At 49.0% G+C, this 71,322-nt stretch overlaps 2 protein-coding genes across 2 annotated transcripts; both read left to right on the top strand.

Moving 5' to 3' along the window:
* Positions 1-18,296: 18,296 nt before the first annotated feature.
* On the top strand, positions 18,297-43,770 carry Entpd3 (ectonucleoside triphosphate diphosphohydrolase 3). The gene is made up of 10 exons (XM_035444646.1): positions 18,297-18,336; positions 21,832-21,959; positions 30,793-30,910; positions 32,057-32,207; positions 34,563-34,722; positions 35,507-35,740; positions 37,036-37,308; positions 37,473-37,583; positions 37,892-38,029; positions 42,432-43,770. Exons 1-10 carry the CDS (start codon positions 18,297-18,299, stop codon positions 42,666-42,668), a joined length of 1,590 nt encoding a protein of 529 aa, XP_035300537.1. The 3' UTR covers positions 42,669-43,770.
* Positions 43,771-50,829: 7,059 nt separating this feature from the next.
* On the top strand, positions 50,830-54,316 carry Rpl14 (ribosomal protein L14). Its single transcript, XM_027415411.1, has 6 exons — positions 50,830-50,967; positions 51,670-51,771; positions 52,272-52,366; positions 53,407-53,506; positions 53,597-53,650; positions 53,990-54,316. Exons 1-6 carry the CDS (start codon positions 50,965-50,967, stop codon positions 54,275-54,277), a joined length of 642 nt encoding a protein of 213 aa, XP_027271212.1. The 5' UTR covers positions 50,830-50,964; the 3' UTR covers positions 54,278-54,316.
* The last annotated feature ends 17,006 nt before the right edge of the window (positions 54,317-71,322 follow it).

The following is a 71,322-nucleotide window of genomic DNA, read 5'->3' on the forward strand; positions in this document are numbered from 1 at the left end:
CCGTGTAAGGCATGGTGGTTCTTGCCTGTGATCCCAAGCAGTGGGTAGCTCGAGGCAGGAGAAGTCAGTTCATGGCTAAGTCTGAGCCATATCTCATATATGAGGCCAGCTGGGATACATAGCAAGACCCTGAATTAAGACACCATGTCTTCTTCCCAGCTGTCGAGCGTAGGCCAGCACTGGCATGGTAGTTGATGTTCATGAGAGTGTATGGCAGATTTTAACAGAACCTAGAACCGCTTCCCTGTGGATGAGTCAAATGGCATGACCTTCATAGAGTTTGAAGGTCAAGGCTCCTCTTGATCCATGTGCAGTGAGACAGTGGCTATGAAGGGCTGAGTTCTCCCCTCCTTGGTCTTCTCCGCTCCTATGTACTTGGATCCTGAGTCTCGAGACAGCATTAGCAGCACTGGATCAAAACCCCGAGATTAATAACAGATGGGGCCAAACCCACACTGCTCCTTCTCTTTACCATTATCTGTAATTAACCTTTGCGTGAATGCCAGCCAGAGTTACCATGAGCTGCACAACAAAGGTCCTTGGTCAAGTTTAAAGTCACATTTGACGTGGCTGTATCTTGACATTCTAAAATACAAGCAAGTGGAAATCTGGGGCCCATGCCTCTGAAACAGAAATAGAAGTTATAGTAGCATAAGTTTCTTCATTTTGTTGTTGTTGTTGTTTTGAGACAGGGTTTCACTGTGTAACAGTCCTGGGTGTCCTGGAACACACACTATAGACCAGGCTGTCCTTGAACTCACAGAGATCCTCCTGCCTCTGCCTCCCAGTGCTGGGACTGAAGGTGTGCGCCACCAATGCCCGGCTCAATTTTTCACTTTTGACCTTGAAATTCCTTTTCTCTGAATCTGAGAATTTCCTACTCTAACTTTGAAAAATTTCTTTCCTGCTTTCTTAGCACTCAGTTTTATTATCTTTTCTCTTATTTGTCCCTCTTTATGACACCTTTCGACAGACTCCTCTCCATCTTTATCCTCCCGGTCATCCGCTATCCACCACCGCATGAGAGTTCATGCACTATCATTGATCCCGTCTCACACGGCGGCTCCTTCTCACTCTGCACACTCAGTGCACACTGCTCACAGCGGCTCCTTCTTACTCAGTGCACACTGCTCACAGTATGTCCTTCTCGTGCACTCACTGGCCTCAAGTCTTTCTGAGGAGACTTGATGGAGTCGGGGTTTTGAACTCTTCTGCTGTGCACATGTCTTCATTCTCTGAGGTTCTCTGTCTACTTTCTGTTATTGCTGATGTTTTGTTGTCTCTCCTTCTCTATTTCTAGCATCTCTTGGTTTTCTCCACAGATGCGGTTTTTCTCCTCTCAGCCTCAGCTGTTGGTTCATATTTTAGAGGGATCATTCAGCTGGAATAGAGGTCTTCAGTCACTACCAGGCAACAGATGAGGTCCAAGTCAGAAAGATGCTCAGAATCCAGGCTGTTTCTAGGAAACCTTCACAACATATTCCTGTAATGGGTGCACTCAGGCCTTCAGACACAGCTTTATCTACAAAATAGCACATCTACTCCATTGTGACCCCAAACCAAGGCCTTGTCCCACCTTAGGGGACAGATGTGGTTGACCTGTTCTCCATTAATGCTCCAAGTTTTTTTTTTTTTTTAAAACATGAGTCAAAGCATAGTATAAGTCTGAGACTCACTTCCTATCTTACTCCATGTCACAGAGCTGTGCACAGACAGACATATCTGTGCTTGTCTGAGTCCCTGCTTTGGTGCAGGCACTAAGGGGCTGGGAGCTAAGGAACCAGGCTTTCTGGACTACACTGAGGTCCAAACACTGGAGAGAAAACAGCTCAGCTGAGAGAGCAGGGGTGAGAGAAGAGGCTGGCCTCACAGGGCCCAGCCCTGGTGCACCTGTCACGAGACAGACAGGCCCTCCTTGAGGTGGCCCTGCACCGGGATGAGCCATATCTGGATGCAGCGGCCAATCCCCTGCAATAGTGGCTCACTCTGTGGTAGTGACGGGTGTGAAGGGAGCTACAGCGAGAGGATGTCAGTTTGTCACACCCAACTGTGTCCTGGTCAGATCCCACTGCGCACGTCCAGTCCCTGGAGCAGCTGCTCCTGCTGGTGACGTTGGACATTAGCAGATCCACACTGTGTCCATCTGCTGGATCAAATCCCTCCTTGTCCCCCTGATGGGGCACTCACCAGGGCAGATGTCTTGGTAAAGGGACACCTGAAGAAGGCTGCAGTCTCTTTCCAGTGGCCCTCGTCAAGGGCTATCATGTCCTGTGGGTTTTCTTGCACGTGTGAGATGCTCATTCTAGGAGCTAGCACAGTGCTTGAGCCCAGACAGACACTCAGAGGTCATGCTGGCCTGCACTGGTGAAAAACAAAACAACAGCAAAACCACTTGCTCCAAATGCAGTGAGTGACCACTGATTGCAAACCAAACACAATGACCATAGCCTGGGACATGGATTCAGGATGTCCTGCCTGGCCCATTCCGCTGGTTGAGTGGTTGAATTGGTATTTTTATAGTCACCAAATAAAAGCAAGTTATACATCAAGGCATTTATCAAATGCATGGGTCAGAGCTTTCAGGCAGGTGTGTTACAGCAAAGTGGAGATACCTCTGCCACAAGTTCCGATGCTAACCAATGGCATCATAGTCCTTGGGTGGCAGAAGTTAGTGGCCCTGCTGAGTTCATGAATCCTAATGTCTTTATTTGATTGTCAACGGAATGTTGAGTCAGACACAGGGGTGGGAGACTAGAGATGATGGAGATAATCCTGGTCCTTGATCTACCTTCCAGACTCTCCGCCATGACAGAAGTTCTAATCAGGTAATGTGGACAATCAACCCCAGGGTACCTTCCCTACTGCTGTGGGATGATCATTCTGTGTGCTACAAATACATATTCCTCTCATTGGTTAAAAATAAAAGCTGTTTGACCAATTGCCAGGCAGGATAAAGTTAGGTGAAAATATCAAACCCAGAACCCAGATGAGGAGGGGTAGAGTTGGGGAGATCCCAGCCAGCAGCCAGGGAAGCAAGATGTACAGGTAAAGCCACGAGACACTTGGCAAAACACAGATTAACAGAAATGGGTTAATTTAAAGGTAAGAGCTAGTTAGTAATAAGCCTGAGCTGTTTGACCAAGCATTTTGTAATTAATATTAAGCTTCTGAGTGATTATTTAAGAGCAGCTGCAGGACAGGATAGGACAGAGAAACCTCCATCTACACCCTAGGGAGCATTCATCCACACCTGCGAAGTCCCGTCAAAGTCACCAAGACCAGCTGGAGTGACAGCTGTGTGGTCTGGGCCAGGCAACTTGGGACAGTTGCCAAGGCCTTGGAATGCCTCTGTAGGTGGACAGTCTCTGGGCATACGTGCTTTTCAAAAATGTATACATAAGACGAATAAACTAATAGAAACATAGGCAAACGAGGAGCATTCCATGTTAATCAAGACAAACAGGAATAGCAAGTGGCCAGTAAGATGTATAAAAGGGGGCAGAAAAACGGCTCGGCAGGTGAATGCATGGGTGCCCTGAACTCCCCCTCACAGGACCCCCACACTGACTCCTACAAGCTGTCCTCTGAGTCCCACGCACATGCTATCACACACACCACACACACACACCAAATAAATAAATTTAATAAAAAACCATTTTGATTTCTTTAAAAGAAGAAAAGATGTGATATGAAAAAAATTGTACCACCCTCATTTGGGTCTGATCATGTCATTCTGTGTTTGTCGTAAGAATAAATAGGAAGGGACTGGAAGATGGCTCAGTGGTTAGGCACACTGGCTGTTCTTGCAGAGGAGGACCGGGGTTCAGTTCCCAGCATCCTCTGTAACTCTAGTTCCAGGAGATCTGATGCCCTCTTCTTACTTCTGAAGGTACTGCACATAAGCTCTCTGTCTGTCTGTCTCTCTCTCTCTGCACATAAGCTCTCTCTCTGTGTCTCTCTCTGTCTCTCTCTGTCTCTGTCTCTGTCTCTCTCTCTCTCTCTTTCACACACACACACACACACACATACTACACACATGTGGTGATATCTTGCTTGTACAAATAAAGCCACTCTGATGGTCAGAGAGTGGATCTTGCCACTACCTAACCATAGAGGTCTGGAGGACTGTACAGAAAGACAGGAAGTGAGATAGCTGGGCGGAAACAGGATATAAGCAGGGAGAAACAGGAAGTCACTCTCTTGTCTGCTGAGACGCTAAGGAGGTGAGGTGTGCTGTGGCTTGCTCCTTATCTCTGATCTCTCAGCATTTCCCTCTATATCTGACTCCCTGGCTTTTTATTATCTAGACAATTAAGAACTCCATTTACACACACACACAAATAAATAATCTTTTCTTTAGAAAAAATAAACTGGAAAAATTGGAATTGCCTGTGCTCGCCAGGCTGTGGAGAAAGGGAACTCTCCAAAACTGTTGATGAGAAATGTAAGCTGGTCCAACCATGGCAGAGAACAGCACACAGATTCCTGCTGGTAAAAACTAGGATGGCCTTACAAACCCGCTATCTACTTCTGCGTGTATACCTAAAGGGACAGATATCAATAGCACATCGAAGGCAGCACCCTTACCTGTGTTTGTTACTCACCGTTCACAGTAGGTAAGATGGGGGACCAACTCGGAGGCCTATTTATGCAAGGGTTAACGGATGCCTACTGTGGCATGTCTATAAAAAAGGAACCTGGAAGGGATCCTGTGAGATGAAGCAGATGCCCAAAGACAAATCCTTCATGTTCTGTGTCCCAGAAGATGATTATAATCTGTGCTTGTGAATATTAGAGGCTGCGAAGGGTGACAAGACACCTTCATAAGGAGTGCCCCAACGCAGTTAGATACAAGCAACGAGCTTCACAGTGGTAAGTGTGCCCTGCAGCTTCTGAGGTCTCTGCTGTCCACGAGAAGCTCTCATACAACCCGTGATGGACCAGGAAGGAGTAAAGGCTCCAAGGGTTAGAGATGAGGAGGGAGGGATGGATGGGTAGATGGTGGGTGGTGGGTGGGTGGGTGGGTGGATGGATGGATGGGTGGGGGGGTGGATGGATGGATGGATAGATGGGTGGATGGATAGATGGGTGGATGGATGGATGGGTGGGGGGTGGATGGATGGGTGGATGGATGGATGGGTGGGGGGTGGATGGATGGGTGGGTGGATGTGTGGGTGGTGGATGGGTGGGATGGATGGATGGATGGATGGATGGGGGTGGATGGATGGGTGGGTGGGTGGATGGATAGATGGGTGGGGTGGATGGATGGGGGTGGGGGGGTGAATGGGTGGGTGGATGGATGGATGGATGGGTGGGGGGGTGGGTGGGTGGATGGATAGATGGATGGGTGGGTGGGGGGGGGTGGGGGGGTGAATGGGTGGGTGATGGATGGATGGGTGGGGGGTGGGGGGTGAATGGGTGGGTGGGGGATGGGTAGATGGGGGGGTGGGGGGTGGGCGGGTGGGTGGATGGATGGTGGGGGTGGGGGTGGGTGGGTGGATGGGTGGATGGATGGGTGGGGGGGTGGGGGGGGGGTGGATGGATGGGTGGGGGGTGGGTGGGTGGGTGGATGGATGGGTGGGGGGTGGGTGGGTGGATGGGTGGATGGATGGATGAATGGGTGGGGGTGGGTGGATGGGTGGATGGTGGATGGATGGATGGATGGATGGATGGGTGGATGAATGGGTGGATGAATGCATCCCCCGACTTCATCAGTTCACACTATACATGTTCAGAGCTGTGACAGAACACCCCATACAACTGTAAAATTAAAACAATAATTAAAGTTGTATGAAGATCCCAAATTTCCATTGCTTTTTCTGGAGTCAGTGGATGCCTCTCCTTTCTATCATCTTAACTTACCACAGCAAGGTAAGTTTTAAATTTCAAAGTAAAATCAGCTTGGAGAAAGGAAAGTCGGGTTACATTAACTTCGCTGCTGCCTCTGCCTGCGTTTTCAAATTCCCATTCTCCACAGTCTGATGTATTTTTGGTATTGGGTTCATGCTAATATCTGCAGCTGTCAGTATAATTACCAATGTCATCTTACCCTAATGGTTTTAGAACTTGATGTTTCTATATTTAAAATCAGCCATAATCCCTCACCAAAGAAAAAAAAAATCCTAAAATTTAAGTTAAAAGTGTAAGTTAGTAGGCTACTGATCTCATCTTTTTAACTCCAAAGAAATTTTTAAATTACATTATCCAATGTGATACATTTTGTCCTGTCTTATTCTCTATAAAAATTAGTAGGAGACCAAGGAATGTTTAGGTGGAAGAATGCAAGCAAAGCCTTGAGGTGATGGCGGTTCACACTGCTGTGCCTTCTCTCCCTCATTTAATCAGTTGGCCTTTAGTGGGGACCTCAGAGAACTGCATTTCTGTCGTGTAGGCATGCATTGCTGGCCTCCCTTGTTATAACCAACCCCATCTGAGGCAGGCGGGTACAGTGACACACATCCATCATGTCAGCACTGCAGAGCCTGGCCAGAAGAATCAAGATTTTGAGGGGAGATATCAAGGCCCCATCTCAGGAAGCAAAGAAACGGAGCGGGGGGGGGGGGGGGGTTATGTGGCTGCTGAGTACTTCTCAGATTGCTGCTTGTTTACTGTTTGCTTTTTGAGACAGAGTCTCACTGTGTGGCCCTGGCTGTCCTGGAACTTGCTCTTGTAGACCAGGCTGGCCTTGAACTCACAGAGATCTGCCAGCCTCTGCTTCCCAAATGCTGGGATTAAAGGTGAACGCCACCACGGCCCAACTTTGTTGGTTGTTTGAGACAAAGTCTCAAGCCCTGGCTGGCCTTGCTTGAACTCACAGAGATCCAACGTATCCATCTACTTTTGCCTCCTCAGTGCTGAGATTAAAATCATGTGCACCCATAACCTGTACAAACATTAAAAAAAAAAAAAGTGTGTGTATGTGTGAGGCAGGGGCAGATACCATAGCATGCGTGTGGAGGTCAGAGGACTGACTACCTTTAAGACTTGGTTTTCTCTTTCCAGAATGTACATCCTCAGACCAATCAAATGAAGCAATTCTACCATTGAAGTTTTGCCTTCCTAGGTGTCTCTAATTTGTGTCAAAATGACCAAAAGTAACCTGTGTAAATGAGCACACATACAACACACACCACCTACATGCACGCACACACAGAACAACAGCAACGCCTTGTTTGTTCCTCCTGGCTCCACTGCAACAGGCATAGATAGGCACAGGGGAAGGAGTCTGTGGAATGTCAGCAGTTCTGTCTTTGCCCACACCAGCACTTTTGGAAACTATAATGAAAGGGGAGAGAAAAGAAAAAGGGAAAGCCAGGCGTCTCCTGCCCGAGTTAAGACCAGTTCTCATTCCCTTTCTGGTGTTTTCACCCAGAGCAGTGCCAAGAGGCAGGTGAGACGGGAGGCAGCCTCCACCCCTCCGCGGTGTGAGGTGGCAGTGCTACCTACCACTGCCGTCTGTGCCCTTATAGAGAGGCTGCCAGCTGTCACCCGGCCAGTGCTGCCTAAATAAACATCTTCAGTGACAAAAGAACAGAAGTTATTAAAGCCACACAGACATCGTTATGTTTTTATGCCTGAAACAGAGATGTAGCCAGTTGGCTCAAATGTTGCCTGAGCCCAAACCTGGAGCCTGGAGCTCTGCAGGGCCTGTGACTCGGCGGCTTTCTTACTGCTTTGTATGCAGTATGTCATGCAGAAGGTCAAGACAAGCAGCCAAGCATGCACTAGCCTGTGTGTGCCCATTCCCTGAAGGACACACCACACTCAAGCACACACACTGTGCCATCACACTCTTGTAAAGTTTAGACTGAGCAGAGCTTACTGGAGGGCACAGAGGTCAAACACAGATCATCCATTGAGGATCCCTGAGCTCATCCATTGAGGATCCCTGAGCTCACCCGTTGAACTATGAGATCACCTGTTGAGGAGCCATGAGAGGATTTCTGGAGTGATTTGATGTTAATGTATCTCATGAACCAGGTAGTGTTTCACATTACAAATTGATCCAACTGAGCCCTTACAAAGGATGCTCTTTTTTCTGTATATAAAATATAGTTGGGGCTGGAGAGATGGCTCAGCGGTTAAGAGCACTGACTCTTCTTCCAGTGGTCCTGAGTTCAATTCCTGGCAACCACATGGTGACTCAAAACCACCTTGAATGAGATCTGGTGCTCTCTGCTGGCATGCAGGCAAAAGACTTTATACATAATAAATAAATAAAAATCTTAAAAAAAAAAAAACCATAGACAGTTCACCGGGCATTGGTGGCACACACCTTTAATCCCAGCACTCGGGAGGCAGAGGCAGGCGGATCTCTGTGAGTTCGAGGCCAGCCTGGTCTCCAGAGCGAGTTCCAGGACAGGCTCCAAAGCTACACAGAGAAACCCTGTCTCGAAAAACCAAAAAATAAAATAAAATAAAATAAAATACAGTTCAACAGACTTACTCTACCCCCCTTCCTGTCTAGAAGTCACTAAGCAGATAATGCGATTAGACTGCCAAGGTTTAGCTGGATAGATCCAGCTGAAGAAAAAAAGAGAATCATTGAACTGGAAGATTGAGAAGTTCTTAGTAAAGTCTTGACCAAAGTCAGTCTTCACCAAGGCGGCCCAGGTGCCACTTCTATAAAGCTGGGATCCCAATGTAGCCCACTCTGTCTTGTCCTGCCCAGCTAAATCCTAGAAAATATTCTGCTAAATCATCACCAACTTTATTAATATTATTGAATGGATCATTATTGGTTCAGGTATTTGCCCCAGAGGGGAACATAGGACTACCTCTGCGTAGAGAAGAAACAAACATGGCCCAGAGGAAAACGGGGGTTTATAAAGGTACAAGGGGAAACCCCATGTTAGGATGAGGTGTTTAATTTTTTTTGTTTGTTTGTTTTTTCGAGACAGGTTCTCTGTGTCGCTTTGGAGCCTATCCTGGCACTCGCTCTGGAGACCAGGCTGGCCTCGAACTCACAGAGATCCTCCTGCCTCTGCCTCCCGAGTGCTGGGATTAAAGTGCGCCCCCACGCCCGGCTGAGGTATTTAATTTTAATTGGGGAATGTTAATTAGGTGATCCAAGAGGGCTTTTGATTGCTGGACTTCAATGCTTTGATCACTAGACCTTTGTAGTCGGCCTTGGAAGGAAGTGGCCATTTAAGGGGCTAGCTTTAGGGATGTAATCTAATAGATTTTAGCAAGGCAGAAGGAATAGGGGAGAAAGGCCAGGCCTGCTGGAGCCGTGCTCGCCACGGTCAGGCCAGCCAGAGCCCCTTTAATTATGTGTTTATGTACATGGATATGTTCATGCTTGGTGCACAAGGAGGCTGACAGGAGGCATCAGGTCCCCTGGGACTAAGATACAGTGTTGTGCACTGCCACGAGAGTGCGGGGAATTGAACCTGGGTCCTCTGAAAGAGCAGTCAGTGCTCTTAACCACTGAGCCATCTCTCCAAGCCTCCAGCTCCAACGTTTGATATCTGATCCAATTCACCATCTCCCACTTGGATGGGTGAATCTTTGCCTCCCTTTAGCACAGCAGGTTTCCCGTGAAAAGATAAATAAATTTTGCCGTTTATTACTTACAGAAGAAATTTGCATAGCAGTAAGTTGGACTTGCTTGTTTGTGGAACACAATACAATCTGAAGATAAACTCATGTGATAATGCTAAGGAACACTGGCAGAAAAATGTTAAAAATCATTGCTTTCTGTAATGAAACCATCGTGTCTCTCTGAGAGTGGAAAGCTTTGTGTGTGCAGTAAAAACACCATGACTCATAACACACGATAACCCGGATTCAATTTTCAGCACCCACGTGGCTGCTCACAATGGTCCCTAACTCTAGTCCTAGGAAATCTGCTGCCCTCTCCTGGTCTCTGTGGGCACCAGGCACAAACAAAAGACTCATACCTATAAAACAATTAATTTAAGAATAGTTGGTGATGACTTAGCCCGATGCTCCCTAGGATTTGGCTGAGCAGGCCAAGGCGGAGTAGAGCTACACATGCACATGTGAGGTGAACCGGGGTGTTTCCCTAACATCGCCTGGTGTGACAATATGCACGTGGAATGTGGGTGTGACAGGACGCACATGGACTGTGCGTGTCATGTGTGCAGTGTCACAGCGGGGTACGACGCAGGTAGGTGCTGTCCATAGCACTTCAGATCCCTTATTTACTTGGTATTGAATTCACATTTGATTGTTCCTTCAGAAAGCTTTTACTGTTGCTGAATTTTTCATGACCTCGACATTCAGTAATGTGACCTGAAGAAGGCCATGACCCACAGTTTGAGAAGCTCTGTGTTGGATTATGCAACTTGATGTGAGCAAGAGGGGACACGAAGTATTTAAGCTCTCTCTCTTCTCCACCTTCTTCTTCCAGACACCCATTAGCAATCTAACCACAAAGAAAGTGGCTGGCTCCAAGGAGCTTGGGTGACACTTGTGTGGTTAGAGCAGGGAAGGCAAGGGTGGGGAATGCGGGGGCAGAGTTTATGTACAATCGAGAGAACTTCTAGTTTGCTTTAGATGTCAACTTGACTGTTGGTGGATTAGCTAGATCAGACTAGCCTGTGGGCATTTCTGTCTGTGGGGCATTTTCTTGATGCTAATTGATATAGGCAGAGCCACCCCTGGACAGGTAGCCTCTGGGTTGTCCAGAAGAGCTGACTGAAGGCTAGCCAAAGGGAACAAGCCAGCCAGCTTGCTTCAGTTCCTGCTTGAGCTCCTGCCCTGGTGTCCCTCTCAGAGGGACCAGGATCTGTAAACTGGAATAAATCCCTTCCTCCCTCAAGCGGTTTTCATCGTGGTTTTTATCACAAAGACACCAAACTAGGTCAGGTCTTTAAAATGGCAGGGGATACTAGAAAGACTAGGAGGACACAGGTGCCGTGAAGGGGGAAATGGGAAAGATGCCTAGGGAGGGCAGAGGGAGGGGAGGATGAATTACACTGAGGATGCTTGAGAAATGACAGGGAGTCATTGAATGTTTACGTCTCTGTCAGTTCTAGAGTTTATATACTATCCTTCTATGATCCTTGATTGAGTTGAAAACAGATTGTTATGGTTATGGTTTTCCTTAGTTATGATAAAAGGTAAGTTACATTTAAGACTTTAGACTCAGAAAGATAGGATAGATGATAGAATATTTTCTTTGAATTTTGCTAAATGTTAATGGACTAAATATAGTTAACTATAGTTCTTACTTGATAACTGTCTTGTTATACATAGTTTGACTACGTTAAAGTTAAAACCTTTTCATTTAGACAGAAAAGAGGAGCTGATGGGGATGTTCCTTCTGTATATAGGCTTCTCTTATTGACTAACAAATAAAACATTGATTGGCCAGGCAGGAAGATAGGCAGGGCTAGGAGATGAGGAGAATTCTGGGAGGTGTAGGCAGAGGCAGGGCCACAATGTGATCTCAAGTCAGGCGTTCTCTGGTAAGATAAGGCCATGTAGAAATACATGGATAGTAGTTATGGGTCAATAATCAAGACAGAGCTAGCCAATCAGAAGCCCAGTCATCGGCCAACAGATTTATAACTAATATAGCGTCTGTGTGTTCATTTGGGGCTGACACAACTGTAGGACCCGGCTGGCGGGAAGAACCATCCATAACAGTTTACTTAAAATTCACACATAAAATGTGTTACACACAACATATATATTTGAAGTTATGCCACTTGGGATGATAATGGTTCCCCCACCAAATCCTCTAACAAGAACCCTGGTGCCTCCTTTTGAGTTGTTGATCAGGGGAATCCAAGAGACGCCAAACAAAACAAGCTATTGCCTTGGCCCTTGATGCCCTCATAAAATGAAGATAAGAGCCTATTGCTGAAGATACCATACAGTTCAGATGGAAAACATAATGAAAAATGTTCTTTGCAATAAGCAGGAGCATTGCTTAGTGATAATAAACCATTAGCTGGAAACACTGTGTGTGTGTGTGTGTGTGTGTGTGTGTGTGTGCGTGCGTGCGTGCGTGCGTGTGTGTGTGTGTGTGTGTGTGTATGTGTGTGCGTGCGTGCGTGCATGTGTGTGCGTGCATGTGTGTGCGCGTGTGCGTGTGCGTGTGCGTGTGCTGTGTGTGTGTGTGTGTGTGTGTATGTGGTGTGTGAGTGTGCGTGTGCGTGTGTGTGTGTGTGTGTGTGTATGTGGTGTGTGTGTGTGTGAGTGTGTGTGTGTATGTGTGTGTGTGTGTGTGTGTGTGTGTGTGTGGTGTGTGTGTGTGTGTGTATGTGTGTGTGTGTGTGTGTGTGTGTGTGTGTGTGTGAGTGCGTGTGTGTGCGTGTGTGTATGTGTGTGTGTGTGTGTGTGTGTGTGTGAGTGTGTGTGTGTATAAGCTTCGGCCTTAAAGAAACCACCACTGAGGTTGCAGGGAGATGATAATAAACACAGTCCTAATGACTTCCTACAACATGCTGGATGCTCATTAAATATGAAAATAGTGTGTCCAAGGGGCTTCTGGAAAAAGTTTGCTGTCTTAGGTGTAGATCTAGAAGATAGAAATTTCTCTGAAAAAAACAAGACACTAACCATTGCACTCATGTTAGAAACCAAATATTTCTTTACCTTTTAAACAAGGGGTTAGACAGCAAAATTTTTAAAGTGGAAGGAAAGACCCAATATGAATAATAATAAAATTGGCCATGATCACAAGGGGCCATAAAGAGAGGACCATTATCAAAGTGACGTCAGGGTGGTAGTTGGAAGCCAGACAAGGAAACTGTGAAAAGAATGCAGAACTCAACCAGCCTGGAGAGTTAAGTCTAGGCCAGTCAGGTCTAGAAGTAAATTAGGCATAGTCCAACCAGCTGTTCTGGGCTTCAGGGCCCAAATCAGGTGATTAAGATTAGAGAGAGGACAGTTAACACAGGTGTTCAGGAGCTATGGGAACCACCTGTTTATTTTTGTTTTCTATTTACTTTTATTTTATGTATGAGTGCTCTGCATGCATACCTTCAGGCCAAAAGAAGGCACTAGAGTTTGAAGCCAGCCTGGTCTACAAATGGAGTTTCAGGACAGTCAGAGCTACACAGAGAACCCCTGTCTTGGGAAAAAAAAAAACAACAACAAAACAAAAATCACAAAATAAATCTTGCCTAAGGATGTTAAGATCTTAAACTGGGTATAGTGGTTTGTAAACAAATATGTCCCCCAACACACACTCATATACTCACACACACATACACACACACACTCATATACTCACACACACACATATACACATACACAGAAACACACTTGTATATTTACTTAGTGTGGAGGTTTGAATAGGAATGACCCATAGACTCCTGTGTTCAAATGCTTGGCCCATAGGGAGTGGCACTATGGAAGGTGTTGGCTTGTTGGGGTGGGCGTGGCTTGTTGGAGGAAGTGTGTCACTGTGGGGGCGGGCTTTGATGTCATATATGCTCAAGCTATGGTACTCAGCTCTTCTGCTGCTTCCTGTGGACCCAGATGGAGAACTCTCAGCTCCTTCTCCAGCACCATGTCCGCCTGCACGTCACTCTGCTTCCTGCCATGAAGATAGCAGACTGAACCTCTGAGCTGTAAGTCCACCAACTAAATGTTTTCCTTTGTAAGAGTTGCCGTGGTCACGGCATCTCTTCACAGTGATAGAAACCCTAAGACACTTGGCATATTCCTTTGTGATCACGTTTTCATTGGAAACCAATGAAAATGAGCCCCTTTCCAAAAATGGCCATTTACATTTTTTTTGAAAATTGACTATTGTGTGTCATTTATTTTTCTACTTTAGATATTCCTATTTTTCTACAGCTTAACAGGACTTCACTCTATGTTGTAGTGGGAGGGAGCTCTTTGCTGGGACATTACTTTTTTAGATTATTTCTTTTGTCTGGGGGTTGGCGATGCTCATGACATGACATATTGTGGAGGGCAGAGGACAATTTACAAGATTTGTTCTTTCCATCCGCCATGTGTGCCCTGGGGTGGAATCCAGGTGGGGAGACTTAGCATCACCTGTAACCCCCGGATCCATCTCCCTGGCCCTGTGGTCACATTCCTACACCGCCCCGAAGTTTCTCCAGCTGCCTCTCGTGCATCTCTTTCCTGCTTCTTGCTTTGATCTTATGCTGGAACCGATGGTTCCTTCCAATGATAAAAATGTTCTGTATTTTCCTAGTACATTGAATTCTTCTTGTTTCAACTTTTAGAATCCTTTCCCGATGGGCCAGAAGTTCCAGGGTTAGTCCTCGGATAACACACCATCCCAGTATTTGTCCTCAGATAACAAGTGATCCCAGCCTCTCCTTTAGCGTAGTCTAAGCTCCACACCCATTGTCTGCTACAACTCAGTTTATCTTGCTATTCAGATAGTTAAATAAATCCCTGGAGCCAATCCTGTATAATCATTGCAGCTTTCTAACATACTGGAGAGCAAGTAAAGCGCCTGCGTTATCCTGTGATCAGAGCTTTGAAGGCTTACGTACGTGTGTGTGTGTGTGTGTGTGTGTGTGTGTGTGTGTGTGTGTGTGTATTCACGAGTGGAGAGTGAGTGAAGGCAGTGGGTGCTTGTGTGTTCCAGTACAGTGCTGCCAGGAGGATGGTGAAGCACCTTTGAATGACTGGGCTAGTCTGCCAGCTACAGAGATGTTTGTTCAGTCTGAACCTGGAGCAGAGATTACAGGGAAATCTGGGAAAATAAAAGAAGAGCTGAAGATGGGCTCACAGAAGAGGTTGATACTCACAAGGCTCACAGGTTGGAGCAAGCAAAAGGCAAAATTGGCCCAGTTATTTTCAGAGGCATTGCAAGGTCCCTGGCCCCTGAGCCTTTCACAGCTCCCAGCAACTCTGGTGAGATACAGAGCAGATGTCTCTGAGCTCAGGCTGAGTGCAGCGTCAGCTGGGGTCAGTGGACTCCTGTCCCCCTGGATGCACAGTGACTTTGGGTTCTATCAAATGTGTTATGTTCCAGTGCCCCATAGTGTTCAATGAAAATAATTCTCAGAAAGTAACCAGCACTCCTGCCTCAGTGCAGGATAGACACCAGCCCCACAGCAGGGACCATCTCCATCCAACACACACACACACACACACACACACACACACACACACACACACACGGACTGTGGCTTGGGCTCTCCTCTTTAGGCTCAGAGGTCTTTTTTTACTTTTTTTCTTACCTTTATTTTATGTGCATTGGTTCTTTGCCGTGGGTGTTGGGTCCTCTGGAACTGGAATTACAGACAGTTGGGAGCTGCCATATGGGTGCTGGGAATTGAACCTGTGTCCTCTGGAAGAGTTGTCAGTGCTCTTAACCACTGAGCCATCTCGCCAGCCCTAGGTTCATTCCTGTCTTAAGGCCCTTTTGTCTCACAGGGACTTCAGTGCCACTTGCACAGGAGCAAACTGATATATCTTTAGGAGAAGGAAGGGAGGCCAAGGACCTTGCCCTTGGCTCTTCCTTCCAGTCATAATGGGCCATAGGAGAGATGGTCTAAGACCTCTGTCCCAGCTAGCTTTGACTGTCACTTTGACATAGCCTAGAGTCATTTGAGAAGAAAGCCCCAATTGAGGAGTTGCCTAGGTCAGATTGACCTGTGGACATGTTTACTGGGGATTGTCTTGATGTAGGAGAGCCCAGCCCACTGTGGGCAGCTCCATTCCCTGGGCAGGTGGTCCTGGATTATAAAGAAAGCTAGCTAAGCATGAGCCTGTGAGGCAGCCAGTCAGCATCATCCCTTCATGACTTCTACTTCAAGATTCTGCTTGAGTTCCTGCCCTGGCTTCCCTTACTGATGGCCTGTGACCCGGAAGCACAAGCCACATAAATCCGTTCCTCCCTTAAGTAGGTTTTGTGTTTTATCACAGTGACAGAAAGGACAAGAGAACAACCTCCCACTCAGACTTTTTGCTTGGGGCTCTCAGAGGCATCAAGAGGCTGCACTAGAAATGGACTTTGAGTCCTCGGATCTCTGCAGTCCCTGAGGGAGGTCCTTCAGACCTCTGAAGTCCCTGAGGGTGGTCCTTCAGAGCTCTTCCATCCCCGAGGTCCTTCGGATCTCTGCAGTCCCTGAGGGAGGTCCTTCGGATCTCTGAGCTGCACCCTTTTGCCACCTGTCCTATTTGGCTTCTTCCAAGCTGTTCTTGTCCTGACTGTTGGCTCAGTGCCACTCAGGATGGAGAAGAGCATCTCTCCGTCACCACTAAGGAAGTCCTTGGTATCTGCACCACATATCAGCCACCATGTGAGAGGCGTCTGCACTGTTGTGTGCTCCCCAGTGTGCACCCAAGTGCCTACTCAACATTGTAGGTGTTCCTCACCCAGCTCCCTCCATACGCAGAGAGACTGGAGGCGGCTACAAGAAATCACGTGTGCTCTCAGAATGGTTTGTCCTGCCCTGCTCCACTCTTGGTCCTGTTTTTCCCTCCAGAAAGGTTTGATGGGAACAGTAGGAAAACGGAGCTAGTTACCTTGTAGCAAGTAAGGCATCCCAAGAGTGACCCAGCACCAGAAGGCTGATACGGGAACAAGGAGAAGGCTGGCCTTGACTACATAGGGAAACTTTGTCTCAAGACAACACGGGAAACGGGGCTGGAGAGATGATGACTCATCAGTTAAGAGCACTGGTTATTCTTCCAGAAGAACTGGGTTCCATTCTCAGCACCCACAGGGTAGCTCACAACTGTCTATGATTCCAGTTCCAGAGGACCTGAACCCCTTGGGTACCTGCACACTCATGGTACACATAAACTCATGCACACACACACACACTGGCAAGCATAATAAATACCTCTCTTCTTTAAAAAGGTTATTTGTCTTGACAGTTGGAGGACTGGCAGGCAAAGGGTACTTCACTCCCACTCAGGCCTGGGGGAAAGGTCACATCACCTCCTCTTCTGCCTTGAGCTCGTGACAGCCCAGAGAGTTAGGAGATAAAGATATGGAGAGCTGGCTGGCTGGGTCCTGGTGAGACACTGTGATAATTCATACTGTCGACTTGACAGCATCTACCATCACCTAGGAGACAAACTGAGGATGTCAGAGGCTGGTTATCTAGACTGGGCTAACTGATGTGGGAAGACCTACCCTGAATGAGGGCTGCACCAATGCCTTAGACCGGCGTCCTGCCCTAAATAAAAAGGGGGAAGTGAGCTGGACACCAGCTTTCGTGTCTCTCTCGGGTATCTGACTGCAGATGCAATGTGACCAGCTGCTCAAGTTCTTGCCAGCGTGCCTGCCCCACCGCAACCGATGGTACCCTACAGCCGTGAGTCACCTTTTCTTCTTCAAGTTGCTTTTGTCAGGTATTTTGTCATAGCAACAAGGGAAGTAACTAATACAGAGGGCGGCAAGGATTGGTTGTCCCCGACGTGGCGCTGACCCCTTCCCGTCCCCTTCCAGGACAAGCTGGGGTGAAGTGAGAGGGAGGAGCCAGGGAGGGTGAAGAGGTCCTGGCCTCGGCGCAGAGGCGGTCCCCGCAGACTGCGCCACCCACGCCGCCTCGCTCCGCCTCCGGGACTCCGCGCCTCCCGCACCCTGGAGGCGCCGCCTTTCAGCCTTTCAGCTTCCCGCAGCCAGCGCAGCGCGCAGGTAAGATCAGGACCCGCGCGAAGGGATGGATGGGACGGAGCGGGCTGTGGGCGGGAGCGGGGAGGGAAGGACTGGGCATCGCTTCCCGCAGAGGGTCACAGGCAGGAGGCGAAACCCGGGAAGCTGGGCACTGTCATTTGGCAGGGAGGGGACATCGCGTCATGATGCACCCCAAGACCTGCAGATGCAGAGTACCGGCCAACTCCCGGGTCCCCAGTGTGATCGCCAGGCCTGACAGCTGTCTGCCGGTGTTCCTCTCAGGGAGCTGGAGATACCCCACAGGTCTTTAAGGGGTGACTGCATGCTGGCAGTTACCAGCACACACCAATGCGAACCGGCTTTGCTGGTGAAGTACAGCCCAACCCGAGCCTGTGACTGTCCCTACGAGAAGGGTTTGTTGTGCTTCTGTGCAGTTCACAGGTGGAGCGACCGACAGGAGAGAAGACCAAAAGAGCACACACACTCCTTCGTGGTTTTATTTTCAAAATTGCCCTCTGGTTAAAGTTATAGCATATCCATTCTTCCAGCTTTACATCTAGGGAGAGAACGCTGGGGTTGTCGGTCCAGCTTCCACTGGTATCTGAAGCTCTGGGTTTGAGCGCACTGTTCCCAAAGAGGCTTCAACTTGAGGCGATGACGTGCGTTCGATATTAATCCGTGCAAGTTTGTTTTTTGAACTTCCAAAGTCAGGGGCTGGTCAGACTCTCATTCTCTATTCTTTCCCCCTCAGCCGGCAGAGATGTTTACCGTGATGGCCCGCCAGCCTTGTGAACAAGCAGGTAAGCGTGGCTCACTGAATGGCAGGCAGGGAGCGAGGGTGGTTTTGTCAGATCCCAGAGAACCTCAGCTTTGGTTTGCACCCATCCATCCATGCCTCCAGTGAATGGCCGTTTATCATTGCTCCTAGACGCCAGCCACCGTGGCTCACCTAGGTTTCACCCTTGGCTTTCTTCAGATAAAAGTGATGCTGTGCCCAAAGCCACACGAAACAAGGGCTAACACAAGTTTGGCTTAAATGGTTTTTCCTGTTTCTATAATCCATTATTTTGGCTCTTGTGGTTTCCTTACCTAGCTATGCGTAAGGTTTGGGCTATGTGTTGTTGACTTGGGGATGAATCCTGATAGAGTTGGCTATGTCCTGGCACAGTGCCTGCTACACCCTCCATTCTTTGGGGGTCAGTGTTATGATAGGCTGGCTACACGGGAACCTCTCTCCTTCTCCCTCTCTCCTTCTCTCCCTCCCTCCCTCTCCCTCTCTTCCCCTCCCACACATTCCCAAGCCTGCCCAGCCTGGCTCCCCAACACTTTCCCCCCAGCTATTCCTGTGGAGGTAGGAAGTGTGCACTCAGCAGGCTCTCACCTCCTCTCCAGGCTCAGGTAGGCACCTGCAATTAACAATGTTTGCACAGTCCTAACTACTGCACAGCTCTAGGCTGTATTTCTTCATGAAGGAGACCTAGCCTAGTCTGTTCGCTTTGTAATAAGCTTTTTTGCTGGGTAAGTATTTGCTGGAGGTAATCATAGCTTTTCACTTGGAAAGTGCTGAAGCCCAAAAGATTCAGGAGGCCAGCCAGCCAGTCCATGGTTGTGGTCAGGAGACTGCTTAGATTTCACACACCCCTCCCCTTGAAGAGTTTCCTTAGCTATGTCCTAAACTGCTGATTCTTGACTTCCAAAAGGGTATGGCCTGAGAACATAAAGACCAATTTATATTAAATATTTTGGAAAAAGCAGTTATACTAAAGGAGATGGTTTACATTGCATCGAACATTTCCCCCAAATACATTGGAATTTTAACACACATACTATAACATTCCACATACAAGCTGATTGGTTACATTCTTTCCTAAGGAAGATTAAATTTGGCAGATTAACTCTACTAGGTCTTGTGGGGGGAAAACATCCCTTAAACCTCTGTTACTAACACTGATGAGGTTTGAAAGTAGGAGTGAGTTCATCTCTGTGGATTCTCTGGTTCCTAGCTGGCTGGGGAGGTTTCATCTGGAGCAATGCTCTGAGAGTCAGGGCTAGGCTCTCCTCCGATCTGAGAGTAACTTGCCCATAAGTCCCCTCACATTCGTGGGTTAAATGGGGGTGAGGTGGGTTTCCAGAAGTGCAGTGAGGTCAGGGGGTGAGCATCTCTGAGCTTTGGTAAATACTGACAAATTGTCCTCCACAGAAGATGCCATACCAGTTACACTCCAGTTACAAGGGACTGGAGGGAGGTGCTAGGTGGCCCCTTTGTCTATTCTGACAGTCAGGAGCTGAGCTCCTGAGCCACACATCTCCACCCCCGCCCTCCAGGCAGCAAGCAAGGCAATGCAATTGGATATGGGGCTGCAACTAATTTGATTAAGGTGGTGCATGCAGCCTTTGTTTTCTTCCAGGAAAAAAAAAAATCTAGAAATAAAGAGGAAGTGAACCATAGTCTACAATGACCTAAGAGGGAACGTTGTGGAATAGGGTTGAATACACCCATGGCTGTTGAGGCATGGAGTGGTAGCGATGAACTGTAACACCCTCATCCTGCACAGCAACCACAGGGCCACCTGAGGGCCCAAACGCTTGAAATGTGACTGAGGAATTATTTATTTATTTATTTCAATTAGTTTGCACTTAAACAGCCAGTTTCAAGAGAAACTTTGATGTTTTCTCATCTTCTATAATTACATCATATTCAGTCAATACTATTTGTATTTATGCCTTAGTATTCTACCAAAACCTTTTTGGGGAGAATCCTGGAGCTTGCTTTGTAGACCAGGCTGACCCGGAGCTCAGAGTTTCACCTGCCTCCTGAGTGCTGGGATCAAAGGTGTACGACACCACTGCCTGGCAACCAAGACTATTATTTAGCCAAGATTTGGTTTGTTTGTTTGTTTTCCTAAAAAGCCCAGGCTAACTTTGAACTTTCTACATAGCTAATGAAGCCTTGGACTACTGGTCCTCCTGCCTCTGGGCCTTCTGCTTTTGGGGTGCCACGATTACAGGCGTGTAGTATCAAGCCCAGCCGACTTCAATGTTTTAATTAACTAGCTGTTATATTTTTTAAAAACCACAGAGAGAAATGGTTTGATCTTACATCACACTCCCTAACTGGGTAGTCTCACCTTCTGAATGCATATGTTTTAGGATTATGCCTGCAATTCTTTCATGTTTTACTGTGTAGCCCTGGCTCTTCTGGTACTCTATGTAGACCAGACTGGCCTCGAATTTACAGAGATCCTTTTACCTCCGCCTACCGAGTGCTGGCTGCCACAAGCCTGGCATGTATGCAATCACAGAGAATTATAAAATTCAAATGGCGAGTTGCACAGAAGAAGTTAGTTTGGTTGATTTCAAGTTTGCCCCCAAAGGATTTTGAGGGGCTTAGTGAGTTTTGACAAATACAGGCACCCTCATACCCCATAATCCACTACTGCAGAAAATTATCCACATTTCCTTCCCCATGAACCCAACCTTCAGGTGGTCAGTCTTTCCAGGTGTGTTCCCTGCTTGCTTTACAGCTTTACTTCATTTACAGAAATGAAATTATTTCCATTTGCTAAGATCCACAGTTCTAATTTCTTTCACTGAGATTAAGGAAAAAGTCATACATGTTTTAGTAGAAAACTCAGATTTATTCTCCTTCTTCTTCTTCTTCCTGTTTGTGTTTTGTTTTTTGTTTGTTTGTTTGTTTGTTTGTTTTTTGAGACAGGCTTTCTCTGTGTAACAGTCCTGGCTGTCCTAGAACTTGCTCTGTAGACCAGGCTGGCCTTGAACTCACAGAGATCCAACTGCCTCTGCCTCCTGAGTGCTGGGATTAAAGGCATGTGCCACCACTGCCCAACTGAAAACCCAGATTTTCAATCTGCATTTAAATTTAAATTTTTCACTTTTCATTTACATATTTTCACTTAAATTTTCATTTTGCATTTACGTATTTATTTCCTTGTGTGAGTGTGTATGTATGAGAGTTGTGTGTGTGGGTGTGAATGTGTGAGTGTGTGGTGTGTGTGTGTGTTGTGAGTGTGTGGTGTGTTGTGTGTGCACACGTGACTGTGTGTGAGTGAGTGTGAGTGTGAGTGTGTATGTGTGAGTGTATGGTGCGTGTGCGTGTGTGAATATGTGTGTGGCTGTGTGTGGGGGGGTGGGGGTGGGTGGGTGGGGGGGTATGGGTGTGTTTGTGTGGCTGTGTGTGAGTGTGTAAGTGTGTGTCCCCTGCGTGTGGAGGTCAGAGAACAGCTACTGGGTGTTGGAACTCAAGTCATTATGCTTTGCTTCCCACCATTATGCAGGCTTCAGGGCCCTCTCCCGGACTCCAGGCATCGTCACCTTGGTGGTCTTGCTTGTGAGCATCGTGGTGCTTGTGACACTCACGCTCATCCAGATCCGCCACCCTCAGGTCCTCCCTCCGGGGCTGAAGGTAAGCCAGATGGGCCACAGCATCAGCCATCCTAATACCATAGCTGTAAGGGGAAATTCTCCGTACCTCCAGCTAGAGAAAGCAGTGTGAGACCCACAGAGGCAGTGGGTGGGGTGAGGGGGGACGACTGGGCTTGTGGTGTTTGGGATGCAGAGGCGTGGACCTTTTCTAGGTACCGAGTGGCCTTGCTCTGACTTCTACTATAGGGTACAAAGATAGAATGTGTACCCAAGAATTGTAGGCGCACAGTGCTGCTCTCACCAGCCGATCAGTTCCTGGGAAGTGTGATCATGAGTGAACAGTGGGAGATACGGCCTCCTGGTGTTAAGAGTATTGAGAAATCTCTTGCCCTTCTCTTGGGTCTAAGATACGTGTATAAGCCTTCCAGTCTCATCAAGACTTTGTATGTGTGTCCAGTGACCTCTCTGAGTTCATCCCCAAACAGCCTTGTGCTTGATCGCTGGCCTTCACTCTCTTAGGAGATGGATGGTGGATAGGGGAATGAAATGAAGAGTGATGATTCAGGGAGCCCTTCAGTCATTTTGGGAATCAGTCAGCAAACATTTTATGTAATACCCCAAACAGTAATATTTTAGGCTCTGAAGGCCACTTAGAGTATCTGCTACATGCTGTTGTTAGGTTTGGGGCTCATTAAAAATGTATGGAGTCAGTCTTCTTAGCTGGAGGAGGCTCCATTAGGGAGCCCAGCCACTCTGCTATGTTATTTGACTCTCATTTAGCAGTTATACTCTACCTCATGTCTTTTCTCCCATTTTCCTGCCAGCAATAACTGCTCAAAGGTTGTATTTGGAGTAAATGGTTTCAGAAAACATGGAAGTAATATTACCTGGGGTTCCGTGAGCAGCTTTGCTCGGTAAATGGAAGGGTTGGAGTAAGAACTTTCATTGCGGTGGTTTCTTCGTTGTTTTTGTTTGTTCATCTGTTGAGTCTACAAAGCGAGTTCCAGGATAGCCAGAGCTGCTGCAAAGAAAAACCTGTCTCAAAAAAGCAAAGTAACAACAAAAATCTCCGCACTTCTCACAGTGGGCTGGACCCTCAGATATTCAAGGAAACAACCAAGAATCAAGGAAATGCTCAGCAGACATGCCCATGGACTAGTCTGATAGAGGCAGTTCCTCAGCTGAGGTTCCCTCTTCTCAGATGACTCCAGCTGGAAGTCAAGTTGACAAGATTACAACAGCGAATCCAAGCATCACAAGAACATGAGAAGCAAGGCAGGGAGGGACGGACGCAGGAAGCCTCGTGGAGCCAGGGGATGAGTGGGAAAACCAGGACCACCCTAGAATGTTGTAACTAGAGCCACACCTGGGCCCCACATTGCTAAAGGAGCAGCTCTAATTGCACTTCATGTCTGTGTCTCTCCGTAAGACATGCCTAGCCTGCGCCTGGGCTCCCTCTTCTAGAACACGCTATGGGCCTGAATCCTTAAGTCGGGGCCTCAGAGGGTGGATCTTACTGCAGGTCTGAGATGTGGCCAAAAGGTAGCTGCTTGTGGGAGTTGGAGCTAAAGCTTCCTGTCAGCTAGTGATAGGGCACTCTTGTGACATTGTGGTGGCGTGGAAGAAAATGGCTTCCAAAGGGAATGGCAATCTTAGGAGATGTGGCCTTGTTTTGTTGGAAGAAGTGTGTCGCTGTGGAGGTGGGCTTTGAGGTCTCATTTTTCTCAAATCACACCCAGTGAGACAGTCCACTTCCTGTTGCCTGCAAGCCAGAATGTAGGATCCTCCAGCACCATGTCTCACCATAATGATAATGGACTAAATTTCAGAAAATGTAAGCCACCCCAGTTAAATGGTTTTCCTCTATAAGAGTTGCTGTGGTCATGGTGTCTCTTCACAGCAATAGAAACCCTAACAAAGACAGATGTCAGGGTATAGGATCCATTACACAGGTGTTTGTTTGTGGTGATTCTGGTGCCAGCAAACCCACTGTGCTGCCAGCTGAGTAGAAAAAGGACAGTGTGATGCATGTTAGCATTAACAGATGACAGTTGCCAGCTTGTGTATTGTCACATTGCACGTCATATTATTATAGAGTGTGTCATTACTATGACTAAACAGCTGGTAAGATTGCATAGACCTATAGTCCCAGCACTCACAAGCCGAAGCCAGCCTGGGCTACATACTGAGGGAGAGGGAGAGGGAGAGACAGGGAAAATTTTCAATCCATTTGGAAATAGCTGCTGGCCTTGGCCACAGTGACAGAGCACAGGAAGCTGTCTGCTTTGGATGGTCGGTTTTCTTGAGTGGGTAGATGAAATTCGAGAAGAGACAGGTGCTCTGGGCAGTAGAAGTTGGGGCAGGTGACTGACAGCCGGCAGAGGGAGCCCCACCTGCCGCCTGGCTGAGGTTTGAGAGACCTCTGTGTTTCGGTTTTCTGTGGTGTGCCAGGGCAGGGCTGAGTGCTGCAGGAGTGTAGTTGAATGGACCGTGAGGACCCTTTAGCTGCGGCAGTGTTTGTGTGTTCATGCTGCAAGTCCTGTTTTGCCTCTGTGCAGCTGGCTGTGGGTTACGAGGCTTCCCCTGTGCCCGCAGTGTTTGTTGCCCCCGTGAAAGGTTATGACATCTGCTCTTAAATCCAGCCTTGACTTGCCTGACCTTGACTGATGAAAGTTTAAGAGCAGAACCATTAGAGAAAGACTCAATCAAGGGTCAGCAATATCCCCAGTTCCTTGCTTTACTGGTCTGACCTGCTCCACAAGCTTGAAGAGTAAATATGATGTCACTTTCATTTTTTTTCCACTCAGGTCCCCACTTGCTTGATTACCACAAATTCCAAAATCTTCCTTTTGAGGGCTCTCTTGCCCTCCCCAGCATGACATCTGCGTTTAAGGATTCTCTGTCTGTTCCCAGTATCCCGGTGCCATTCCCCCTTTTCAGCCACTGGTTGTCACCACTGAAGAGGGTCCCAAATAATGTTAAGGATGCCAGGATGGGCTCTCTCTCTGAGCTGCTCGGGCAACCTTAGTTCCTTTCGCTGGGTAGGATCACAGGCGTCTTAGTTCCCACGCTCATGCTCTGCTGGTGTTCTCTGAAGTAGTCACTGAGTCAGCCGGGGTGAGTCATTCCCCACTAGCCCTCACAGAGCCTTGTGAGGTCTCCAGGATTTCTGGTACCTTGTGGCCCATGCTATTCCAGTTTTGAGGCAGCAAGAAGTGGATAAGTGGTTCCTCCCATTGTAGAAGTCCTGGACTCATTATACAAGCTGATCTTCCTTGCCTCAAGCTAGTTTTGCTCCTGGACTGTAGTCTGAAGGATCATCTGTCCAAACAAATGCAGTCTATTGATCCCAGCACAGTAGGCCTGTCATTTCACAGTTGTCTCATCAAACTTGATTTCCTGGGACTTCATGAAAGCCTGGGGACTCTGAGAGTTAGTGTGACTTAATCCCAGGTCTGTTCTCATGTCAAATAGGATGATGGTCATTCTAGCCTTATGAAGGCAATAAAGCTTATTAAAGTACCAGGTAAAGTCAGATGCCAGGGTACAAATGCTCAGGAGTCTGTTGCTGTCCCCTCCTCTGAGAGTGCTAATAACAGATCTAAGATAGCTGATCTTATGACCCATGACCTATCTATCTCCTGTGCTTTTGCTTTCAGTACAAGATCACACAGTATTCAAGTGTCAGACCTTGGGCTTCGGTGGGAAAGACTGTTCCGGCCAGGCACTGGTGGAGCACGCCTTTAATCCTAGCACTTAGCAGACAGAGGGAGGTGGGTCTCTGAGATTGAGGCCAGCCTAGCCTGGTCTACAGAATGAGTTACAGGATGACCAGGGCTACACAGAGAAACAGTCTTGAAAAAGAAAGAGGAGGAGGAGGAGAAGACTGTTTCCTTTTTTATTTATTATTTTTTTGAGACAGGGTCTCTCTGTGTAGTCATGGTTGGAACCCACTCTGTAGACCAGGCTGCCCTCAAACACACAATGATTGGCCCGCCTCTGCCTCCCGAGTGCTGGGGTTAAGGACTTACACTGCCATGCCTTGAGGAACACACTGGATGTGCTTCTCTCTCTCTCTCTCTCTCTCTCTCTCTCTCTCTCTCTCTCTCTCTCTCTCTCTCTCTCTTTCTTTTGACACCACACTGACTGGGAATAGCCCATCACCTCCTAGCTGAGTTGAAAAAACACTTCCCTCCCATCCCCTTACCTAACCTCCACAGTGGGTCCAGTGATTTAAGCAAATCATCTCTAAATATGGGTTAAAATATTGTTTCCTCCTTTGCAAATGCTGGCCTCTGGGGGGTGGCTCACTGAATAAGGTGCTTGCTGCACAAAAGCAAAGCCGGGGTGCAGTGGCACATGCCCCAATTCTGGCACTGGCGGGCGGAGATGGCCAGCTAGCCTTGGCAGTCAGTGAGTGCCAGGTTCAATGAGAAACCTTATCCCAAAACACAAGGCGGAGCTGCTGGAGAGAGGGCTCAGCAGTTAAGAGTACTGGCTGTGCTTCCAAGGGGTTTGGTTCGATTCCCAGCACACACAAGGCAGCTCACAATCCTCTGTGACTCCAGTCATGGGGAATTTGATGACTTCCTTGTGGGCACCAGGCATGCACATATAGAGACATACAGGCAAAATACCCATACACATAAAATAAAAAAGTAAATAGGTCTTTAAAAAAAAAAAAGGTGCCAGGCAAGTGGTGGCACATGCCTTTAATCCCACCTCAAGATTCGGAGGCAGGCGGATCTCTGTGAGTTCAAGGCCAGCCTGGTCTACAGAGCTAGTTCCAGGACAGCCTCCAAAGCCACAGAGAAACCCTGTCTGGAAAAAGCAAAATAATACTAATACTAATGTGAAGACTAATAGAGTAAGATACCTCTGGCTTCCACATACGCTCAGCATGGACACATACGTGTATGCACATATGCATAGACACAACGTATGTCAATAGAGGTGGTCAGTGCTAGAAGTGGACTTGGGTCCTGTCCACCCACCAGCAGGCGCTGGAGAGCCCGGGTACTGTTACAAGCCCAATACCAGCCACAGTTACAAAGAGATCGTCCTCTGCCTTCTTTGCAATCTCATCCTTGGATTGATCCTGAGGCGTCACACTCTGGGAATGCATGCTTCCTTTGCAAAGAACGCAGACTTGGGGAAAGGCAGAGACCTCCATTCTCTCTCCACTGTGAGTGTGAGTGTGTGAGTGTCTGTGTGTCTGAGTCTGTCTGTCTCTTTCTCTCTCTCTCTCTCTCTCTCTCTCTCTCTCTCTCTCTCTCTCTGTGTGTGTGTGTGTGTGTGTGTGTGTGTGTGTGTGTGTGTGTATGCTGGCACCAGACCTGGCAGACCAGTGACAGGGTGGTGATCAGTTCCTCTGGAGCCGGGAGAGGAGGAGAAGAAAGCAGGCTGATCCTCCAGAGGCCCTGGCCTCTTCAGTGCCTGGCTTCAATTTCTACCTGCACTTTAATCTCACTTGGAGTCCCTGCCTGGGACAGATCTGAACAAAGCCAGCCTTGTTTGGGGGAGGGGGGGCGGGATGTCCTGTCAGGATCCCTATCAGATTCATCAAACTGAAGGGCTGAGATTAAGGAGCTGTCTGAGAGCCAGCACTACAGATTTTCTAGTTCAGTAGAATGGAGAAGCTGTGACCCAGGAGCGGGGACGATTGCTCAGGATTGGAGAGAACTAGAACGCACCTGCAGGTCTACACCCAGAGAGGCGCTTAAGTCAGTTAGTCCACATTTCACAAGAGACACGGTGGGGCTCTTCAGAGTGGTTTCCTGAAGAGAGAGTTCCAGCCAGGTGGCGTGGCGCACGCCTTTAATCCCAGCACTCGGGAGGCAGAGGCAGGTGGATCTCTGTGAGTTCGAGACCAGCCTGGTCTACAAGAGCTAGTTCCAGGACAGCCTCCAAAGCCACAGAGAAACCCTGGAGAGAGAGAGAGAGAGAGAGAGAGAGAGAGAGAGAGAGAGAGAGAGAGAGAGAGAATTCCATGAAGAGTTATTAAGGAAAAACCATGAAACACATGAATCCTGTGTACATATGAGCACTCTAATCCCATGTGGATTTAGAAATGTAACGGGCTCTGTGGTTAAGAGCACTGGCTGCTCTTGCAGAGGACTTGGGTTCAGGTCCCAGCACCCACATGGTGGCTCACACTATCTGTAACTCTACTTTCAGGGGACCTGACACCCTTTTCTGGCCTCCATGGGCACTAGGTGTGTGTGCATGGGGTGGACATACATACATGCAAACACATATAAGGTAAAAAAAAACAAATCTTAATAAAAATATACAACCACAGCCGGGCATAGTAGCACCCCTGGGGAATCCTAGCACACAGGAGGCTGAGGCAAGCCTGTCAAGAGTTTAGGGCCAGCTTGGGCTACATAGTAGGTTCTTGCCTCTAAACAGATCTATACATCTGCAGGCCATAGACATGATAAACGACATGAGGTTAAGACAGTGATTAAATCTGAGGAGCCCTTCCTTGGCTTACCCTTCTTTCTTCCATCACGTTTTCTTTTTCTTTTCCTTGTGACAGAATTTCTCTGTGTTAACAGCCCTGGCTGTCCTTGAACTTACTTTGTAGACCAGACGGGCCTCACTTTTTCTTTTATGACTTTATTATTTTATTGTCTGGCTTTTCTCTATGTGATTTTTTAAAAGCCCTGCATTTTAGTCTACTGTGTGTGTGTGATATAGGTAGGACCGCGTGCCCTGGTGTGCATGTAGAGGTCAGAGGACAGCTTTACGGACTGGGTTCTCTCCTTCTGATTTAGCATGCCTTCCGGGGATCAAACTCAGGTCCTTGGGTTTGTCCAGAAAGAACTTTCCCCACCAACTGTCTCACAACCTCCTTTCCTGACAAGTCTCTGTGACCAGGCTACAGGGTGCAATAATCCCACCTCAGCCTCCCAGGTGCTGAGATTACAAGTGTCAACCACCATACTTGGCTGAGGGTAATAGTTTTATTTTTTTAATGTGTTTACTCTTCAGAGACATGGTTTCGTGTAGCCCAGGCTGGCCTCATGATTGCTCTGTAGCCAAGGGTGACCTTGAACTCCTGACCCTCCTGGCTCAACTTCCCCAGTTGATGAGATTACGGACAACACTACCATACTCAGCAATCTCGGTCTTTTAAAACAGGCAGCCACTTAGCCCTGGGCATATGGTTTTCTGTTTACCTCTGCAGCAAGTCACCTAAGATGAGGGAGCCCTGAAGAGGTTAACTGTCTTCCAGCATTGTGAGACTGGGGAATCCATTGAGAAGAATATGTCTGGGCCAGGCAGTGTGGCGCACGCCTTTAATCCCAGCACTCCAGAGGCAGAGGCAGGCGGATCTCTGTGAGTTCGAGGCCAGCCTGGTCTCCAGAGCGAGTGCCAGGACAGTCTCCAAAACCACAGAGAAACCCTGCCTCAAACACACACACACCACACATATATATACACAAAGAAGAAGAAGATGATGATGATGATGATGATCTGGTCTGGGGCCTGGCTTCACCGTCTCCCACAGGGCAAGCTAAGCTGGACTAAACACAGAGGAAGTGGAGTGCTGCCCCCCCCCAAATCCTCCGGATCCCCCTAGATGCCCCCGGCTGACTCTGCCAATAATACATTGCTCTTTTGCCCTTAATCCTGAGCGTTCTCCTTGTGAGGGCTGAAGGGAATCCTAACACGGCTCTTCCTTGTGGGAAGTTCCTGTAGAGTCTTCCCACAATTTCTTTTGGTTGTGTATCCCCACAGGAAGCCTGAGCACTCGCTGAGCCCCCTCCTCCGGTGTTATCTCTGGGGTCTGGATGAAGTGGGGATCTGGGTGCTCATGTGTTGCTCACAGTTCCTTCACCTTTGGTTCTCAAAGTCATCGACATATTCGAATTACCTGGGAGGTGGTGCTGTCCTATTCTTAGAGATTGGTGGGATCCTCACACTGGGCATTTTGAGCTCTCTTCCTCCGCAGGGGAGTCTCGTGAACTAACCAAGACTGAGAGCCCACCCACCTCATCTCATCCTTCCCCAGGGTCCAGGGAGCTCCAGCTGGTTTGGGAACACGTAGTTCTGTCTTCTTGACCTGTCCCTACCTAAAGGAAACGTGTGTGGGAATATACCCGGGGTCCCCCTTCTGCTGCTTTGCTAAACGGATATAGTATGAAGCTGCTTTCTGAATACATCCATGCTCACAGGTCAGCCCAGCCTCGATCCTTACCTGGGGAGCCGCTTTTGCTCTGGATAGCTATTAATTCAGAGGTCCACAGCTGGTCAGAATGCAGAGGACGAGTACCCACGCAGTTCTCAGCCCTCAGCGAGGCTATCTATATGGAACCCCCTCCCAACATCGCATACGCATCACAGAAGAAGGGATGGGAAGACTTTAAAAGCCTGAGACTGGGGAAGGATGCTGGGAAACCGTGTCTTCTGGACACATAGGAGCCGTTGCACTCACGTGCTCATGGTGGCTTTGGCTGCCAGCACACGGCACATACAAGGGCAAGTGAGTCAAAGCTCCAGCACAGGTGAAGGAAGGTTCAAGGGGCTCTACCCCTAGCTGAGGAGCTGTGGGCAGGTGGCAGCTGCCAGGAAGAGAGGGTGGGCTTTCTTAGGGGAGTGGCCCCTGGCAGGACGGCTGGGCTGCAGTAATGGCCACTTAAGGATGACACTGGACTCGGTGGGTTACGAAAAGACAACACTGGGGTGGGAGGGGTGACGGGGAGAGTCGGAGAGGGATTGGGAGTTGATATGACTGAAATAATTTTATGCACATATGAAATTCTCCAAAAACAAGTTAAATGGCATCTGTGGTCCTCAGTGACCCAGGGTGAGATGAACACTCGAAGGGCCCAGCCTGCTTCCAACTTTCTTCCTCTTCCCTTCAGTATGGAATCGTGCTGGATGCTGGCTCTTCCAGAACCACCATCTACGTGTACCAGTGGCCAGCGGAGAAAGAGAATAACACGGGAGTAGTCAGTCAAACCTTCAAGTGCAGTGTGAAAGGTAAGGGGGGCAGGGAGGTCCGGGCTGGGGGTCAGGAGAGAGTGAAGAACTGTGTCGCTGCCCGTCTGTGGAGCCAGCTTGGTCTAGTCCCTTCCTTAATAGCCCTCTGCCTTGGGATGTCGGGGGCAGTGAATGGTTTGAGGGTGGGCAGTGTTGGAGGAGAGGGACACACCCAGCAGCACACACACAGAGACAGGCAGGCAGGCAGACAGACAGACAGACAGACAGACAGCACACACTCAAGTATTCTGGGAACCAGGCAGTGCAGAGTGGCTTTCCCATATCAGAGCTACAGATACTTAAATGGAGACCACCAACAGAGGCGGGGGTTGATCCCACCGAGGACACCCTGAGGGTCTAGACCTCTGGGATGTGCCTGGGTTCACCAACCCATGTGGCTGGCTACAGCTCTGAGGAAACAGAAACCCCATCTAGTGCCAGAGAAGCCACGTGTCCTTAAGGGTGTGACACTTGCCAAACTTCCACTATGTAATTGCAGCTGGAGTTTGTGGTCTCCGATCCCTCAGAGTATGCACACATTCCCGGGGGTGACACTATCAGAGAGATGGTGCATTTCTAGGTGTTCTGAGGGTTCACAGATGGCATCCAGGAGGCTAAGAATGCCTTCCACCAAGGAACAGCTAGCGCGAGGGTTCATAGGTGTGCGAATACACATGCCTATGGCGGCCAGGGGACTATCTCAGCTGTTGGTCCTCAGGCACCATCCACGTCAGGTTTTTCTTTTTCTTCTCCTTCTTTCCTTCCTTCCTTCCTTCCTTTCTTCCTTCCCTCCCTCCCTCCCTCCCTCCCTCCCTCCCTCCCTCCCTCCCTCCCTCCCTTCCTCCCCCTCTCTCTCTTCCTTTTTGAGATAGGATCTCTCACTGACCTGGAGCTTATAGAGTAAGCTAGGCAGCCAGCCAGGGAGCCCTAGGGACCCTCCTGTCTCTGCCACCCTCCAAAGCTGAGATTACAAGCACACACCATCATGCCCAGCTTTTTACTTGGGTTCTGGAGGTTAGAAATCTGGTGCTTGTGTTTACTTTGCAAATACTTCATCACTGAACCATCTCCCCTTCCCCTGACAAGTCTTTTTTACTGTAGCTTGTTCTAAGGAAGGCTAGTGAGTTCTGACTGCTTGCTCTTCAGGCTCTGGCATCTCCAGCTATGAGAATAATCCCCAAGATGCCCCCAAGGCCTTTGAGGACTGCATGGTAAAAGTCAAGGAACAGATCCCAGAGCCCCTCCACGGATCCACCCGAGTTTACCTGGGAGCCACAGCTGGGATGCGCTTGCTGCGGTGAGGACCAAGGGCACAAAGGAGCCCATGTGGCCAAGACAGCTAGGAATGTCACTCTGTTTCTGGGAGCAAACCCAAGAGGAAAAAAGCCCATGTTCTGTTTTAAATTTAGGCTTTGATGGCTGGGGAAGTTGTAGCCATTGTTTTCATAGCAAGAAAGAAAGACTTCTAAAACTGGGTCCCTTCCCCGTGGTGATTTTACCAAGGAGTCTAGAAAATGTCAGATTGGCATGACATCTGGTCACCGGGTAGCCTATACTTCCTTGGAGAACAGTTATTTTTGGCATGGGTAAACAGTCAGTTAAACTCTGTGGCAAGTTCAGCCCTTAGCCACGTAGGCTCTACCCTGTGCAGAATGTTCCAGAAACCTTTGTAAGATAATGCAATGTCTACCCTCACCCAGGTCAAAGCCTTTGGAAGTTTTATGGAACAAGCATCTCATTCTATCCACTCTGTTCCTGCTGAATGTGTAGAACATGAGATTGATTCCAGGGATGGATACACACACACACACACACACACACACACACACACACACACACACACACACACTCACACTCACACACACACACACATACACACGCACATACACACACACAGAGGCACACACACATACACACATACACACACACACATACACACACACACACAGCACACACACAGCACACACACACATACACACATACACACACGCGCGCGTATGTATTGTGTGTGTATATACATATTTTATGTCTTTGTTTTGTTAAGATAGGTATGGTTTTACTGTTTCCCAGGTTAGCCTGCAACTTACTATATAACCCAGGCTGTCCTTGAACTTATAGCCATCCTCCTGCTTCTGCAAATTATAGGTGTGAGCCACCATGCCAAATTTAATGGTTTTTTTTCTCTTTTTTATTTTTGTTTTGTTTTGTTTTCCTGTGCTGGGCATTGACCCCAGGGCCTTTCACACGCTAGGCAAGTGCTCTACCAGTGAGCTACATCTCACCTGTCTCCATTTCTTCATTGTATTATTTCTTAGACCTTGAAATAGAATTTTTAAAATAATCCCATATGGGGCCTGGAGAGATGGCTCAGGGGTTAAGAGCACTGGCTGCTGCTCTTCTAGAAGTCCTGAGTTCAATTTCGAGCAACCAAATGGTGGCTACAAACATCCAGAATGAGATATGGTGCCCTCTTCTGGCCAGCAGGCATGCATGCATGCATGCAGGCAGGCAGAAACACTGTTACCCATAACAAATAGTAAATCTTTTTAAAAAGAAGAAAGACAGGGGAGGGGAGGGAGAGGGAGAAGGATTGACATGTGAAGCAAGCTTGTTCCTAATTTGAACTAATAAAAACGTTACAAAAAAAGAAGAGAGAGAGAGAGAGAGAGAGAGAGGGGGAATTCCAGAAACAAATGGAGATGTCATCTGTCCAGGGTACAGGCTGCTCATGGTGTTGGAAGTAAGGTGCTCTGCTCATGATGCCAGCAGGAGAGAGGACTAGGCAGGCCCGGGAGCTTTAGCACCACCACGTAAAGAGCCCAGAGCGCCACCTGCTGGATGGGACCTTTCTGGATGTTTCTTTATCCTTACCATTGCCAGAAGCAACCCGGGCCTTTTCCTCCTCCCCACCCCAACCCCAAGCAAGCAAGTGCCCCAGCTTCCTTTCTCCACTAACAAAGGGAGAGTTGTCTCCATGTGAGCTCTCTCTAGAGCAGTGGTTCTCAACCTTCCTATTGCTGCAACCCTTTAATGCAGTTCCTTGTGTGGTGGTGACCTCCAACCGTAAAATTATTTTCGTTGCCACTTCATAACTCTAATTTTGCTACCGTTACAAATTGTAATGTAAGTATTCAATATGCAGGAGATCTGATACATGACCCACGTGACCCCCTAAAGGTTGAGAACTGCTGCTCTATAGGGTAACATGGCAGGAAGGAGCTATGAGGCCACCGTGCCTGGGGTGACCTGGTAATGCTGTGCTGTCAGGCCTCTGAGGGCTACATGCTGGTGCTTTCTGTCCCTCCTGTCCCTTCCCCTTGCATGCTAAGCTCACACGTTTTGGCCAGGTTCCTTCCTATGACGCCCCCAGGTCACTGCTGTGCCCTCTCCAGTCTTCCGTCCTCCTCCGCTGACCTGAGCTGGATGGAGCAAAACAGATCAGAAGTCTTTCTGATTACCCACCTCCTGGTGGAAGAACCAGCCAGGGGTGGGGGAGGGGCGGTGGCAAATGGGGCTATGGCAGGGAACAAAGTGCACCCTACCTTCCCAGCCACCCTGGGAGATCTACAGACCGGGCTGGGAGGAGGCAGGGAGCTGATGGGAGCCCGCCTTGCCTCAGTACTTAGTCTCTTGTGTTCTGTGCATTGCATAGGTTGCAGAACGAGACAGCAGCTCAGGAAGTCCTTGAGAGCATCCAAAGCTACTTCAAGTCCCAGCCTTTTGATTTTAGGGGTGCTCAGATCATTTCTGGGCAAGAGGAAGGGGTGTATGGATGGATTACAGCCAACTATATCATGGGAAATTTCCTGGAGGTGTGTGGACAGAAATGCATGGTTTCTAATCTCCCCATTTATCCCATCCCCTGGGTGATAGCTGAGGTGGAGGTCCTGGCTTGGGGTGGGGGGATTTCCTTCTATATGATGCACTTCTGAAGCCCTCAGGGACAACAGCTAAGGAGGGGCATTTACACCCTGGACCAAATGCATGGACCAGGGGAGAAACCGCATCACTTTGCTCATTCCTAAGAAATCTGGGAGGAATCTAAATTGGGCCTTGGGCCACAGATGTTTAGCAGGGCATCCTGAGGGTGGCCCTTCCAAGGGACTTGTAACTACCTGGAAATTACAGAGTTCTCAATCTTTGTCCAGAGTCCCCAGGGAGAAGGCGTCTTCACTTGTGTCCCTGGCCTCCTCACGGTCCCCTCCCTGCAGAGACATTCAGACCATATCCCAGACTGGACCTTTGATTCCCCCACGAGTATATTTTGAATTTTCAAGTTAATTGGCGTGATTAATATTGGGGAAATCTGCCAAGAAACTCCAGGCGTCTAGCCTCTCCTGGCTTTTGAGGCCTTAGACACGGTAACAGAGGAGCAGGGAGCTAACAGACCCTCTCCAGTTTGCTGCCTGCCTGCCTGACTACGTCACACACAGCTCGTGTGCTTCGTGCATTTGTATAGCCCTAAAATAAGAGAAGCCAGCAGCCCTGAGTGCTGTGGCCCTGCCTAGCAGTAGGCCTTGGAACTTGGGTGGAGAGCCCGGGCAAGCAGACATGGTGTCTCTGGTTTTCTTCTGACTTCCTTTTCCCACTCCGCAGAAGAACCTGTGGCACATGTGGGTTCACCCGCACGGAGTGGACACCACAGGAGCCCTGGATCTAGGCGGCGCCTCCACCCAGATATCCTTTGTGTCTGGAGAGAAGATGGAGCCCAATGCCAGCGACACGGTGCAGGTGTCCTTGTACGGCTACACGTACACACTCTACACACACAGTTTCCAGTGCTATGGCCGCAATGAGGCGGAGAAGAAGCTCCTGGCGATGCTTCTGCAGGTGCTGAGTGGGAGGGAGAGCTCTGCCTTGGCTGACATCATAGTCTCATGTAATCCCGGGTCTCTTGCTCCCTCCCTCCTGTCTCCTTTTCCTCCTCTGCTGTGTTAACCACGTCCAGCAAATGTAGGAAAAACTAGGGAGGATCAGGACTGCAGTGATAGCTCAGCTGGGAAGATTCCTGCTGGGCAAGCATAAGGACAGGCGTGGCTGGGAGTGGTGGTGCACACCTATGATCCCAGTGCTGATGCTGTAGAGGCAGGAGGATCTCTGAGTTTGAGCCGGGTCTACACAGTGAGTGCTTTCAGAAGGCAGGAGTTCAGTTCCCAGCGCCCACACGGTGGCTCACAACACCCTATGAGTCCAGTTCCAGGGATCCGACACTCTCTTCTGGCTTCTGGGAGCACATGAATACACACACATAAATACGTACAAAGGCTAAGTGGAGAGGCACATACTTTTGACCCGAGCATTCATGAGGCAGAGGCTGGTGGATCTCTATGAATTTGAGGCCAGCCTGGTCTATATAGTGATTCCAAGCCAGCCGGGGTTACACAGAGAGACCTTTGCTCAAAATCATCACCATCATCATCACCATCATCATCTTACTAAAAGAAATAAAAACCAAGTATATGGCACTGGAGGAGCAACACCTAAAATTGACCTCCGGCCTCCACAGGTGTGTGCACAAATGCACCTGTGAGAGTACACACACACACACACTCACACACACATTCTCTCTCACACACACACATATTCTCTCTCTCTCTCACATACACACACACTCTCTCTCTCTCTCACACACACTCACACACACATACTCTCTCTCACACACACACACACTCACACACACACACTGTCTCACACATTCTCTCTCTCTCTCTCACACACACATACACACACACACACACACATACACGCGCGCGCACACACACACACACACACACACACACACACACACACACACGCGCACACACACCAGGTCCTCATGGTTGAGCAGATAGCACTTTACTGTTTGAGCCATCTATCTCCCCACCCTTCCCAAATTTTTAGAATAAATTGTTATGATTTTTAATCATCAGCCAATGTTTGATTTATCTGTCTGTCTTATACATGTATGTTCCTAGTAAGCTAAAAAGGCTCTTGGGCAGGTTTCTTAGGACTCCTGCTCTCTCTGGTCGTAGAGCGCACCGTGCAGTGGTGGCTTTCAGACTCTCTTTGGGCATTGCAGGGTAGTGGCAGGGAGAATCTTCCAGAAGGAAACTGTCTGGTCTCACACCTCCCTGTCATACCTCCAGAGCTCTCCCACTGGAACCAACATCAGCAACCCCTGCTATCCTCGGGGTTACAGCTCCACCTTCAACTTGGGCCACATTTTCGGTAGCCTGTGCACAGAGAAGCACAGGCCAGACAGCTACAACCCCGATGATGTTGTCACCTTCACGGGAACTGGAGACCCATGGCTGTGCAGGGAGAAGGTGGCCTCTGTGTTTGACTTCAAAGCTTGCCAGGAGCAAGAGGCTTGTTCCTTTGATGGTGTTTACCAGCCCAAGGTTCAAGGGCCATTTGTGGTGAGACCAAAGATGGATTTGAGGGGAAGGGGGCTCCACACCTCCAGGGGAGTGTCCCCCTCCCTCCCCTTTCCTTCTTCTGCTCGTCCTGCTGTCTTTATTTCCTCCATATAGCTCCATAGCACACTCCCTTGGAGAACTCACTGCCTCTGTCTTGCTCGCAGGCGTTTGCAGGGTTCTATTACACAGCCAGTGCGCTAAACCTCTCAGGAAGCTTCTCCCTTGCCTCCTTCAACAGCAGCAGCTGGGACTTCTGCAAACACACCTGGATGGAGGTCAGTATTGGAAAGAGAGTGAGCTTCAGGGGGGACAGTGCAGCAGAATGTGTGTGTGTGTGTGTGTGTGTGTGTCGTGGGAGAGCATGGCACTTGTTTACTTGGTGTAAACAACCTCCGTGACCTTCTGGATTATGAGGCAACACTGGGTAGATATTTCAATTCTTGTACAATTGTGTTATGTCACTTTCATCTTGAAGTTCCGAGTGATGGGTTTGAAACTCTGCTGTCACCCTCAGGTGCTCCCAAGTGCAGGTCTGGGAATCACCTGCCCACTCCTGTCTCAGGTTTCTTTACCTCCCTTCCAGCTCCCGTCCCTGCTCCCCAGATTTGATGAGGTGTATGCCCGCTCCTACTGCTTCTCAGCCCACTATATCTACCACCTGCTCGTAAATGGATACAAATTCACTGAGGAGACTTGGCCTCAGATACGTTTTGAGAAAGAAGTAAGTCAGAGTACAAACCGTTTTCTCTTTTTTCTTGCCATGGAAAGGGGGATGTGCATGGATGTGGACGAGAGGTCAGAGGTTAAAGGGTGACCCCATCTCGCTGGTCACCTGTGAACACTCCAGGAAGAGAGGACAATGGATGGGTGCCCAAGAGTGGGGGCGTGTGAGCATGCCAGATGCCAGTCTTCAGCTCAGGCTGGAGCGTAGTCAGTACCAAGGAACGTTTTGGTGAGAGGCTGAGACATACAAGTGCCTGACACTTTTCATTCTGAAAAAGAACTGCAAGTTGAATTCACTTTTTTCTTTTCTCCCTCCCTTCCTTCCTTCCTTCCTTCCTTCCTTCCTTTCTTTTTTTGAAACATGGTCTCACTGTGTAGCCCAGGCTGGCCCAGAGCTCACTGTGTAGTACATGGATTAAAGATAAACACTGCCACCTCTGACATAATTTGTTTTATAACAGAATAGTTCACTGCTCTCCATATTATTCAAGAGACAATGTAAGATGCAGTGTTGAGGGCATGCAGGGTTCACATTAGCTCCTCATTAAATAAGACATTTTGTTCTTTAAAGCAACCCTAGGTGGCTGTGTTTACAGACAAGACTTAGGGAGGGGGGGGGCCTTCTTGTCTCGGTAATAGATAGGTGTTTATAGGCAGATGAAGGGTGATAGAGAGATTATATAGATGCTAGGTAGATTAGATGGATGATAGATTGAGGTATGGGATGGGTGTGGATAGAGAATAGTAAATGATAATTAGATGATGACGGACAGATGGAAGACAACTGGAAGGGGATGGGCAAATAAATTAGGCCCATGAGCAGAGAGATGATAGACAGATAGACAGCTAGATAGTTAGGCAGATATTGCCTAGTAACTAAGATGTTCAGGAAGTGGAGGGCCAGATGTTTCAGGCAGGACTTGCCTTGTGAGTCTGTCTGGCCACTACTGTATTCCCCAGTTCCCTTAGGATGTTTTCAGTTCTGGAATGGCTGGCATAAAGCCTACAGGATGTCTGGAACCATTCTGTTCTGTTCCAGCTTTGGTAAAATTGGATTAATCCAATCAATATCCCGAATTAAGCCTGGAACTGTCTATTTTCATGTAAGTAAAATTGAGTCATCTACCAAAAAAAAAAAAAAATGAGGATGTCTAGAGGTGTGGACTGTTTGCCTGTGAGCAGAGCCCTCTCCTAGCAAGTGCAGTCATCTGCCAAGGACACTATAAGAATGGAGGCTTTCTCTGCATTGAAGAGACATTCTTGGTTTAAATTTCCTTCCAGGCACTGACCAGATGGCTCATCTGGTAAAAATCACTTCCCAGTGAGACCCATGACCTGAGTCAGTCCCCAAAAACCACATTGGAGAAGAACATTGACTCCTGAAAGTTGTCCTCTGACCTCCACCCATGTGTTGCCGTGTGTGTGTGTGTGTGTGTGTGTGTGTGTGTGTGTGTGTGTGTGTGTGAGTGTGTGCATGTGTGTACATGTGAGTGTGTGTGTGTGTGTGTATGTGTGTGTGTGTGTGTGTGTGTGTGTGTGTGTGCGCGCGCGCGCGTGTGTGTGATGGGTGATAAGAATGTCACACATAAGAATATGAACAGAAGCTGGGTGGTGGTGCACTCCTTTATTCCAAGCATGTGGGAAGCAAAGGCAGGCTGACCTCTGTGAGTTCAAGGCCAGTACAGCCAGGGATGTTACACAGAGAAACTCTGTCTCCAAGAACAACAAACAAACAAAGAAGGAGCAAACAGACCATAAGATTTTCTACATAGGCACTGAATACATTTTTAAGACAGTAGTCAAAAAAAATAGACCGAGGAGTTACTACAAAAATACAGAAAGCAAGAATTAACAATTTTTTTTTTTTTAAGATCTATTTATTGGGCTGGAGAGATGGCTCAGAGGTTAAGAGCACTGGCTGCTCTTCCAGAGGACCTGAGTTCAATTCCCAGCATCCACATGGTGGCTCACAGCCATCTGTAATAAGATCTGGTGCCCTCTTCTAGCCTGCAGGCTGACATGCAGGCAGAAGACTGTATACGTAATAAATAAATCTTTTTTTAAAAAAATATTTATTATGTATACAACATAATAAATAATAATAATACCCTGCCTAGAAAAACCAAAAAAAATAAAAAATAAAAACAAAAAAGAAGAAGAAGTCCAAATCATCACTTTCATTAGTCTCAAGGTCCAGCCTGGGATGTGGCTCAGTTGATAGAATGTCTGTCTAACATGTATTGTACCTGGATAGAACCCTAGCTTCCCCAGTACCCCACAAAACCGGCTTGTACATCCCTGTAATCCCAGCACTCAAGAGTTCAAGGTCATTCCAGCTATAAAGTGTTTTTGAGGCCAGCCTGGGAAGCTAAAACTACCAGTTCAGTTATGAAGACAAGCCTGGTCAGATTAGATTTTTAAAACTCAACAAGCCAGGCTGCTTCTCTGGTTATCACTTGTGGGCATTGCAGCAAGAGCAAAACAGGTACTTGCAAAGGGGTTCTAACACGTGCTGAATGTCTGTTACACCCTGTGTTAGCCAGGCATGGGGTCAAACACCTATAATCCCAGTACTTGGGAGGTGGGAGCATGGGGATTGGGAGTTCAAGGTTATCGTCTGCTACATAGTAAATTCATGACCAGCCTGTAATGTATGAGATCCAGTCTCATACTAATATACATGTTTTAAAAATTACACAAATTGAAAGTTTAAAAATAAAGGTTTCTTTTTTAAATTTGTTTCAATAATTTATTTAACTTTTTTTTTTTTTTTTTTTTTTTTTTTTTTTTTTTTTTTGGTTTTTCGAGGCAGGGTTTCTCTGTGGCTTTGGAGGCTGTCCTGGAACTAGCTCTTGTAGACCAGGCTGTTCTTGAACTAACAGAGATCCGCCTGCCTCTGCCTCCCCAGTGCTGGGATTAAAGGTGTGGGCCACCAATGCCCGGCTTAACATTTATTTTATACACATTAGGGTGAAGGTATCAGATCCCCTGGAACTAGAGTTACAGACAGTTGTAAGCCTACCATGTGGATGCTGGGGATTGAACCCAGGTCCAGAACAGTCAGTGCTCTTAGCCACTGAACCATCTCTCCAGCCCGAAGAGGGGGAAAAAACGGTTTCTTAATATCAAGCAAAGGACCAGTGAAATGGCTCAGTGGATAGAGATGCTTGCCTCCAGGTCTGACTCTCTGAGTTCCATCCTAGGATCCACTTGGTAGGAGAGAATCTACTCCTGAAAGTTGTCTGTGTTTTCTACATGCATGCTGTGGTAAGCTTACACCCACATGAAGGTACACACACACACACACACACACACACACACACACACACACACACACACACCACTAAGCAAAAGTATAATAAATAAATAGTAACAAGCAAATACTACCCACAGAAGAAACCTGTGCTGTCATTTAATATCTGGCTAAACAGTTTTGAAGAGCATCATTTGAGGTTAAGGATACAGAGGATAAATGTGATTCACTATAAAGATTGCAAACTCAGGCTGGAGACATGACTCAGAGGTTAAGAGCACTGACTGCTCTTCCAGAGGTACTGAGTTCAATTCCCAGCAACCACATGGTGGCTCACTACCATCCGTTATGAGATCTGGTGCCCTCTTCTGGTGTGCAGATATACATGGAAGCAGAATGTTGTCTACATAATAAATAAATAAAATCTTTAAAACAAAAAAAAAAAGATTGAAAACTCAAAATATGGAGATGCCTCAAACAAACAAACGACCTAAAATACGGTAGTCAAAAAGAAGATGGAAACCCAGATGTATTGGCGCACACCTTTAATCCCAGTACTCTAGAGACAAAGACAGGTGGATCTCTGAGTTCCAGGCCAGCCTGGTCTACAGAGTGAGTTCTAGGCCAGGAGGAGTTACTTAATGAGTAACTCCTGTTTTAAAAGAGGGTCAGGGGAAGGGAAGGGCAGAGGAGAGAAGGGCAGGGCAGGGCAGGGCAGGGCAGGGCAGAGGAGGGCAGAGGAGGGCAGAGAAGGGAAGATGGACGACCAGAAGAAACGGACACTGTGGGCTTCTCATTTAGGCTGCACGCGATTCCTAGGAACCAATCTTAGGTTGGGTGAAGACCTTCTAACCCTTTCCTTAACCACAAACACTCCTGTTTCCCTTCGCAATAGGGATGTTTTCACTGCTGGGGCCATGCTTGCTCGGCTTAGATGGGGTTGTGGGGAACTCAGTTTTCTGATTGTAGTATTAAAGGGGGTCCCAAAATTCTTTGTGGCTGTGGTGTAGTATCAGAACATAGGCAAGCCCTTTGGCTTTCTTAGACATGGTTCTCTTCAGGGTGCCCTTGTGGGGCTGACAGTAGTGTGGGCTGGGAACAGCCTGCAGCTCTGCCTGAGACCTGAACCACCCATTCTCCTCCACAGGTGGGGAACAGCAGCATTGCCTGGTCCCTAGGCTACATGCTCAGCTTGACCAACCAGATCCCAGCTGGAAGTGCCCTGATCCGTCTACCCATACAGCCACCGGTTTTTATGGGAGTGCTGGCCTTCTTCACGGCCATTGCCCTGCTGTGTCTGGCATTTCTTTTGTATCTGTGTTCAGCATTCAGGACAAAGGGACGCTCCGAGAATGCCTTCGACCAAGCAGTAGACTCTGACTGAGTCTCCAAGCAGCAACCTGAGCCCAAGGCTGCCTGTAACCCGCCTTGAGTGACACCAGGCAGAGTGAGCAAAGTGGCTGCCACCGGGACCTGCTCCATGGTCACATGCCAAGGTCATGTGTCTTGCAGCTACTGGTTCCTGCCAGAGAACCTCCCCGGAGAGTCCCTTAACTACCCAGCGAGAAGAGTTGCCCCCTGTGACCCCTCCCCACCTGATCGCTGATCCACTGGGAATCAAGGAGACACAGGCAGTCACGTTCAGAGACTCCATCCACTCTGGAGGAAGTTGGGAATATAATAGTTAATGGGGAGGTACTGACCACAGGGCTCAGTTTCCATTTTCTCTCCATCACTATTCTTCCTAGCAATGCACCCATGAAGGCTCTGACTGAGACATCTCACCCATGCTCTGTCCTGGAGCGGTAAGGCTCTCCTGTCTTTTAGTTGAGTCCAGCCCTATCAAGCCACTGATACTTTCTTTTAGCAATCCCATAAGCACTGAGCTCCCTGACGTTAGTGGGAAAGGTGCTAGTGTAAAGTCTCAGGTAGCCCATGCTAGCCTCCAATTCACTGTGTGGCCGAGGGTGACCTTCGGCTTCTGATCTGCTCCCGAGTCCTGCAATTATGGCTATGAATCATGGTACCAGTTTATGAGAAGCTAGGGCTAGAACCCCAGGGATTCATGAATGCTAGGCAACTATTCTACCAACTGAACCTTATCCCCAGCTCAGAAAACTCTGTGGTCCCAAGGATTCCTGGCCTCTGTCACGTAGACAGAGCCTGAAGCACACAGATGCATAGAAGTCCCTAAAAACGGTAGCTATCCTCATTGTGGAATTCCCACTCGGGGCTCTGGTCATGAGATTAGACTCGGTGTGTGTGGTCATCCTTGTGTAATTGTCTCACTGCTGTGTCCTCCTCTAAATCACACCCAGTCGGCTGCCCCAGAGTGGATCTCATTGACCCGGCAAGCCTCTTGCTCAGGGCTGACTTTCTGCTGTCACCATGGCATGTGGCTTTCCCACAACTCTCACAGGCATACTTGACCCAGTGCTAAGACATCCCAGTCTGGAATTTCTGGTCAATTATTTCACCTGGTTACAATTCTCCCCAAGTAGCTGCTGCACGTCTAGATATTGGAAAGAAAGGGCAGCCTTGGGAATATTCACCTCCAAAGTGGGATGGGAAAGGGCTTCAGCAAGCCCAGGAGCTACAGATACAGGTCAATGCTGTTTCGCATGGCTGGTTGTCAGCACCATGTGGAATAAACTCTTATTTTTATTTTGCAACGTGTGTCTGTTAAATATGAAGAATATGAGGCCCTTTCTCCGAAGGAGATAGGGTGGTATTTTTTAAAAGAAGGGGATTCTCACTATGTAGCTCTGCCTCTGCTCCTTGGTGTTGGGATTCCGGTTTTTATTTTTTATATATAACTTGAGTTCCGGGTACTGAACACAGATCTTCAGGTTTGCGTGTCTTTTACTGACCAACTGGGCCATCTCCCCAGCCCTTGTTTTGGCTTTGAGATGGGTCTTGCACAAACTCACAAAGATGCATAAATCAGAATAAAAACAGGTGCTGGAAGATGGCTCATTGGCTGCTCTTCTAGTGGACCTGGGCTCAGTCCCCCCCCCACCACCAATATGCAGCTCACAACTGTCTGTGTCTCTAGTCCCGGGGAGCTGATTCCCTCTGCTAGCCTCCTCCAGCACTGAATGCATGTGGTTCATAGCCAAACATGCAAACAGAATGCCGCACGCATAAAAGTTAGTAAATGAAAAACGTTTTAAATAAAAATAAATTTTAGAATGTCAAACATTTTGGTTTTACTTGCCAATCTCTGACTTCTGGGAGCCTCCCAGTTTATTTATTTAAAAACAAACGCGTGTCTAATAAAGCCGGAACATTTCCATGCTTGCTTTTAGAAGTGCTGAGTGTTCAGCATCATGGCTGAATAACACATTCTTAGTTGTATAGGTCCAAAAGCCAGCTCTGGGTGTCTCTCCCCTTGCCAAAGGCATGCCTTCTTTGGTTGTCTTTGCTTCTCACACCAGTAAGTGAGCTCTCCCTGATAATCCTTACTTGGCTGTGTTCTGCACACATTATACACACCACAGATGTCTCAATCCTGCTGTGTCTATGTACTCATAAAGCCACACCTGTCCCATACCCTTACACTGTCCCAGCTATCTCAACTCTCATGGCCCTACATCTGTGCTCCTTCTACAGATACCTATACCCCTAAAATGTCTAACACACACACACACACACACACACACACACACACACACACACACACACACCACTGGCTCTCTACCACCCCTGCTGCTCACACAGAGGTACTGCTTTTCACACACTCACACCTGATCTCCAACTCCAAACTGTGCGTATTGGTACAGCCCAGCCTTATTGCTCCCACCTCAGCCTCCTGAGGAGCTGGGATTGCAAGTACACACCACCACACCTACTATACAGAGAACTCTGAAATGCCATTTCACAGTGGAAAAGAGGTGAGAGGCTGATCTAGCCAACATCATTGCCAGAGAGGGGCAGAGGGAAGAACTAACTGAGCTATTCCACTGTATTTCTAGCTGGCTGGTCATCTAGCCCAGGGACTTACCAGTCTCACACCCCACCTCACCACCGTGATTACAAGTTTACACTATAATGTATGGCTTCTTTCCAGCCCCCTCTAATGTGGATTCCAGGGGTTGAGCTCCGGTTCTCACACTCATGTGGCAAGCACATCACCAACTAAGCCACCTCCCCAGCCCTCGTTTTGGTTTTGAGAAAGTTTTGCCATGCATCCCTGGCACCCAGCCTAGCTTGGCACCTTCTGCCTCAGCCACCTGTGTGCTGGGATTACAGCCACGCACTGCCACACACAGCTTATACACAATCAATATCTTGCTTTGTAAAAACAACTGGAGATGTCACCTAAGACTTCCTTCCAAAGCTTTTATGACCTAATAATAAAAAGAATCAAGGAAATACATAGGACCACCTGTGTTTAAGAACGACCCATGCATGTCTGTTTTGTTCCTGAACCACTGTGATGGGCTTTGAGTGTATTCATTTTGGCAGTGTTGGAGGTTTGAACCCAGGTTCTCACGTACCTAGGAAAACTCCACTGAGTCACATTCCTAATCCAACTGCTGCTTGTCCCATGCTTCACCTCTCAAGCCTCCTACAGGAAAGCATCCCAGGACCCAGTTCTACAGAATACAGGTACGTGTGCTCTGTCTACACTGGACCACGGAGTCAGAACAGCCACCATAGGCAGATAACAGCACTCAAAACAAGCTTCCGAGGAACACTGGTTGGAGCTAGCCCAGTCAAGTCCTGTCAGTCTTCCAGAGCACCACTCTGATTCCCACCCTCTCCGCTGCCCTCTGGGTGTGACACAGCAGGCCCAGGGCCAGGATGGAGAAGGCCTTGTGCACATGTTGGGGTGGTTAGAATTTTCAGTCACACTCGGCACCTGTACCAACAGAAAGCTTTTCCGTGGGATTTCTCACACAGAACCTCTTCACTCTTCACTCTCCAGCAAACACAGACTTCACAGGAGGAGGGGTTGGATGAGAGGGCCTGGAGAGATGGCTCAGCGGTTACTAGTACTTGTTGCTCCTGCAGGGGACCCACAGAGCAGCTCATAACAGTCTACCAAACTCCAGTTCTAGGGGATGTGATGCCCTCTTCTGGCCTCTGCAGCTAAGTTTTTTGTTTTTTTTGTTTTGTTTTGTTTTGTTTTTTCACTTGGGGCTCAGAAATCCACTCAGACACCCATACACATAAAATAACAAGAAATTGTTTGAAACAGGCTCACTTGGGCCTTCGGAACGACTCAGAAGTTGAGTGCTTTCTTGCTGCTCTTGCAGAGAATTAGAGTCCAGTTTCCAGCTCACAACTAACTGGTGCCTGTAGCATTAGGGCATTGGATGCCTTCCCTGGCCCCCAAGGTGACCCCCCCCACACACACACACTAGAACAAAGTGGGTAAAGTGCTCAGTGTCCATAAAGGCCTGAATTTGGATCCCCACACGCATGAAAAGTTTCGATCGGTGGACTAAGTGGCCATCTAGTGTTGGACAGGTGGAGACAAGCACACTTCCGGGGCTCAGTGGCCAGCCTAGCTGAACTGGCAAACTCTGGGTTTGGTGAAAGACTCTCTCATGATTGAGGAAGACACCCAGTGTACTGCTTTGGTTTTTGTCAACTTAAGACAAGCTACGGTCATCTGGGAATCGGGACCCTCACTTGAGAAATGCCTCCAAAAGAGGTAAGTCTGTGGAACTCTTTCTTAATTGGTGATTAATGTGGGAGGGCCCAGCCCGCTGGGGGCTGTTTCACCCCTGGGCAGGTGGTCCTGGGGTGTATGAGAAAGCAGACTGAGCAGTAAGCCAAGAAGCTGTGTTCCTCTACATGTGCTTTAGTTCCTGCCTCCAGGTTCCTGCCCTGGCTTCTCTCCATGGTGAGCTGTAAGCTGTAAGCTGTAAGCCAAATAAACCCTTTTCTCCTCAACTTGTATTGATCGCACCAGTCGAGAAAAAGATCACCACCACAGTTTACAGCAAAATTTGAGGCAAGCTTTAATTAAATACTGGTCAGGTTGATGGGCTCCCTAGCCAGGTCCATCTCTGGGTTCCCAGAAAATGGCCACTGGTCATGCCTTGCAGAGGCTTAAAAAGGCAATCCCACAGCCGTAGGATGGTGGCACATGCCTTTAATTCCAGCATTCAGGAGGCAGAAACAGTCTTTTGGATGTCTGTGAGTTCAAGACCACAACAGCCAAGGCAACACAGAGAAACCCTGTCTCGAAAAAAACAAAAACAAAAGGGAATCCCACAAGGCCACTGTATTTCCCATCAGGTTCAATCAGGGACAAGCATATACCCTGTCTTGTTTAGGGGAGTGAAGACAAGTGGTTCCTTATCTCCCATAAACAATAGCCTCCAGCATTTCAGGCAGCATCTGTCCTTGAACAGGGGACTTACAGGGTAGGGGCATTTTTCTTTGTGGATCTTAGGCACAGTGACTTTGGCTCCTGCCGTTGCTTCTGGTCCTGCACTGACCTCCACCACGTGCAGATGGGAGACGGGTGTGCACACCTGTTCATAATAGTTGCATACCAGGGGCAGGGTAGCTTGGGGTTAGCTACTGGCACAAATGTTGATTTGTTTTTTCCCTTTGAGGCTTCAAACATTTTCCTCTGTCAAACCGAGTCCGCCACCCTAAGTGAGTAAGAAATCCGAGGCACACCCCCAGAGTAGCCGTTGGCAGAAGCAGTAGGGGCATTGGGCCTGTGATCGTCTGGGCAGTGTGCCTGCTGTTTGTCTTCCCTGTGTCTTCCACATGAATTTCTGCCACAAGGGGTGGGACCAGATGACAGGGACAGCTGCTGAAATTCCCTGAGCATTCCCAGGGCTTCCCTGTTGTAGGTGCCAGCCCCGCCAGCCTTTTTCTTTTCTTTTTATGATGTGGATATGTGGCTGGAGGCCAGAGGCATCAGATCCTCTTGTGTCGGAGTTACAGGTGGTTGTGGGCCACCTGATGTAGATACTGGGAATTGAACTCTGCTAAGCCATCTCTCCAGCCCCTCCACCCCCTTTTTTAAAATATTTTATTTATTATGTATACAACATTCTGCTTCCATGTATATCTGCACACCAGAAGAGGGCACCAGGTCTCATAACGGATGGTTGTGAGCCACCATGTGGTTGCCAGGAATTGAACTCAGGACCTCTGGAAGAGCAGTCAGTGCTCTTAACCTCTGAGCCATCTCTCCAGTCCCCTCCTCCACCACTTTTTAACGGGCACTGGGCAGAGGTTCAAGGAACCAGAGCTTGGCGGCTGCCATCTTGACTCCTGGGGTCATCGTCAGATGCTCTTCCTTTCATTGATTGGTTGTCTCTGAGTCTTGTGCTGCTGTGTCTGCTGCTTCCAGAGGGCTGCAGCTGGCATCTTGATTCCTGCCCCACTCTAGTGCAGTGGTTCTCAACCCGTAGGTTGAGACCTCTTTGGGTCTGGGTTGAATTTCGGATATCTTGCATACATTATGATTCATAAGGTCCTCAATAGCCCTAATGCTTCGGTCCTTTAATACAGTTCCTTGTGTTGTGGTGAACCCCAACCATAAAATTACTTTTTTTGTTTTGTTTTTCGAGACAGGGTTTCTCTGAGTAGCTTTGGAGTCTACTCTAGCACTGGCTCTGTAGACCAGGCTGGCCTTAAGCTCATAGAGATCCGCCTGCCTCTGCCTCCCGAGTGCTGGGATTAAAGGCGTGCGCCACCAACGCCAGCTTTACTTTTATTGCTACTTCATAACTGTAATTTTGCTACTGTTATGAATCATAATGTAAATATCTATGTTTTTCTGTGGTCTGAAGTGACCCTTGTGAGTCTTTCGACCCCAAAGGGGTCTCGACCCAAAGGTTGAGGAGTGCTGCACTATGGCAAAGACCAGACTTGTTTGGAAAAGGTTCCCTTGTCAATGAAACAGAGTTTGAAAGAAATCTGAAGCAGCCTGATGCTTCTTGATAAAGATGTGCTCTGGTCTTTCCAGGAGGAAAAAAACAAAATATTAAAACATCGGAGGGTGTGCAGGTGAGATGGTGGAGGACCTTGGGACTCTAGGTTATGCTGTCTCTCCTGTAGGTTGAGGGTAAAAGACAACACTGCCGGATGGCAGCTGGTGACATAATCTGGCTGCATCGTCATGGCAAAGTCCTGTAAACCAGAGGACTTCCCCAAAGTGTACTCACTAGACCACTGGATGTTAAACCATCTCAGTCCTCCCTCCCTGACCTGGGTTCAATTCTCTGGTTATGTTAGAGCCAGGGAACTCTCATCAAGAAAAAGGGGTTTTCTTTGTCTTTAATTTTTTTTTAAGTTAATACACACTTAGGGGAAAAAAGGGCACAGCTGCGACAGGGAGATCTTTGTCTGCAAAAAGTAAACACTCTTGTATCATACTGGCGGGATGAAGGGACAGCATGACCAGAACTCAGAAAGCTTGCTGCCCCTCCAGCAACTGTGGTGTGCGCCAAGGAAAAGGAAGATGGGTTCTAGTTTTTGTTGTTTTGCTTTGCCTGTTCCCACGTGTGCACCCGCACGTTCAGCTGTGCCTGCACCGCTGTAAAGCCAGTAGCTAACTTCAGGCATCGTCATTGCTTTCCAACTTTGTTTTTGAGACAAGGTCTACTGTGGGACCTGGAGGTCACCAAAGTAGGCCAGGTTCTTTGTTCAGTGAGCCCCTGGGACCCGACTGCCTCAGACTCCTGAGGGCTGGGATTGCAAGGCAGGCCACTACACCCATTGTACATTCATGTGGGTGTTAAGAGAGTTGAACTTCTGACCCGTCGCTAAGTGCTTTATCCACTGAGACACCTCTCAGAGCTACAATCTATACTTCTCTGACATTAAGGGGTTTGCTGGTTGTGAATTTTATGTAAAATAAAAAAATACAATATATATATATATATATATATATATATATATACTTTTTTTTGTATCTGTTTACTACACTCAGGGTTGTGTGAATTTCACCCAAACTATTCCAAAGTCTCAGAGACTTTGTTGTTGCAAGCCACCAAAAGTTATCCATTCTCTTGCTTCTGGGTCTCCATAGTGCCCAGTCTTGTGCTGGCAGAAAATAAAAAGGGTTGGGCATGGTGGGCCACGCCTTTAATCCCAGCACTTGGGAGGAGGCCAGCCTGGTCTACCTAGTTCTAGGACAGCCAGGGTTACATAGAGAGACCCTGTTTCAAAAACAAGAAATCCTAACCAAAACAACAAAAGAATGAGGAAGGACCGACGCGGCCACTGCACACAGGCCCGCACACGAGCATGAACGAATGCATGAAAGAATGGATGCATGAAAGAATGGGAGATTTCTTCCCAAACGATCCAGCCCAGGATCTGTGGGGGAAGCGTGACGTGCTAAGACCGGGGAACGGGGTCTCGCTGCGTGTTCCCGGCTGGCAGGGGACTCGGGTTTCCCGTCCCCGTCCGGTCGTGCCAGCGTCCGGGAGGCCGGGCTTGGACGAACACCTTGTCGCTACCCAAACCCCAGCAACAGCAGCGGAGAAACGAGGACGCCAACTTCTTCCAGCACGTGTCCGAGAAGACGCCGCCCGGAGGAGGCCCCGCCGCCATGACTTCAGCCACCGAGCACGCGCCAACGCACGCACGGCCGCGTTCGACCAATCGGCGGGCACGCTGGACGTCGGGGCGGAGCTTCCGCCGGCACATGCGCACGGCCGGGCGGGCCTTCTTCCTTCTCGCTGAGCGCCGCCGACATGGTGAGTGTGTCTTGCCCAGGGCTCCGAGAGCGCGGCGGTCGGGGCGCTCGCCCTCCGCCCCGGGCGGGCCAGCCCCGGCGTGGGGTGACTCTGCGCGACCCGGGCCGCGCGGGGGCAGGCGGCGGAGCGTGGAAAATCCAGCCCCGGGGGAGCGCGGCTCCCGGTTGCGTGGAGGCCCGGCCGGGCGAGCCTGGGCCACGCGTGCGCACTGGCGGGGAGCGCGGTGGCGGCGCTGCTGCTGGCGAGCAGGCGGGTGGGCGAGCTCGCGGGCCCCTCCAGTCGTCCTTTCCTACGCCGGGAGGGGGTCCGAGCCGATCGGGAGGGTTTGGAGGATGGGTAAGAGCAAACCCCGGGACCCGGCCACCCCGGGACAGCGGCCGCGGGACATTTTAAGCCAAGCAGAGCGCCGGTTTCCAACGGCACATCCGGCCCGTGAGCGGCTCTGAGCCCTTGTGTTACAGCCGGTAAGCAGCGGACTTGGAACAGTTAAAGCCAACCCCCTGAAGTCGGGCAGTGGTGGCGCACACCTTTAATCCCAGCACTCGGAGGCAGAGGCAGGCGGATCTCTGTGAGTTCGAGGCTAGCCCGGTCTACAGAGCGAGTTCCAGGACAGCCTCCTAAACCACAGAGAAACCCTGTCTCGGAAAATCAAGGAAAAAAAAAAAAAGAAAAGACCAACCCCCGTTTCCTTATCTGTTTCAGGTGTTCAGGCGCTTCGTGGAGGTTGGCCGGGTGGCCTACGTCTCCTTTGGGCCTCATGCTGGCAAGCTGGTCGCGATTGTAGATGTAATCGATCAGAACAGAGTACGTATAAGAGGAAGCGGCCCACAGCCTCTCATTTAACGTGGCTGTGAGTTTTGACGACACCGTAGATGGCCCTCGGGTGGGGTTCTGTAGGTTACAGCTTTCCCTTGGAGGGAACGCTAGACACGGAGTCTGAAGTGCAGAGGAGAGTTCGCTCTTCATAGATTCCCTCAGGAAGTACACTAGGCAGATGTTTCAGTTGGGGTCAAAAATGCAGGGGAGTTCAAAAAAGGTAACGATAAAAGGAATTCAGAGCAGCTGGAGGTAGATTTTGCTCAAGACCCTGAAGTTGGGTGTGGTGACGCCTGTCATCAGCTCTCTGGGACGAGGAGGTAGGAGAACTAGGAGTTTGCCCCCGACTTGGGCCATGGAGCTCACAGGACGCTGTTGGCTTTATTTGAATAGTCATGGATACCCAGTCTTGGAAAGGTCAAGAGATTTTATTGTTTTCGGGCATCTTGACCAGGTTCCCATCTGAGATCCCCGTTTTTGTATTCTAGGCTTTAGTCGATGGACCTTGCACTCGGGTGAGGAGACAGGCCATGCCTTTTAAGTGCATGCAGCTTACTGACTTCATCCTCAAGTTCCCACACAGGTAACTCACTCCCTGTTAGCTGCCTTCCAATTTGGTGCCACTGTCTGCTTTTCCCCTTTAGAATATTCTGCCAATACAGAGGGTTCAGAGCCAACCCAGAATGTCAGCAAACGGACCTTAATTAGTTAGGGTCGCCCAGTCATTTTACCGTCATGAAAGTTGTCCATATTTGGTCTCTTTCCCTTACCACTGTTTTTTCGAGACAGGGTTTCTCTGTATAGCTTTGTAGACCTGGCTGGCCTCTGACTCCTGAGTGCTGGAACTAAAAGGCACGACCACCACCCCCTAGCTCCTCTGTTTTGTTTTCAATGAGAAACTCGGCTCGTTCCCAGAGTGGCTTTGGTGCGTTGCTACCGTTGTTGCTAGAGCAGAATTGTGCTTGTGGCTTCATTGTGTTGGCAAGCACCATGGAGCAGTGGCCAGGATGGCCTGTGGTGGTTTGTTTCTAAGTTGTGTGCTTTTGGTGTTGAGATAGGTTCCTTCTTGTCTTGGCCTACCTTGGTGATGGAGTTAGTGTGTTTTAAGGAGTTACCATGCCTTCCTTTAAAGCGACTATGGTTGTGGTTACAAAGTATTCAACATAAAAAAGCCTGTTTCCAGCTTATGGAAGTAAAGCCACAGAACAAATGCAAATTAGAACGCCTGCCCTGCCTTGCAGTGTGGTTGTCAAGTCAGCAATGTTGGGTGTGCTGAGGCAGCCAGCATGTTTTGAGAGACAGTGTGGTTCAGGGGTGGCAGTAGTTACGGAGTGATTACAGGTGAGTATTGAGGGTTCATAGCAAGCAGTAAGGAAGTTTTGGGTGGGTAAGAAACTTGGCCAAGTTAATGAACAAAGTATACACTGGTGTAAGGAGTGGCTTTTATTAATTACAAAAGGACATGGTTTTATGCACATGCACTATGTAAGTAGTATGTGTGTTCAGACAGGTGATTTTTCCAGTCTTTGGAATTCCCTGGGGGGGGGCATTGTCTAGCCTATGTTTTATGAAGACAACTGAAGCTGATTCATTAATCCACGGTCTTGCTCTTCATGTACATAGTGCCCGCCAGAAATATGTACGGAAAGCTTGGGAGAAAGCAGATATCAATACGAAATGGTCGGCCACAAGATGGGCCAAGAAGATTGATGCCCGAGAAAGGGTAATGGCGTGAAGCCTTGAGCTCTGGAGGGTGGGGAGGGGGTGTGTGCTGACAAACAACAGGAGAGATCATTTTGTTTTCTTTTAACAGAAAGCCAAGATGACAGATTTTGATCGTTTCAAAGTAATGAAAGCAAAGAAAATGGTGAGTTTTCAGATGTACATGTGTTGTGTGAGTGTGAGGAGACAGTGGCCAGTCCCTGTTTCATGGTGCTTGTTAGGTTGGGGCCCGAGAGACAGCGCAGTGAGTGAAGGTACTCATCAGGGTTAGGATGCTGGCCCAGTGACCTGACTTGAGTCTTGGAGCAGCATGGTGGTAGAAGGAGAGAACTCGTCCCACTAATTGTCCTTCCATCATGCCCACACAATATTGTAGAGTAGTATCCTTACCTGAATTTAGTTCTGTGGGTGAAGCTTGTTCAACAGTGGACATAGAGCAAGTTTGGTGTAAGCCTGCCCTGAATGCTCTCCTGTCTTTCTCCAGAGGAACAGAATCATCAAGACTGAGGTCAAGAAACTTCAGAGAGCTGCTATCCTGAAAGCTTCGCCCAAAAAAGCTCCTGTTGCTAAGGCTGCCATTGCAGCGGCAGCGGCTGCAGCTGCAGCTGCTAAAGCTAAGGTTCCAGCCAAGAAGGGGACAGCACCAGGCAAGAAGGCTGCAGGCCAGAAGGCTGCAGGCCAGAAGGCTGCAGCTCCTGCTAAAGGTCAGAAGAGTCAGAAGACCCCGACCCAGAAAACCCCTGCTGCAAAGGCAGCTGGAAAGAAAGCATGAGGCTGTACAAAGTAATAAAGGCTCTTTGACATGTCGGCATCTCGTGTGTGGACTCAAAACTTGTCGCCGAGTGGGTGTTAGAAAAAGATAGATGGGATTATAACAGGATCATTTATTTAAACTCACTCTACCTGGGCCTTAACAGCACACAGCCATAGCCAAACTGAACTTGCCTACTGCACAGGTACCATGGCAGTTAGAACAATGTGGCTGTCCCTTGTACAAATAAATGTGTTTCCTACAAGCAGGTGGAATTTTGTCCTTTCAATAGTTGGAGATTCTTTAAAGGTAGAGCGGGGCTAGGTGCCTTCCTGTCCTGTGTGTCAGGGTAGATTTCTTCTCTTCTACTGCAAGACTGGTAATTTTGGACTGTAAAATAAGCTTGCATATTTCTAGGAAAAGTTGCTGATTGGAGGGAAGCTTTGTAAAAGCATGGCATGGAATTCAGTAAGAGATAATTTGGGTGGATAATTTGTAGGATTATTTCCAGCAGACGGGGGTTTTTAGTCTCATCTCCAGGACTTAACATCTAGGCAGGTTGGGGTTCTGAAATACAAGTTGGAGATGACTTGGAGTGAAGGGGGCAGTTAATGCCATTGTAAGCAGCTTTTGATGGCTCTGGCTCTTTCCATGAGGTGGCAGATTGAGGGTTCAGGCTGTTGCTAGGAAATGGTACAATTTGGGGCAGTCTGATAAGCCTTTAAGAAAGGGGCAAGAATACCTGGATCTGTAGTTCAAGGCCAGCCTGGTTTACAGAGCCAAGTTCCAGGACAGGCTCTAAAGTTATACAGAGAAACCTGTCTTGAAAAAAAAAAAGGAATGAGCCTGGTGGTGGTGTATGCATTCAATTCCCAGGAGGCAGATCTCCTGAGTTTGGGGTCAGTGTAGGATACAGAGTGCCAGGACTACAAAGTGAAACCATTTTGATTTGTTTTTGAGACTTTCCGTGTGTATTCCTGGCTCTCCTGGCACTCATTCTGTAGACAAGGATGACCTCAACTCTGATCCACCTGCCCTCCAGTGCTGAGATAAAATGTGTGCCACCACTGTCCAGCAGCAACCCTGCCTTGTAAAGCCAAAGGAGGAATTAGGTATAAGCTACGCAGAGGGGGGAAGACCTTGAGAGGCCAGCCAGGGCTACATAGTGAGACTTAACATCAACTAGTGATCCTGGCATAGCGCCTCTGGGAAGTGACAAGTGGAACTGTGAGGTAAGCTGCTAATTTTTAAAAGCTTGAACTTGAGTTTAGCTAGCTCTGATTGGCTTGTAGATGGGCAAGAAGTGAAGGTGCTCTTAATGTCCAGACATGTTGGTCCTGCTGCCGTCAGGACGGGTGAGGACCAGTTGCTTCCTTGGATCATATTTGGGTTTAAGATGACAGAAAGGAATTAAGACATGGATAGAAAGTGGAATTGAGATTAGTACTATGGTTATCCAGTCTCTGAGCTCACCCCACAGAATTGAGTAAGAGAAGCACCTGGCTGGTTAAATAGCACCCTCCCCAGACAGAGCACTGCAGGTAAGGAAGCATCCTGTGAAGCGTTGTGGGAAAGTAGACATGGAACCAATCTCCAGCCATGCCATTCCTGGATTCCTGATTCACACACCCGGGGGTGGGAGCTGAACTACCAAGCGATTTGTTATGAAGCAGCAGGTTGGTTCCTGTACCAGAGCAGATACCTAAGTGTATGTTTAGGCTGGTTTGCAGGAGTAGTGAGGCCTGCGTCCTGGTGGCTAGGAATTTAGCTCCTGGGACTGTGTTTAGTGGAGTAACCTGGAGTCAAGGTGGGTGAGGTGTGTGGTTATAGGGAAAGGTGCCTGGGAACCCGTACAGGGTTATCAGGTGTGTGGTGATTGGTTGTTGAGGGCATAAAGATTGTTTTGATGACTGAGGATTTCTTAACCTTGGGACCACAGTAGTAGATGTGCTAACTTTCAGAAAGTTGGACTCTGTCTTTCTGGCTTCCAACTTGAGCTCAGACTGACTTCCTGCCTTAGCCTTCAGTATAGGCTGTCAACCACCACACCTGCTTTGTCCTTGAACAAAAAAATGGTTTGCTTGAGGAAGGGTTTCATGTAGTCCAACTGAGCCTTGAACTCCTGATTCCTACCTAGGCCTTTCAAATGCTGGTGTTAGGGTATGTAACAACACAATCAGTGAGAAATTGGCTTTCATTTTTTGCTTTGTCTTTTTTGATTTTTGAGGCAGCGTTTCTCTGTGGCTTTGGAGGCTGTCCTGGAACTAGCTCTTGTAGACCAGGCTGGTCTCGAACTCACAGAGATCTGCCTGCCTCTGCCTTCCGAGTGCTGCTGCTTTATCATTTTAAAGTTTTATTTTGTAGTGCATGTAAATGTTCTGCGTGTGTACTTCATGTATGGCTGGTGCCCGTGGAAGTCAGAAAAGGGCATTGGGTTCCCTGGAACAGGTGTTATGGATGGTTGTGAGCCACCATGTGTGTGCTGGAATCGAATGCTGGACCTTTGCAAGAGCAACAAGTGCTATTAATTGCTGAGCCATTTCTCCATCCCTGTCATTAAACTACATTTACAATTCCGCGTCTGTGCCGGTGTGTTCATGAGTGCTGCGGTGCCAGGCAGTCCCAGAAGGGGGCGTCAGATGGCCTGGAGCTGCATTGGGCATGTGACTTAGGTGCTGGGCCCCTTTCCAGCCGCATCAGCAGGAGAAACTTCACTGATGGTCCAATCTGCACACGTGACGGGGTGGTTTTTTACTTTATTTTATAATGTTGCTATTTACCGTTGGTGCTAGAGAAATATCTCGAGGAATTTGTACAATTTCTGGGCAGAGCTAAGGGCAAGGCGTGCCACTGCCGTCCTAGTGCGGCGCACACGCAGCGGAGCCCGAGGGGCGTGGAAGCCTCGCCAGCCCTCCAGTGCGCACGCGCCAGAGGCACGCGGCAGTCCCGCCCACGCCTGCAGGACGTCAGGTGGTCGGGCCGTGGTACCACCGAGACGAGGCCTCCGGGCGGCCTAGAGCGGCCTGCGTGCGCCCGCGCTGCCGGGTCGGCGGTGTGGCGGGCTCCGGGCTGTAGAAGGTTCCGGGCTGTAGAAGGTTGGAATAGCAGTGAGAGACCCCAGATTGTGTAGGAGACACAGAGCTGGGGCTCCCTATTTGAAAGTGGAAATATCAGCCGGGCGTTAGTGGCGCACGCCTTTAATCCCAGCACTCGGGAGGCAGAGGCAGGCGGAGCTCTGTGAGTTCGAGGCCAGCCCGCTCTACAGAGCGAGTGCTAGGGTAGACTCCAAAGATACACAGAGAAAATAATAATAATAATAATAATAATAATAATAATAATAATAATAATAATAATAATAATAATAATAAATATATTGCCTATTGGCCCCGGCTGTGGTGCTGGCTGCTCATCCAGGAGGCCTCCTCAGAGCTGCTCTTGCCCTCACTCAAGCTTGACCAAGAGTCTGGCGTCTCCCTAACCCTGTCTCAGGAGTTGTGACCTTTGAGGCTGTGGCTGTGTACTTCGCACAGTCAGTGGGACAGCTTGCAGCCTGCGCAGAGGGCCTTGTGCAGGGACATGATGCTGGAGAACTGTGCCCAAGTACCTTCTCTGGGTAAGACCTTGTCAGAGCCCAGCTGCTCCTCAGGGATGCTGGGAACTCTCAGGTCCTGAGGCTGGATGGCTGTAGTAAGGACTTAGATCCCACCCTGGTGAGGTAGTCAGGTTCAGGGGCATCCCTGGTAACCTTGGTTTTCTACCTGGACATCCAAGTCTTACTCCAGGTGCGGGTGTGGCTCAGTTACCTGGGGGCTGGGAGCCTTCTTGGTATCCAGGGAGCTCTGTCTAGCCTTCCACCTGGGGTAGAGAGCTGGTGTCTGCAATTGTGGAAGGAAGGGTTCTCCCAGGGAAGCAGCACCAGCATCCTTCCTGAGGGAGCTTCCTCTCTTGAGACCAGGTCATTTTCCCTTCCTGAGACGTCATTATAGAGCAGGTTAGACCCCTCTGTGCTGCTCTGTCATCTGTTGTCCGCTTCTCTGCCAATTAAGCCTGAAGGAAAGTGGGCTGATGACAGAGGTCTTGGGAACGCATTGGCAGTCTCTCCTCAGCTTGTCCATACTCTTTTTCTCCACCTCACAAACCCAATCTTGTCTCCCAGCTGGAGAACGTCTAGGAGGCTGCAGTCCTGCTAAGTCCTAGACACCCTGAAGAGAGTTGCTGTAGGAGGGAGGTGCCTGGTGATTCCAGGTCCGACCTGAGTGTGCAGGAGCAGCCCCACCATGTGCAGTTCCCGTAGCCGTTCCCTGGTGCAGAGTTCAAAGGCAGCCTAGCCAGTTTTGTTTTCACTGTCCTTCATAAAGCGTGGCAAAGGCGCAGGGTTCCATGGTGCTAAGGGAGGTGTTGCTGGGTGAGCCAAACTATTTTCTGTCACAGATAAGGCTTCCACATCTAAGCCATCAGCAATGGGAAGAGTGGCTTCATTTTAAAACCTCCACTTGCATTGCCAGGGTGTTGGTGGTGTACACGTTTAGTCCCAGCACTCGGGAGGCAGAGGCAGGCGGATCTCTGTGAGTTTGAGGCCAGCCTGGTCTACAGAGCGAGTGCCAGGATAGGCTCCAAAGCTACACAGAGAAACCCTGTCTCAAAAAACCAAAAATAAATAAATAAATAAATAAATAAATAAAACCTCCACTTGCTGTACTCTTTCCACCCGTGTTGTATTTATCACAGACGGGGCAATGGAGACAGGCTGGGATGTCCTTCCACCATAACTGCCCATGCAGACAGCGCAATGCATCCCTGTTTCCCCTAGGTCACTCCCAGCCTGGATTTCCCCGCTGGAAAACTGGGGTTTCCAGCCTTGCTCCTGGTGCATGCTGGGATTTTGTACACCTCAACTACTTTATCAGGGACTCCACAGAGAGCAACAGCTGTCAGGCCAACTTCTGTCCAGCTGTCTTTCCGAGAGAAATGACTTTTCTCCCAGAGCATCACTTTGAATTCAGGGTGTGAGTATTTGGGTGCTGGGAGTTGTATTTCCCACTGAGGCCTCCTGGGACAATAACCTGTCTCTCTCTGCCTCTGCTCTTCCCAGTCCTTATTTCTGTCTGCTCTTCTGGGCCTGCCTTGGTCTCCGTCCAGGTCTCCTGTCTATTCTGGTGGTTTCTGTGCTCCTTATGGTGACCTCTCTTCTCCCTCTCACCCTCCCCCCACCTGTTGCTCGATTTCCTTCCCGTTTTCCCTGCTTAGCTCACTTTCCGTCCCTTCTATAGGGGCACACGCTGGCCAGCCCATCCTGGCTGCTGCCGTGTTTTCTCCACCGTATGTCAGTAGGGTTTCCCGCCTTATCTCTCATCCTCTCTCTAACTTCTAAAATTTTATTTTCGTTTTATTAGTGTGTGTGTGTGTGTGTGTGTGTGTGTGTGTGTGTGTTAAGTGCATGCCACATGTTGGGGTGATGGCAGAGTCCAGACCCCTGAGCTGTTTTTGTTTTTTTATGTGTAGTGTTCGGCCTGCATGTACACCTGCAGGCCAGAAGAGGGCACCAGATCTCATTACAGATGATCATGAGCCACCACATGATTGCTGGGAATCGAACTCAGGAACTTTGGAAGAGCAGCCAGTGCTCTTAACCACTGAGCCATCCTCCCCAGTCCTGGATTTTTTTTTTTAAAGGTTTATTTGTTACATATAGTGTTTTACCTGCATGTGTGCCTGTACACCGGAAGAGGGCACCAGATCTTATTTTAGATGGTTGTGAGCCACCATGTGGTTGTTGGGAATCGAACTCATGACCTCTAGAAGAGCAGCCTGTGCTCTTAATCTCTGAGCCATCTCTCCAGCCTCTCTGCAGAGTGCTGGGGGTTGGGGGGGGGGGTCAGGACCCATGCTCCGCACTGTGACGGTGCGAGCAGGACAGTGAGGCCAAAGTTCAGTTCCAGTCCAAACCTGACCATTCGAGGAGGCATGAAGTTCTGTCAATGTGAAGGGTGGGAAACTTCAGAGTCATCTTCAAGCGGGGTCCTTCAAATGCAAAGCGTGTGGCCAAGCGTTCAAGTTCAGCCACGAATGCCCTGCAGCGTGGCCGAGAAGAATCGCCTTGGAGAGCGGCCCTGCAAATGCGGGCAGTGTGGGAATGTCTGCGCTCCCGCAGCCGTCACCCAGCTCCAGAGGGTCCGCAGCGGGGACCAGCTCTGTCTGCCAGGAGTGCGGCAGGGCCTTCGGGAGGCGCATCAGAGCTGCACACCCGGGAGAGGCTCTCCCAGGGCCCGGGCTGCTGCACAGCGTTTGGCTGCAGGTTAATCCTCAGCGGCGAATCCACGCCCGGGGGGAGCCTTGCCAGGGCCGCAGTGCGGCTAGGCCTCCTCTCACAAAGTTCACACGGGGAGCAGCGGCTCCCTCCAGCCTTAGCTGAGGCTCCTTTGCAGGGGTCAGGTGCCACACCTGCAGCTGCGCCCCCCCCCCCTTTCTTCGCCTCCTTTCCTCGCCCTGCAGTGGTTCCTACTTCCACTCCTTGCTGCTGCCAGCGTTTGGAGCACCCTCCGGCTCTGCCCAGGCGCTTGTCTTCCGCCTGGAGACCTCCGGGTGTGCTAACTCCGTCCGGGCCCTCTGCAGCTTTATCTCAGCACCCAGTGGGCCCCATAAACCTATCTTAATGAAGTCTCTTCCGACTGCCGGCCCTGCAGACTCACAGCGATGGCTGTGTCCGCCCTCTAGAGCTGCTGGGCTTGGGGGGGCTGGCAGGTCAGATGGGGAACCCCCTGTACTGGCCTGTTGCAATCAGGAGCAACCTGGGGGTCAGGGAGACGGCTCTCACTACCACCGGGCCGCAAGACCTGAGTTCTGTTCCTTGGGGTCCACACAGTAGAAACAGAGAACTGGCTCTCTAAGTTTTCCTCTAGCCTCCACGTGGGCACTCTGGCACAAGTGCAGCCTTCTACACACACACACACACACACACACACACACACACACACAGAAACACACACACACAAAGACACAGACACACACACATACACAGACACACACACACAGACATACACACAGAGATACACACACAGACACACACACACACACACAGATACAGACACACACAGACACAGACACACACACACAGACACATACACAGACACACACACACACAGACATACACACAGAGATACACAGACACACACACATACACACAGAGATACAGACACACACAGACACAGACACACACACACACAGACACATACACAGAGACACACACACACACAGACACATACACACACATAGAGACACACAGACAGACAGACACACACACAGACACACAGAGGCACACATATACACAGACACACACACACACATACAGACACACAGACACACACACATACACAGACACACACACAGACACACATACAGACAGAGACACACACAGACACACACAGAGACACACAGAGACACACAGAGACACACACACAGACACACACACACAGAGACACACAGACACACAACACAGACACATACACAGACAGACAGAGGCACACATATACACAGGCACACAGAGACCCACACAGACAGACACACACAGACACACATATACACAGGCACATGTACACACACACAATAAACAGAGGAAGACACATGCTGGGAGAAACGTAACACCACCTGCAGGAGTAGAGAATTGGGGTGAGCTTCAGAAAATGCATTTTAGAATTTACTGCAGATTCTTATTCTCAGGTTTTCCCAGCTTTGTTTTTACGTGTGCACCTGTGCGTGCACACGCACCACACATGTGTACGTGCCCTCAGAGGCCAGAAGTGCAGGTCAAATCCCCTGGACTGGAAGTTACAGGTGGTTGTAGACGGCCTGAGGTGGGGCTGGCAGCTGAACTCGGGGACTCAGTAAGAACAGCACGAGCCTTCTCTGCAGCCCCTTGATGCCGGTTCTCCAGTGCTACGTGACTGGGGGTGGGGAGTGTGGGGTGCTGTGTAGTGATGATGTGGGTGCTGGTGTCACTGGCAGTGTGCTGCCTCTGTTGGAGGTCTTTGAGGAGTTGCCTGCAAGGGCAGATGACAGCAAGAAGTCACATGTGTGTTAATACCTGTGATGCCGGTGTGTGCAATCACATCTTGACATGCAAAGACTTTTGCTTTGGTTTTGCGCCTTATGTCTGGCTGTTTCTCTTCAGCTTTCGTTTTCATAAATAAATATGCAGAAATGTCTTAGTCTTTATCGTATCATAAAAGTTCTGTGTGTTTGTACACACACACACACACACACACACACACACAAACACACACTCACACACACACACAAACACACACACACACACACACACACACACACATATATCTGTGTGGACGTGCATGGACGTGGTGCACATGTGTGTAGGGCCAGAGAACTCAAATGCCTCAACCTCAAATGCCTTTATCCACGGGGTCTTTCAAGTCAGGGTCTCTCTGTCTGGTGCTCAACAATTCTGCTTGACTGGGTGGCTGTCAAGCCCCAGGTTCCTGTCTCTGCATCCTCAGCACCGGGGTTAAAGCATAGGCTTCCAGGCCATCCCACCTGGCTTGCTTCATTTATTTATTTATTTATTTATTTATTTATTTATTTATTTATTTAACTTATTTATTTGGTAGGCTCTGGGGCTCGAACTCCCATTGGTCCTCATGTAAGGCCAGCACTTCACCAACCCAGCCGCCTCCCCAGCCCCTGGTTTTCTTTTGAAAGTAGCAGCTCCAGGGAGCAGGAGCTGCTCAGCAGGAGTTTAGTGGAGAACGGTGACACAGAGCCACACCGGGACGGCCCCAGTGCTTGTGTGGCACATTAATGAAGTGCGGTTTGAGTTGTTCTCGGTGTTGGCCTTTAGGAGAAACCTGGACTACCGTGGACAGGGCCCAGGGAAGGGGGCCGGAAAAAGAACGGCTGTGTGCTTGTTACCTTTCATGTCAGTGACTCTCCTGGACGTTAGTGGGCCCTCCACCCATTCACTCTTTACGCTCATTCCTATCTAGACACTTGTCAGAAGCAGTGGGTCAGAAAACTTTACATTTGTATTTAAACTTCAAGTTTCTGGTGTGTTTGCCAAAAAAGAAAAAAAAAAGTAGTTTTCTGACTCAATTCTGTAAAATCGTGATTTAGGGTGTCCGATGCTCGGGTACCGCCTTGGGGATGTGTGCCTGTGGGCTCTGGAAAGCCGGCTTGGTAAGGGAGGTGGGCGTGACCACTTGTAGTTTCCGAGTCTCTCTTGGCTTCTACCATCTCCTTGGAGCCTGCAGCTGTCCCAGGTCCTGCCTGGAGCGCTCCAGACCTCTTACGGGCATGCGCAGACGGCATGAAGCCTTACGGCCACTGGAAACACATCCGCGCTTGGTTGTGCTCATCTTCCAGTCAGTCTCTGGCTGACCCCCTCTTTGCCTCTGCCAGGGCAGCTCCGAGGTTACACTTCACCACTGACTGTTTTTGCCAAAGTCCCTGGGGCATGGCTTCCCCGTGGAACTGGATGGACTTCGTCTCCAGAATGGGAATTTTCAGGGATGTGACGCTTGTAAGGTAGGGAGTGGCTTTGGGGGCTGCTGAGCTGGCTCAGAGGGTAAAGAGCCTGCTGCCAAGGCTGATGAACGAAGTTTCACGCCTGGGATCCCCGTGGTGGAAAGAGAGAACCCCAGCTTCCACAAGCTGACTCTGTACACACATACACACACACACTGTACACACTGTACACACACACACACTACACACACACTACACACACACACACTGTACACACTGTACACACACACACAGACACACTGTACACACACACTACACACACACACTGCACACACTGTACACACTGTACACACACACAGACACACTGTACACACACACTACACACACACACTGCACACACTGTACACACTGTACACACACACACACTACACACACACACTGCACACACTGTACACACTGTACACACACACACTACACACACACACACTGTACACACACACACACTGTACACACACACACTACACACACACACTGCACACACTGTACCCCCACACAGACACACACTGCACACACTGTACACACACACACTACACACACACACACTGTACACACTGCACACACTGTACACACACACACACTGTACACACTGTACACACACACACTACACACACACACACTGCACACACTGCACACACTGTACACACACACACTGTACACACTGTACACACACACAGACACACACTGCACACACTGCACACACACACACACACACACACACACACACACACACACTACAAATAAAATGGCTGGGCCATGATAGCCCACACCTCTAATCCCAGCACTCGGGAGGCAGAGGTAGGTGGATCTCTGTGAGTTCGAGGCCAGCCTGGTCTCCAGAGTGAGTTCCAGGACAGCCTGGGCTACACAGAGAAACCCTGTCTTGAAAAAAACACAAATAAATAAAATGTAATAAAACTTTTTTTTCCATTCTGTTTGTTTTCACCTCTGCCCAGCACAATGTAACCTGTGGTCTTTGACTTTTCCACTACTAACGTTCTTGAACTTAGGTTTTCCTCTCATCATTGAATTGGTGTTGTGTGTGTGTGTCAATCTATCTATCCATCCATCTATCTCAGAAGTGATTTGTGTGTCCACTGTGGGTGAAGTTTGGTTTGCCTGTGTCCCCAGAGCTTGTTTTCAGTGTGTTATGTAGGGTCGCTGCCTCCTGGAGGGGTTAGTGTGTATTGCAAGGAAAGAGTTCTTGTGAGAGTAAGTCTCTCCCTGTCCTCTGGCTCCCTGCCCTGATGCCTTTTGCCCTGTTATAACGTAACCAAGGCAGCCACCACCACAGGCCAGACCAGCAGCCTACAGAACCATGAGTTAAAAGCGCCTCTCTCTCTTGGATTTTTTATTATAACCCCAGAAACACGGATGGGTACAGCGCCTGTCTCAGTGTGCCGTATCTTAAGGCATCCATCGTGGGTTTATCCCGTCAGTGATGAGATGGAGAGTGAGTGACCTTTTGGTTAATATGTTCACCAAGTTTCTCTGTCTCAGTTATGTTTCATTTTGTAATTAATACCTCTCTCTCTCTCTCTCTCTCTCTCTCTCTCTCTCTCTGTGTGTGTGTGTGTGTGTGTGTCACACATATGCCATGGTGCATACATGGAGGTCAGAGGACAGTTTTGGGGGGATCAGTTCTCACCCCTTCTTTGAGGCAGGGTCTCGCTTTGGGGGGGTCAGTTCTCACCCCTTCTTTGAGGCAGGGTCTCTCATGTTGTTTCTACCCCTGTGCTGTTTACATGAGATGCATGGTTCTTTTGCCTCACGTCTTGTAGTAGGACTGCCAGGGTTACGGATGTGCACTGCTCTTCTGGCTTTTCCTGTGGGTGCTGGGTATTGAGTTCCAGTCATCCGGCCAGTGCTTCTATACGCCGAGCCAGCTTGCTGGTGCCAACAAGTGGTTTTACGGGAGACGGTCTGGTGATAGCCTGTTCTTCACCAAGTTTTCTCCAGTTCTTCTCTGGAACCCGACCCTGCTGTGTGGATAAAGATGATTCCTATCTGTCTGCACATGAGTTGAAGCATGAGATAGAAGAATGAGATAGAAGCTGCATCGAGTTTTATAGTTCTTCTAAATTATTCTTGACAGCAAATAGCTGCGGAGCGCCAGCAACTTCTCACTATTTATCCAGGAGACTGATTGACAAACCACCAGGTGAACACTGCCCAGTGTTTATAAGCTGAGCTACAAACAACACCAAGAAAGACAGTCTGGAGCCTGGCAAGTTCTCAGACACAATGTCCTGCTGAGACTCCAGTGTGCTTGGCTGGGGTCCCCTGTTCTCCTCAAGGTCAGGGAATCCTCCCTTTCTCTGGTGAGTTACTGAAAGCCCATTTTAAATTTAAAAACTTTTTATTGGTGCATGCATGCGTGTGTGTGTGTGTGTGTGTGTGTGTGTGTGTGTGTGTGTGCATGTATGTGTGTCTGTGTGTGCACATGTGACACACACACACACACACACACACACACACACACACACACACACACTTGAGTGCATGTATGCTCAAGTGCATGCAGGTGCCCACTGGAGACCAGAAGAGAGTGTCGGATCCCCTGGAGCTGGAGTTACAGGTGGTCATGAGCTGCTGTCTGGAACAGCCAATGCCCTTAACCTCTGAGGCATCTCTCCAGCCCCTGCCTAGGGAGCTTTTGAAGAGTTTTAACAGGAGTCATCGCTATGAAGATGGCATCATTTCCGCCAGCCCAGGCAGGTCACATATGGCCTCTTGCAACAAGACCTAGGGAGGGCTGTTCCTGAGCTCTTGTGATCAGTGTCACCAGTCACGTGGACACTCTTCTGATTAATATTTCAAAAGGCTGTTTGCTTGCTCTTAGCCTTCATATCTCCCTAGGAACCGGGTCTCCTGCAATTCAGGCTGCCCTTGAACTTGCTATGTGGCCTTGAACTCCCAATCCTCCTGCCTCCACCAACAAGTGCTGAGGTTACAGGCATATGCCATCACCTGGTTAGCAGCTAGCGTCTTTGTTGGTCTGCTTGTCTTTTTGAGGCAGGATCTTGCCACGTGGCCCGAGTTGATCTCAAACTTAGGGTGACCTTCCTGTCTCAGTCTCTCAGGTGCTGCCATGACAGGTCTGCATCTAGCTACTTACAAATACCAACTAACTTTTTGGTTTTATTTTGTTTTGACACAGGTCTTACATACTCCAGGCTACCCTCAAACTCACTGTGTGACAGAAGATGACCTGAACTCCTGATCCTCCTGCCTCCACCTCAGGTGCTGGAATTATAGAAATGTTTCTGTGGTGTCAAGGATTGAACCCAGGTGAGCTCTGTGCTGACTGAACCACACTCTCAATCTAGTTTCTTTGTTTGTCTGTTCTTTGAGACAGGGTTTCCCAGGCTAGTTTCTTTAAGTCATCTTTGCAGATTCGTTCATAGAGTCATATATATTTTTATTGCTGTGTAGTAATCCTGGGTGTTATTTTGAAGCAATTCTCAGAAAGCATATAATTTCATTTATTAGTATGTCTGTAGGCCTGGCATGGTGTGTGCACACCTTTAATCTCAGCCCTCGGGAGGCAGAAGTAGGCAGATCTCTGTGAGTTCAAAGCCAGCCTGGTCTACATAGTGAGTTCCAGGACAGCCAGGGCTGCTACATAGTGAAACTCTGTCCTAAGTAAGTAAATAGGCTAAGGAGTCTAGGCTAAGGACTCTAAATAGTTCTTACCTTAATGCCAGTGGCCATGTCAGAGGAGCAGTGGGTGGCAGCTGACTTCAGGGGACCGGCCACCAGGAAACAAAGCCCCGATGGGTGAATCTCGCATAGACAAGGCCCCAAGACCACAGATCCCAGAGTGTCTTCTGCTTCTACTGTGTCTTCATGAGTTTGCCGCTGCCATCTTCCTCTGGTGTCTGGCATGGTGTGAATGGGTGTGGGGAGATCCCACGGCCCTTAATGCAGTACGATCATTTCATGGAAATATCCCGTGCTACTGGGCATTTTTACCTGTGGATTATTATGAAGGTGATTTCCTCCTAAGAGGTACTGTTTAACTGGAGCAATGATTTTATACAATAACAGTGTTAGTTTAAATAGAATTTTGAAGATGGAGGGTTTTTAATAAATACAGTAAGGGATTGTGATAGAGAATTGTTTAACTTAGCTTAGGTAAAGGTAGGATAAAATGTTGCCTCTGCCTCTGATAAAGCAGAGGCTGCAGAGGATTAAAAAAATAAACCAAGGAGGTGTCACACGGCTAGAGCACATACATGAGTTTCTATATATAGACTGTGGCTCAGCTTAATGATTAAGAAAAAGTGAGTCCCAGAAGCCCAGCTAACTTACATTCTTTTTACCTTATTGTTGGGAGATATACGAGTGCATCATAGCCTAAACGAAGCTTTTTTCTTAGAGTAAGATGTTTTTGCTAAGTGGCCTTGAGGGGAACAACCCAAGAAGACAATCTGAAGTTTAGAAAGGTCACAGTTGAGTGAGACATTCTTTAAGGTCAGGGAACCAGAACAAAGCAGCCCAGCTCTCACCAGATGACGTACCTTCCTTGCTAGGATGAGTTGGTGATCAAAGATGTGATTAATTCCTTGTACCTGTTTCTGCCCTCCATCTCCTGACATAAAAAACCTATTGATGAGTGGGTGTGCACCCTAAAGATCTAAAGTAGAGAGGGCTGATGCTTTTTCACGTGTAAGAGTTTATGATTCCTTTAAGATTTCTTATAAGTTTACCTTTTCAGATGAATAATAAAATGACTGGTCCTTTCTTTTGTAACTGGAAAACACAGCCAGCCAGTAAAAGAAGTGGCTGAAAATACCTTGCTTGCCTACACGGTTAATCTCTAACAAGTCGCTTGGGTATGAATACATGTAGGTTCTCGGGATAATTTGTTTTTCACCTGTAATACGTAAAATACTTAATCATGTAAGAGATATGGAAAACATGCTATTTTCTTTTTACTTGTATTCATTGTAATCATTCACTCAAAAATCAGAAAGTAACCACATTGAAATTTTTATATTGCCTGAAAGGTTTTGCTGGGATATGTAAAGCTGTAAGGGAGAGAATAAAGATCGATTTAGAAGGAAGACATCAAGAGAGACAGAAGGGACGTTTCTGGATAGAGATGAGAAAAGGGGATACAGAGTACAGAAGCATACTGAAGGAAACATCCCGAGAGTGTCTTTTCCCTGAACGGCTCAGATAAGTAAGTCACTCACGGTACCCTGCGCTGCTGGAGTCTGGTCCCTAAGCAGCGACACCTGAGCCTGGTTGTGGTGACAGCAGCTCTCCGGAGGCTGAGACAAGGGGAGCACACATTTGAGGCGAACCCGGGCTGCAGGCTTTTCTAAGTCTCATGGTGCCAACAAACCAAAATTCAGACAAAACCAGAAATCTCCCAACCTCAAACCAGAACAACAAACAAACCCACCAGCACCAGACAGCCTGCGTCGTCAGGACTAGAAGTAGACTGCCCTGAAGTCTGACGCGGGGACTGACCCACAGGGACTGACCCACGGGGAGAGACTCACCCACGGGAGACTCACCCACGGGAGACTCACCCACGGGGAGAGACTGACCCACGGGGAGAGACTCACCCACGGGGAGAGACTGACCCACGGGGAGAGACTCACCCACGGGGAGAGACTGACCCATGGGAGACTCACCCACGGGAGACTCACTGACGCATGGGGAGAGACTGACCCACGGGGACTGACCCACGGGGGACTGACCCACGGGAGACTCACCCACGGGAGACTCACCCACGGGAGACTCATCCACGGGGAGAGACTGACCCACGGGGAGAGACTGACCCACGGGAGACTCACCCACGGGAGACTCACCCACGGGGAGAGACTGACCCACGGGGAGAGACTCACCCACGGGGAGAGACTGACCCACAGGGACTGACCCACGGGGGACTGACCCACGGGAGACTCACCCACGGGAGACTCACCCACGGGGAGAGACTGACCCACAGGGACTGACCCACGGGGGACTGACCCACGGGAGACTCACCCACGGGAGACTCACCCACGGGAGACTCACCCACGGGAGACTCATCCACGGGGAGAGACTGACCCACGGGGAGAGACTGACCCATGGGAGACTCACCCACGGGAGACTCACCCACGGGGAGAGACTGACCCACGGGGAGAGACTCACCCACGGGGAGAGACTGACCCACAGGGACTGACCCACGGGGGACTGACCCACGGGCGACTGACCCACGGGAGACTGACCCACGGGGACTCACCCACGGGAGACTCACCCACGGGAGACTCACCCACGGGGAGAGACTGACCCACGGGAGACTGACCCACGGGAGACTCACCCACGGGAGACTCACCCACGGGAGACTCACCCACGGGGAGAGACTGACCCACGGGGGAGACTCACCCACGGGAGACTGACCCACGGGGAAAGACTGACCCACGGGGACTGACCCACAGGGACTGACCCACGGGGACTGACCCACGGGGAGAGACTGACCCACGGGGAGAGACTGACCCACGGGGAGAGACTGACCCACAGGGACTGACCCACGGGGGACTGACCCACGGGAGACTGACCCACAGGAGACTGACCCACGGGGGACTGACCCACGGGGACTGACCCATGGGGCGGGCTGAGCCACACAGCGCTCAGTTGGGTTGATAACTAGGCGTGGATAGAGGACGCCTCTGGCTGGCATGGCATCCCTCCTCCCTCCTCCCTCCTCCCTCCTCCCTCCCTCCTCCCTCACGTTTGTTCTCCATGAGTGGGTTTGTATTCTCCATGAGTGGGTTTATAGTCTCCATGAGTGGGTTTACACTCTCCATGAGTGGGTTTACACTCTCCATGAGTGGGTTTACATTCTCCATGAGTGGGTTTATATTCTCCATGAATGGATTTGTATTCTCCATGAGTGGATTTGTATTCTCCATGAGTGGATTTGTATTCTCCATGAGTGGGTTTACAGTCTCCATGAGTGGGTTTACACTCTCCATGAGTGGGTTTACACTCTCCATGAGTGGGTTTGTATTCTCCATGAGTGGGATTATCTCGATTGAAGAGTTACCCAGCCGTCTCTAAGACACACAGTGTGGCTCCACTCCAAATAACCTTCATTCTTTGTCTGGAAACAACTCTGTACAGACAGAGGCAAGGACTTTCCGGAAAGGACTCAGAGAGCAGCCCCGAGGGTTGACAAATGGGGTTTGTGAAATGAAAAGCACATTGCAGCCGGGCGTTGGTGGCGCTGCCTCTATTCCCAGCACTTGGGAGGCAGAGGCAGGCGGGTCTCTGTGAGTTCGAGGCCAGCCTGGTCTACAAGAGTGAGTTCCAGCCAGAGCTGTTGTTATGCAGAGAAATCCTGACTCAACAAACAAACAAAAACAAAAAACAAAAACAGCCTAGGAAGCAAAAAAGAAACAAGTCCCTCTATCTCATTAATATGCAAATTCCTTTCTCTTTGATAATTGTTGAAAGATATGGTTTATCATCAGTCTGTTTTGTTTGTGTACCTGTTTTATGAACCAATGTCATTAACGGGAAGTGTTTAAGAAGCCTGA

The sequence above is a fragment of the Cricetulus griseus genome, chromosome 4 (genome assembly GCF_003668045.3).
Source record: "Cricetulus griseus strain 17A/GY chromosome 4, alternate assembly CriGri-PICRH-1.0, whole genome shotgun sequence".
NCBI classification, from domain to species: Eukaryota; Metazoa; Chordata; class Mammalia; order Rodentia; family Cricetidae; genus Cricetulus; species Cricetulus griseus.

Excerpts from the sequence above, each read along its gene's own strand:
- Entpd3 (XM_035444646.1), top strand. The coding sequence starts at position 18,297 with ATGTTTACCGTGATGGCCCGCCAGCCTTGTGAACAAGCAG. Across the intron at positions 21,960-30,792 it reads TCCTCCCTCCGGGGCTGAAG|TATGGAATCGTGCTGGATGC; the intron begins GTAAGCCAGATG and ends TCTTCCCTTCAG. Across the intron at positions 37,584-37,891 it reads GCAAACACACCTGGATGGAG|CTCCCGTCCCTGCTCCCCAG; the intron begins GTCAGTATTGGA and ends CCTCCCTTCCAG.
- Rpl14 (XM_027415411.1), top strand. Across the intron at positions 51,772-52,271 it reads ATGTAATCGATCAGAACAGA|GCTTTAGTCGATGGACCTTG; the intron begins GTACGTATAAGA and ends TTTGTATTCTAG. Across the intron at positions 52,367-53,406 it reads ATCCTCAAGTTCCCACACAG|TGCCCGCCAGAAATATGTAC; the intron begins GTAACTCACTCC and ends TCATGTACATAG.